Below are 60948 nucleotides of genomic sequence, written 5' to 3'. Positions count from 1 at the left end.
AAATATGAGATGTAGCAGTGAACTAAGGTAGATTTTTCACACACACGCTGAAAACATTTGACCTCATCCGTATCGTGCTTCACAGGGATGTACGGGAAGTAAAGACAGCAGCAGACCTCATCTTAGCTGGAAAACAGCACAGAAACAAAGAGATGTGGAGCAGAGAGGGGAGTGGGGGCTGCACTGTGACTAAACATTCCCTCCTGTGGGGGCTACGAGGTGTTAGAGCATCTAAAGGAATGTGATCCTCTGATAGAAAGTTCATCCCTCAGCTGTGGACTCTATATTTAGGACTTTATGAATCAGATGTTGACCTGTGTGGATCACATCAAACAGTGAATACCTTTCCATTTACCTCACTGGACCACATGCGGAGTGATAATGATGATGGATTTAGTGTGCTCCTGTGCGTGTGTGCAAGATGAGGAAGAACTGTCAAATCAATAAAGGTAGAGTGTCTGGCCAACATGTGCAGATGTTTGTTCACTGATGACTTTTCAAAAAAAGGCAACAAATCATCCTTTGACTCACCACCACTCACTTTCTGGCACAGACATTTTAGTCCAGTCATAAACATTAAATATCAAAATGAGATACAGTCCAAAAAACCTCATGGAGAACAGAACTACCTACAGTATGGAATCATTTTCTGAGCCTTTACTAAACCACCTAATAGAGCTTCATTAACCAAATATAATCACACTTGTGTATGGAAAACAGGGCACCTACAAACCACATTTATTTATGGATGCACAACGCTCAATCTCAATCAAGAAACACTTGACAAGTATGTGTCAGGGGCCAACAAATCGACACACTGAAAGTTCCATCACAGGAGCTTTAAGTTAGGTTTCCTTTTTCCATTTCTAGAGACAAAGAGTTCATTACGAATGGTAGTTTTCTTTCAACTGCCCATAATCCTGCAGATTAGTCTGATTTCTGATTGAAGCTCGTATGTAGTATGAGTGTTTCATTGGATGTGTTATGCAGTGTGCTGGGCCTGATAGCAAAACTGCTTCTTTAACATCAAATTATGATTAAAAAAGTTAATAAGTAGTTTATATTGAATTTAATAATTTTCTCAGCACCTAAAAACTGAGTGCACCGTTATGTACAGAAAAAAGAAGAGGCGAAATGTTAGCGCTGTGCACTTTGGGAAACAGTACACGAGGGTCCTTTGCAGAGAAATTTTCCCGAATCAGTACGACATCTGGGAAGTTTTGGCATACTGCAGCTCTTGCTCTAGGTCACATACTACATACTGACTTTAGGCCAAATTAGTACGTACTGCTAGTATAGTAAGAAGTTTCGAAAAACAGACCTTCTCTCGCTTTCATGGAAACATTTTGTTTTTGAAATTTACTCACTGTTTGATAAATGAAGAAGAATTTCACCCTGAAGAAGTGTTCGAAATGAATAAAACCAAAGCAAGCCTTGTAGAAGATAGCATAGTTTGTAAGCTCAATAAAAGCTTTTAAGTTTTTTCAGAAGTGTTTGTGATGAAGTTTTGTTTCTGAAATAAAATTCAAAACAATCGTAACAGAAGTAAATACATTATTTTCTGTACTATCGGGAGAAAAAACTGCATACAGATTTTTTGTTGACTGTCACTGAATCATCTGAATTAATATTAAACAAGAAAAGAGTCTACCTATGCATGTAGTAAGCAGTAGGCACTGCCTACTACATACTGCGTTTGAGTCTGAAGCTCGTATGTAGTATGACTGTTCTGTTGGATTTATGTTGCAGTACTCTGGGCCAGACGTCACTGAATTTCAGGTTTCAGAAAGCGGAAGTAAACAATGGCCAAGCTGATAGAGAAACTGCTTCTGTAGCATTCACTAATGATTTAAAGAGCTAAGAAGTGGTTTATATGTAATTTAATCATGTTCACTGCACATACAAACTGAGTTCCCCCCCCCCCCCATCAAAAAAAAGAAGAGGAAAGAAAAAGCGTAACTTTAGTGCTGTGCATTGTGGGAAACCGTACGCAAGGGAGACTGGTCCGATGCATACTGAAATTTTCCCGAATCAGTAGGCACCCGGGGAGTTTTGGCATACTGCAGATTTTGCTCTTGTTCACATACTACTTACTACATACTGAATTTTGGCCAAATCAGTACGTACTGCTTGTATAGTAGGCGCTTTCGAAAAACAGCCAGTGATTTAACAGAGAAGCTGCTGGTTACTCATGTTGTACTACACCTTCATCCAATCATTTGACAGTTGACCTTTCAGACTGTAAGACAGTCTTTCTTCAGGGCACATTCCTTCTCTCCACCTCAAGATGTTTAACTTGTGTACAGTAGACTCCGCTCAGTGTACAGACACAGACTGCTGAGCAGACTACTGCAGCTGCTGAGTGCTGAAAATGTAAACCCATACAAACGTATTGGATTAGAGAAATCCCCCCCCAAGTCCACCTGGTAAAAAATTCACACAAACAAACACACCCACTCTCTCAAGTCTTTTATATATATCAGTTTTAATGAACGGACAGAAAATGATACAGTTTGAGAATGTAAAATATTCCCCGCCTGACGAAGGAGGGGCCAGATCAGGAAAGCAACGTGTAAAAGGGGAAGTAAAGAGGGGAGGTGGAGGGATAGATGGAGGAACAGAGGGGGGAGATGCTGGACTGACATGCTGACATCTCACTTCTCCTGATGCCTGAGGAAAAGAAGGAAAAATAGGATTAGGTACACCTTTATTATATTTAGATATTTTTTTACAAAAAACTGAAAAAGGTATATAAATAGAAGAAACATCTGATTATCAAGGATGCTTGGGTAAAAGAGTTCCAAACTGCTGTTGGTCATTATCAATAAAGTTACATCACACTTGAGCTCTTGCTCACTCTACCGGAGCATAAAACAATTAGGGGCGGGACTTTGGGAGAGTCAACTGGACATTTCAAGTCTTCACACATGCATACAGGTGCAGCTTGTAGGGAAGTCTGAACACAAACAACAGACCTGTGAACTTCTGCATGAACTTGGGTCACTCTTACATGGGATTTCCACCAAATCCGTGTCTGGTCCGTCTCCCATCCGCTGCAGTCCGGCTCTGTGCGCTCTCGTCCGTCAACACCCACCTGTTGGGTTTTCGGAACGCAGCACGGAGCAGGACTGCCGGACAGGTGGAGTCATGTGAGCGAGGTTTTCCTGCAGCAATTACTGCATCAAGGATTCTCCTCCTCCTCTCCTAATCCATGTTGTCTTTATCAGCCTCTGAAAACCTCTGACTTGTTGACTCCAGGCCTGCCTCCACTCAAAATGACATTTTTGTCATAGTTAAGTTTAAAACGATCTAACGATAACACAGAGTGTTTTATTCTGAAAATTAACCGGGTTTTCATTTTGTTTTGGTGCCTGACTTCCTGCCCCGCTCCATCTGCTCTGTGCTGCATTGATGCGTCGTGCTCCGGCATCCAGCAAAAATAGAAGTCTTGCGTATCTGATCTGTTGCGTTCCGACCTGCCGGATCAGAGACGCAGCCGGATCGCAACGGAGCGGATCCAGTGGGAGATAACAGATTGACTAGAATAGAAACCTATCAGATCCGTTGCAGTGACGGATCGGAGACAGACCGGACATGGATCTGGTGGAATTTGGCTTTAACCATACTGCATGTGAGCAGTTTCTTGTGTACAAACTTGAGCCATGAGGTCAGCCGGAAAAAAGATCCCTGCAGTGTTTAATCTGTCACACAGCACTTAAACCTCATAAAGACATGACAGAGTGCGCTCAGAGGCCCTAATTTGGTCATTGACATCTCATTGCTGTCACCACACACAGCATCATGGGAGGCAGGCTGCAGTCAAATCCAACACAAACACTGCAAGCAGCCAGGAACTGTTAAGAATTCAGCTTCATTGTGGGATGCAGTGAAAGGGGTTTGCCCTCTTGAGGTGGCAGCCGAATTTACATTCCTTAATGTCAGTGATGAGTGAAAGGGGGTTACGCTTGGAAACAGAGGTACAGACCTGCATTGTGTGTTATCACATGTTATTTCCTCTGAAAACAGCCTGACAGATTTGTGGGAGAAGGTTAAAGCTGGAAAGGAGTCTGGAGGTTTGTAACAGTGAGCGTACTTTGACACTGTGAGCAGCCACGCTAACACAGGTCTTTAAAAAAGTTTGATTTGCAGGCTGTGTAATAAATGCTATATGACCTTTAAAGACACCGCAGAAGGAGTTGATGAATAAAGTGAGGAATGAGGAATGAGGCAGCTTCAGTTCCCTCTGCTGGAATAAAACACGTCACATGTTTTCCTTTTAATAAATCACAAGTTACTCACCTTCACTCTGAGAAGCAGTCCTACTCGTCGATGTACTCAAAGGGCTCAGGGGGCTCTGGTTCTTGCTCTTCCTCCTCGATTTTGGGACCGTGAGCTGAGACGGGCTCTACCAGCTCCTCCTCCTCCTCACTGGTGTCCTTCATGATGATGATCCCTCCGGTATGAAGCTGGTCAGAGAAAGCGGGAGAAAAAAAAATATGAGCAATGACCTGCTGATGTTCTGCAGGTATTTATGTTTAAGTAAGCTTGAAGTCAAAAGAACAAGCTGCACTGTGTTTGTTTATATCTCACTCTTCACTGTTGACCAGAGCTTGATGCTTATGTAACAGCTAGAGAGAAGGTGAACTCAGCAGTTACAGAATGCTACAGTGTGACTTACCAAAACCACAAAGTACTCCAACCCCTCTGGAACAACAGACCCCTAATTAACCCTGCTCATTGTGTAGTTTGAGGAGCTAGAAATAGAAGGTTAGAGGGTTCTTTCTGGGATAATTGAGCTCCACTGAAGTTCAAAGACTGAAAACTTGAACATAAATCAATCCAAATAAAAGCCTTCCAATAAAACTCCTCACTCTGAGCAGATTTCAAGATGACTCTATAAAACCTTTTCACTTCCTAAACTCATCTCTGACTATAAAAACAAAGCCCTAAAAGTACAGCAGCGCCGCAAAAACTGGAGACAAGCTCCGACGTTAACACATTAAGTTGTACAATGGAGGACTCAGACCTTAGCCTGGTGTACACAAAATCAAACAGTACTTCCTCTCTGCAGGACAGTGGCGAGCACTCATTGGTTGACTGCACGTCGTCCTGCCGTTTACTGCAGAAAACTGTCAACCTTTACAGCAGGACAGCGAGTCTTTATGAGTCTGAAGAGAGAGGAGAGTTTCTGGGCTTGGAGATGTTTGACAGAGGCCAAAATCAACCATCAGGCTGGATCGTGATGGGAAGGAGTTATCACATTTGGTCAACTCTGGCAACCAGAGGGGAAAAGTTTGCTGCAGATTCCTCTTACAATGATTGCCATGTGTCATTCTGATAGGTTGGAGCTTCTCTCTTTATTGCAGAGGGACTTTAAACACAGCTTAAGATGTACTTTAGATTTTTAAACAGCTCAAACTAGAAGTAGCATCTTGATGGAGACACACACACAAACACAGACAGTCAGCAGTGTGTTGTTACCGGTTTGAAGGGCTGGTAGCGGCAGGTCTCGGGCATGTTGAGGACTTTGAGCTGAGCAGGCATCACTCGGGCCGGGTTCTCCAGGAGCTGGAAGTTAGGTTCTGCCTCTTTCTTCTTCTCTTTCTCCTTCTCTTCGTCCTTCTTCTCTTTCTCACCCTCCTGAACTTCCTGTAACAGAGAGGCAGCATCTTCTGCATCAGGAGATTGAAATTCTTCATGTGCAGGTCATGTGTTTATTTCCTCACTCTGAACTGTTGTGGCAGCTGCAAAATATGCTGCTGTTTCTTTTCTCGACTTCTGTTGTTTTTCAGCTGATAAGAAAAAATCTATTTGTCTTTTTATGACTCAAAAATGCAAAAATGAATATCTAGATAATTTTTAGTTCAATTTTAGATCAACAATTTATGATGATGTGTACACACCCAACCCCAGTCGCACAATGATAAGAATCTATTTCTCTGGAATAATCATACGTGACGCTGAAGACGTTTATGAGATCACTATAGTGTCACCGTGTCTTACCTCCACATATACAATATTCGTTACGCCCAGAAGAACTGAAAACATTCAATTCATTTAAAAAAAAAGAGATGATGAACATATAATCATTTCCACTCACCACTTCCATCTTCTCCTCCTCCTTTTCTTTCTTTTCCTTCTCCTTCTTCTTGGCTTTGGCTGTGATGGAGAGAACAGCGGTGGAAACCTGCCAAGCAGAGAAAGACGAGACCATCGCACAAGTTAAGAAAATATCTCAGAAAAAGTTAATCTAGCTGGTATGTTGTGGCGCCTCAGTCCCTCAGTCCTCACCTTCTCCTTCTCCTTCTCTTTGGGGACCTCCAGAGCAGGTGGGTAGGCGAATGTGGAGGGCTTACAGTTTGAGCGGTACTGAACCTTAGGCATCTGAAGAGAAGAAGAAGAGAAGATGTTAGAATAGAATAGAATAGAATAGAATATAAAGAATAGAATACATATTTATTGTCATTGTACAACTAAATTGAGGTGCAACCCCTTTCAGTGCAAAAAGATGCATAAAAGAACAGTAGTAAAATAAAAAATAAAAATAATAAAAACAGTAGACAAACATAAATAAATAAAAATAAATAAAACCACGAGACATCCAGCATGCAACAGGCAGACATTCAGTGAATCGGAAAATTGCACAATCCCATTGGAGCTTCTCTCTTTATTACACAGGGACTTTACACGTTAAATTTACATCAAGTTTTCTGCCAAAACGTCATCTATATTCTGATAGTTCCACTCTCTGTAAGAAATCAAAATCTACAGAGAAAACCTTAAACATGCTGTTACTGCAGATGACACTTTCTCAAGACTCTTTACATTACTGAGCTGAAGATAGGTGCCCTAAAAAGAGCACTCACTTCCAACCTACAGTCTTCACTTGGTGTAAAAATGAGAAAGTGCTCTTCTGTCACCTTACTACCACCAACATAAATGAAGATCTCCAGCCGAAGCAGCAGCAGGTGCTTTCTGTTTAGCGTGAGCCATCACATTTTAACACTGTTCTAAAACCAAGGGACAAAACATTCTGTACACTAAGAGACCGACAAACTATGATGAGGGAGAACTTCAAGTTCTTTCATCACCTCATAATTCTGTTGTTTTACTGCATTATTAAGGCAGAAAGAAAGCCAATGAACAACTGAGGGGGAGACAGAGAGACCAAAAACACTTGTGCTGAATGTTCAAACAGGTGCTGACAAGCTCTGGGTGCAGCATTAAGTCTGTTAAACCCTGCTGTTCCCACCTCCTTCTGCACTCTATCCCCGGCCTATTATTCAGGGGCTTTACACCCAGCATTCTCCTGAGCCTTGTTAAACTGGGGATGCACTGTACACAGAAGTGTATAGCTGTCCCTGATGTCAGGTGCAGCTGATGTGGGTGACAATGAAATGCTAACATTCATCTAATATCTGTTTAAGACTCCAATATGTCACAGTGATCTCTTGGCATGAGTGTGCGTGTTTGGTAGATCCAGAAAAGGCGAATAGTTAGGAGGTCCTTGTTATCGACAGGCTGCTGGTGTCGGCTATTAATGAGGCAAGAAGCCTGGGATTTTCTGCTACAAATGCAGTTATTAATATAAATATCTGTGCAGACACATTTTCCTTCACAGCACAAAAAAAAAAGAGGGCCACACGCACACATTTCCCCTGACACACAAATCACAGACGGTCAATCTGTTACAGTACCTTCAGGTCCTTGTTGAGTCCAATTATGGCAGTTGGTGTGAAGGCCAGAGACAGGAAGTGTGAGAGGGGGAACCAGAACCAGAACTGAGTGAAGACCAGCAGGCCGACCACAGATGGCATGTGTGTGTGACCCGTCCTGGACTGTAGAGAGATGGTCACATTACGTCCACCTTGGCGACAGAGAGCAGAGGAAGAAGAGAGATTGAAACACACATGACATAGAGAATACTTCTTTAGTGTGATCAGGTTCTTTAGCATTATTCAGCGTTTTCCTTTGTGTGTTTGGGTGTGTTACGTCAGGGGGATCTTTTCTGTCATACTGAACACAGATTGTGGAAAAACACAGGTCAACTTGGCACAGGAATGAAGAGATGAAGGAGTGAGAGGTTAATGAGGTTACAGACCAGGATGGTCACCACCCTCAAAAGGTTGTCTTTTTGCGTCAACTCGTCCAATGTTATGAAACCTGGGGGAGATTTATATCCCAGAGCCAATCCTGGAATCCATTGTCTACAACATCCTGCATTTAAATCTCAAAATCAATCTGCATTCATTATCATGAGAGGTCAGCTACACAGGAGTTCAAACGATTCCTCAGAGAAGCATCAGTGTCCCAAATATAGGAAATATTTCCCAGATGCTTGAAACTGATAACATATATTTAGAGAGAGGTCAACCATCGTGCTGAGCATCACCTCTGCGCGGGATAATTCTAAGTAAAAGTTAAATTAATCTGGAGCATTTAGTATGTGGTATTACATTGCCTAATACCCATGAATATATTTTGTATGCCAGCAGATCAAATTTCCTCCTTCTCCCTAATAAACTAGATACTGCAAGTGAAAGATTTAAGGAATAAAATATCCGTATTTGAGCATATCAAGCCAAAATACGATTTGATAATCACTGGCATCTTTTCGGCTTCTGACACTCACACCACTACGCACGTATTTCCAGCAACTGTCACTGATGTTTTCGACTTCTTTCGATATTTAATCATAGACTGTATAAACAATGGACGTAGTATCCGTGACTTCACCCATCTGTTCCTGAGCGCTGTTTTGAAGCCAATCGGCGGCGGCAGCCATATTGGAAATTTGGAAGTCAACCAGGCATAGTGTGACGTAAAGAGGCAGAGTTTGAGCCTCTTAGCCAACAGCTATGTGTTCCCGTCCAGGAGTCAAGTCAGTCATGTCCTTATTTGGGCAAAAACTCGTAATCTTAACAGTGTAACATAACAGAGGGTGCCTACAGAGAAATTAGCTCTTCAGACATCAGCCGTTCGATGAATTGCCGTTTATAACGCTTCCGCATGGGCTTCATAGTTTAAGACCGGAGGTTGCCGCTTGTATTTAATGCAGTTAGCATTCTTCTTCTTCTTCTTCTTAGCATTACAGGTTGTTAGGATCAAAAGGTTAAAAGACAACATATCATCTTATAATGTGTAAAAAATAAGACCTTTTTTTCCCTTTAAATTATATGTGAATCTGCGATTGGATTTTTGCACAAGCACAGGTTATCAGTAAAGTCAAGGTTTGATCTTGTCTGTGGCCGCTCATGATGGAGATGTCCGTGCTACTTAGGTCAGTTTCAGTTCATCTGTCAAGCTGACCAAAAAGAAAAGGATGAATGGAGGTCAAGGCTGCTCCTTGTAGCCGCACTAAAATGTAAAAAGCCTCTCCCTGAACGTCTGGGACAAACAGTAGGGAGTGTTGGCAGAAGGGAGGACAGACAGAAAAGGAGGAAGAGGCTCCCTCTGAAATTTTTACAGGACTGAATAGAAAAAGTTCCTTTTGAACACAGATAAGTTGTCAGGGAGTAACCCTTGCATCTCAAACTGAGACAATACCAGTTACAGTCATTGTTTCTCACAGAGATGATTTAGTGGCCTTATCTTGACATCTGAACCTCCGTGAAACCGTTCCAGATCCACTGACTGAACGTTTGCCAGAGTGAGTCACGAGGTCTGCTTGCAGCGCTGCAACTTGGTACTTCAGACTCTCTTAAAAACTTGACAAAAGGGTTGAAAGCACTTGACTGGCCATTCTCTGCCAACTTCATGCTCAGTTTGGTGAGAAAGGCACAGGTAAAGGAGTGATGGCTCGACGTGTAGTAAACCTGTAGTAAAAGGAGAAGTGGCTGAATCCTGTATGAAGGGCATGTGTTGTTGTGTAATGAGAGAGAAACAGCTCATTGGAGTTAATCAATGGATTATATCAATTATCAAGGAGAAAGTCTGTTAAATTCAGCCTGAACACAAAGGGGTAAGATGGAGAGAGTGTGAGAGAGCAAGCAACAGAGACGGACGGATATTTCCTGTGTAATGACCACCAGTGATCATGAAACTGAGCTCTAATCGCTTCCGCCTGTCAAATTAGATGCAATTACCCAATATCCCATGCACCTCAAAAACGCCTCACCCTCTGGAAGAACCAGGAAAACATTCATAACAGCCGAGCTTAAACACATGTGACATTCAAACAGCAGTGGCGTGTTTCCTGTCTGTAGGTTTTAAAACTGGAAGCGACATGCTGAAGTGTCTTAAAATATAGATTATGTATTGGGTGCTAGGTTTCAAGAGGAAGGGTGGGGGGGGAGTGTAAAAAAAAAATGCACTGGTGGTGTCTGGATGGTCTCACTTGGGGTCATCTTGGCATGTCCGGTAGGTTTATTACAGTTAATGTGCCTGATCTGATAAATGATCAAGGTCCTGTCTGACATCAAGATGGCTAATCTGCTTGTGACAGAAAAAAACATCAAGGCAGGAGGCGACTTTAGGATTTAACGAGGCTGCACAATGACTTTGAAGTGATGCAAACACTTGAGCACGGGCTCATTTGTGTAAGTTGCAACACCTGATAGTGTATTATACAGCAGTGTGTAAACAGAGCTGGTTTCCCTCAGGCTGAACATACAGGGTTCTATGTCAGCTCTAGAAAACGGGTTCCTGCTCATGTCTGCATTGAGGCTTTGTGTATATACAAGAACGTGGGTGTGTTCTGCAGCTTTCTATATGATGATGTGCAGCTCTCAAGGACCTCACACACACATACACACACAAAAAACACGCTGCACACTTGTGTCCACAAACACTCGCACAGATACACAAACACAGAGGCGATCGGACAAACAGCAATCACCAGGGGGAGACCAACAGGCCATATGGCTCAGAGCAGAGGTAGCAACGTCAAGCGCTAATGCACCTTAGCATGATCTGTTCCAGAGACACAGTGCATGGGTGGTCAACGCAAGAGGACTGCTCTGTGTTTGCTTGAGCATTAAGAAATGCTAATTACGACACAACCACAAACCCACATTACAGTTACAGTCCACTTGTTTCAGAATCTGGGTTGATTCCCTTCCTCTTTTAGGGGTAAAGGTGCAGAGGAAGGCCGGAGCACATACCAGTTTGATCTCCTGTGTCTTGGTGGCAGACATGGATAAACCACTGCCTACTGAGGAGGCAAAGCTAGTGTTTTTCAAGCTAACAGCTAGCCGTTTCAGTAGTTTTCAGGTAAAAACTTAACTTTTGTGCTTACATGTGTGAGGACTTACCTGCATCAAGAATTCCCTGAGCCAGGATGGCCCCAAACTTGGCCATGACATCATCATGCTTGTCGTTTATCACCTTCGAGTAAAGCTGCCTGAAACTGGTTCACCTGCAGCAGTGGGTATAAACAAAATGGTTAATGTGTTAACAAACTTTAAAGACTAGAATTATATATATATATATATATATATAACTATATATAGTTATATATTATATATATATATATAATATATAACTATATATAGTTATATATAGATATAGTTATATATATATATAACTATAATAGTTATAGTTATATATATATATAATAACTGTGTTTTATCAAGGGAATGAGGAAGCATCCCTTCAGGTTGACTTTACTGCAGACAGAGTGTCTGCGTACATCTTTTCCCCCTCCTGCCTGTACGTGTTTACACATTTGAACTCGACTATCAAGACTGTAAATGTAATTTGTCAAACTTGCACCCTGTCAGCAGGATACATGCAGCCACATCAGCACTGTAACACCCCTGATGATGGCTTTGTAGGAGTCTAAACACTAACACTGTATCTCAAACTCTGAGTAAACACTGCTGGGTACTTCACAGCCAATTTGGCCAAATTTACCACCCTAACACTACAGACGTTCTGCCTTCAGCTGTGAGGCAGATTTTTGAAGCTAAGCAGTCTGATGCTTTGAAATAAACAGTTGTGGATGTAATACCTTCTCACATTCCACTTTTTCAGAATTCTTTTTTTTTTTTTTTTTTTTAGCTCTTGCACAACCCATCATACCGACTCAAGCTTTACAAACTGTCGCAGAGCAGATAAGGAGTTTTTAAAAATGTGTCTGGCTAACTTTAACCTTCTATGAGAAAGTATGAAGTGCTCTGAGCGTGCTCTGGCTGCATGGAGTTATGTCTGGACTATTCATCCTCAGTCTTCCAGAAGACATTTCTTTCCTTCTGAATTTACAGTTCTGATGCCTTCAGATCCATGTCCCCTTTTCTTTCCTCTCACTCCTAATTCACAAAATGCTCTGATCTCAAGTGTATTTAGCAAGAGCCCCTAAGGTATGTTGGTATTTCACAGATAGTCAACACCCACTAAGACAGAGAACAGAGCAGTATGTCTATGCTAAAAGGGAGGATATCTCTGATGTCTTCTTAACCCTTAAAAGAGAACGAACCCCTGATTCTGTCAATGAACAGATTTCAAAATAACAAATGAGTAGGACAAATACTTTAACAAAAGGAAGTCAGACACATGGTTCATTTTGCACTAACCTTGGGACAGGTGACCTCGCTCTGCTGAATCATGATGAGGGCAGAAGCGATGAGGGCGCCCTGTCTCACGTAATTCACTGGGTCGTTGGTCATGGGCTCCAGGAGATTGATGGCCTCCTATGAAGGAGGAGGAGGAGGAGTGAGACATCTTGCTCAAACTTTGGTATACTTACAGTAATTGCTTATAAACAATTTGCACAAACATTTCGGATTCCCATATTCTTATCCCATTTGTTCTCATAATCACATGAGAACATCAAAAAGGATTTTGCTCTGTCGCTCGTGGCTTGGTTAAAAAAAACAAATGTGACCAAGGTATTTTTAATATGTTGTCTTCATATATTTATTGTTCTAATCTTAAGTTCCATTTCACAAAAGACGGAATAAAAACCTAGCTTGATTTTGGAAGTGTTGTTGTGAAATCTGCACTTTAGTAGACAGACAATAGTGTCGGATTAAACATGAGACTTGCATTTGATGTTTCTATTTTGTCATCAGCAGCAGAACTGATCAGTTCAACAAGGGTATTTTCATTTGGAGAATTACAGGAAGACAGATTACAAACAGAGGCAACCAGACCACACAAATTAATGACATTAGTGTCATCTATATCTGGTTGTCCGGGACAACTGCGTAACAGTTATGACAGATCCTGCCGTCTTGAGTTTCCTCTCATGGAGGCAAATGATGTGAATGTAAAAGAAGAGGACAGACAAACTCCTTTCTCCTTTATTTCTCCCTCCTCTGTTCTACACTGAGCAGTTATGGCTGCAACCCGCACCAGACAGCTGAGGAGGGAGGCGTCAGCTCCGTCGGAGAAAAACAAACAAACCAAGATGATGATGAGTGGAGGTAAAATAAACCATGTTTCATCAGAGACAGCAGTGTACTGGGATGAGAAGTTGGAGTGTAAAGCCAACACCAGCCAACCACATCCTGTTCCTGATAGGCTGTCAGGGAGTTTAATTGAGGGTATTTACTGTCAGGCCCAATCAGCAGTGCAGGTCGACGCATACAGCGGCTGCTTAAGATCCTCTTAATCCGTGTACGTTTGTTTTCATTCAGAGTTGTACCTCAGCCTGAGATGAAGTTTAAATCGGCTTCAATTCAGCGCTTCTAAAAACTGCCAAGAAGCTTGTGTAAATAAATTCAAACGGGACAGAAAATAGGTCTTGTCAGTGCATTTGGGGTTCAGTTTCTTTTTTTGACATACATATTCTGGTGAACAATGTTTCCATTAAACTCACCAAACAAGCTGACCTGTACTTATTATTTTTGAATGTGGCAAAAATAATAAACTTCATGGAAAGCTTTCAGGAGGAAAGCACTCACCTTGTTGCCTGTCCCAGCACAGCAGATGCCCAGAGCCATGGCAGCACCACAACGCACATGAGGGTTGTAGCTCTCTGACAGAAGAGACACTACACTGGGACACTGCTCAGGGGTCCTGAAGACAGACAGAGAGAGAGAGAGAGAGAGAGCACAAAAAACATTAACCGAGAACTCAGTGAGCTAAAGTGGGGTACACAATTCCCTCCTTGTGACAAAAGTCAGCACAGAGCTGATTTTCTGATGGTTCTAAAGATAACCTTGCCAGAGTATCCCGTGGTGTGAGGTACAGTAAAAATCTTAAAAATCAAGGGACATGAACCATTTAACAAAACCAAGTCTTGTGGACTTGATCTTAACATTTTTGGTTACTGCACAGTACTGTAAAAAGACACTGAGTTGTAGTTTGGAAGTCCTTGTCCTTGCCTTCTGGTACATTCTTTCAGTAGTAGTTAAATGCCCTCCCCAAGCTTCAGATAAGTTATGGCTGAGATCATTTATTCTACAAGGAAGTAATGCACTTACAAGCTTAGAGCAAAAAACCCATAATGATGCATCATCTCTAGATGACAATGACATTAAATGTAAGCTTTTTCTTTTTGCGCATCTTTCAAATGCTTCAAAAACTAAATATTGAACCCACAGGCTCACTGTCATTATTGTACTCTGCGAGAGATTACATGTCGGGGGGCTGTATGTGACAGATTTAGCACACCAAAAGTTTCTGGAACAGTTTGATAAAAGGAAATGGGATCAAAGAAAGAGCAGAAACAAAGTATTAATAATGTGGGTATAAAATACAGGGCTTTGTCTAATGTCTGTTATTTGCAAGGACTGTACGCAGTTCCCCCAGAGCTGTTGTGGGAATTGGGTGAATTTAAATGAGTCAAACCATCCATCTACTGATTTGAATCCATAAGTTACCTCTATTAAGTTGTGAAAATACTGTTCAAATAAGTTCAAGCTTCCCTAGGTTCTGTGTTTAGTCCTTTGCATGTATATAGCAGTCTGTTTTAAAACTATAATCTCTACATTTGGAATAATAAGCCAACTGAAACACTGTGGGTGACCATCCAGATCCAAAAGAGCAATCTATGGGAGTTGTTAATCATATTCTTATTACATCTGCAGAGATATAATTGAGTCTTCTGATGCTTCAGTCCATACCTTGATGTGAACCACAAGCACTGAGACAAACTTGTAACTTGGGGTATACACTGTATGCATACATATATTCCATCCATTAAAAGGTTGAAAAATGTAAGTTTAAAAAAGAAAAAAAAATTTCACTGAACTTTTGAAGTGGCTTCAGATATAATTTTAGAAAATATTCCTCTGGCTTCCCCCAAAAGATGGACATAATTCATCATCATTTACCCTTTTGCAGTGCATGGTGTCACTCCTGTATTTGAACCCATGTATTATCTTTGCATGCTTTTTGACTTTATAAGCCCCATGTACCAATGAGAAATATTTACCTGAGGGACCTGCAGTTTTCACATGACTGGTTAATGTTCTGTATGACCATATGTCACATTTTATATGATGTGACTGACAGGAGGCTGATACAGCTGCAACTTAATAACTCCCTCTGTCTGCAGGTACCATGTAGGCCACAGCCTGGGGAGTAACACACACATTGAGGGCAGTGACAGAAGCATGGGAAGAGGGGATACAGCTCAGCTGAATTAATTATAGCTGCATTTTGCTGCATTAAATGTGATTGTGGGAGGTTGTAATGCATTTGGATTTTACCCAGAACTCATTTGCTTGCTCCACTACGTAATGAAAGTAACCTGGATTATAACTGGGTAAAGTCAGGACTGCATAGCTTTTAAAGCTAACTCTTGAACTACTTTAAAATCCCTAAATATCTTGCAAAATAGAACGAGAAAAGCTTTAAAAAAAGGGTGCTTGTTTTCTAATTTGGCTGATTTGATCATTCCCATGATATAACCCAGTACTTCAAAAGTATCACATGTAAAAGAACAACTGACTGCCACAACTAATAGAAAATCATGAAAGCTAAGAATCAGAGTTGCAAACTGAGTCAGCCACACCAGGTATCACTGAAAAATGAAACACACACACACACGCACACAGTGTCCTGGGATAAAAGATTCTAAAAGGATGAAAATAAGAACAGAGCAGAGTCCATACAGGACATAGATTCTTATGATGGTTTCGGGATCCTGAGTGAAAAAGGGGAACAAGCACGTTTCTTTCTTTTCTGGGAGAGGTAGAAGGATTCAAGTGGGGGATTACTGGCTGCATTTCTCACATTTTCTTGTGGAGGGAAGAATCACTCACCATCCTCAAGTTACTATACACTCATGGGGTAGCTTATTTCAACAGCTTTAAATGTCATAAAGCAGATCTATGAGTGCATAATGAGGGGAACTAGTAAAGGTAGGCAAATCAAAGAAAAAACAAATCAACTCTAGATTTCAAACCTTATAATCAAACTTCATTATTAGAAGCAGTTTCAATGGGGTGCATGGGTCTTTGAGAACCCTACCACATTGATGGCGTCAACCTATATACCACCACTTCAACCCCCCACCTCTGCTGGCTTGGTATGAAGAGAAGAAAGTGACAAATCTAAACAGTGGGACGGCTGTGTTAAAGGAAATTACCTCCCAGAACCACTGGCATGTTTCCAAAACCAAGAGATTCATCTGTTATGTACAGAGTCTGACTAACGGGCAAGACAGAGAAGGGAGGGGATAGCGAGAGCTGAACGAGACTGGAAAGAGTGCGAGCTGATCCCAGACTGAGCGGGGGGCAGCAGATGGGAGAGGGAGAGAGGCAGAGGAGCAACAACAGCTGAAAGTTTTAAACCTGTGATCGCAGTATGTGATGCGAGGCGAGACTGGGGGTTCCTCCAACATGTGGAAGCAAAACAAATTCCACATAATGGACTGCTTCAGCCAGAGACAGATTTAGGTTTTACCGCTGAGAGAAGGCTTTCTCTATCACTTCTTTTTTGGTAGTGAGGAAATATAAAGATGAGATAGGGGAGTTTTTAAAGTGATATTAAAACTATGGAGGTGTGCAAAGTTTTAAAAACATAAGGCATCAAGCTGCACTGTTGCTCCAGCTCAAAACACTGCTTCAGTGTTTATGGAAGTTGAGACGTGGCGGCTTGGAAAGAGACTTTTTAGACTTGAAACGACAACAAGGAATTTAATGTTCAACAGACACGTCCTTCTGGAGCAGGTAAGAAACTTGAGCACCAACAGGATTCTGCTCTTTAGAACATTTTGTTTAATTTAATATAATGCACAGTGATGTACATCTTTTTAGAGTTAAATAGTTTAATGAGTTAAGACTGGAAAGAGTGAGAAAAATCATGTTGGTTTCATCTCATGGAGGACTTTTTTGTATGTGTGTGCAAAGACTGTTTTAAAGTCGAAATGTGAATTTTAAAAATCCCAATAGTTTACAAATGTATATTTTAAAAAAGTGTTTTAAAATTTAATCCTGTGTGTTAGGTTATAGAAGACCTTTGTTTATGTACTAGCATGATACATTTCTGTGCCCAAATGAGGAAACAATTATAGCCACCATAAAGAAGTGACCCTCTACATTTGTAACCATAAACATCTTGTTATTTTGCCATCAGTTAGACTAACTAGAGGCAACAGTTAGAGAGAATCACTTTGCCGCTAACAGATCTGCTTGTTCTTTTAAGCTGCTGTAGTGGATGACCAGAGGATCCAGTCCCCGGGAAAGTGAGGACCACTGCTAACATCTCACTGTGGAAATACTTATCATGTTGGAATTATAACCAGCATTGGAGTTTTGAGAGTTGGGCTGTTTTTTTTTTTGTTGTCACGTCAGAGCTGTGGATCGTCTTTTTGTTGGCTCTCATCATTTATAATCTGCACCAAGGATGAAGCATCCCGTGCACTGATCAGTCCCATCCTGCATCCTTACCCGTGGACCCAGTGACCATGCTGACCGAGTGTCCATCACCAGAAAGATCAGAGCCACGACCCTCGCTACGGCCTGCTGTAAGCTCTGCAGCACCATGTCTCAAGCAGCCCCGGCACCTCTCCAGGCCAATAGCTCACAGTCGGGAGAAGCGCCGAGGCTCAGCTGAAATGGGCCGCCCTTCTTATTGTCATGGTTATCATCCCGACTATTGGAGGAAACATCCTGGTCATTCTAGCTGTGTCACTGGAAAGGAAGCTGCAGAACGCCACAAACTACTTTCTGATGTCACTTGCTGTGGCTGATCTGTTGGTGGGACTTCTAGTGATGCCCATAGCCCTCGTCACTATCCTCTACAGTAAGTTTAGCAAGTGGCCTTGTGTTTGGAGAGCTGAGAGTCTGTTTTATCTCTGAAGCCTGTGCTATAAAAGAAGAAATAAATACTTCACTATGAAGGGGAAGAAGTGCTTGACATCAAGATCTATAAAATACAATGCCTAAAATATTTTCTCTTGGCCATTTGCTAGTATATAAAGAGTATAAGAGCAGGTATTCATCCAGAGTGCGGGGGCATAACAAGCAAAACATGTTCATTGAAAAATGATCAGCCTTCGTTATCTTCAGAGGAAAACAAACTGACAGGTAGCAAAGGAGGATAAAAATAGTTTGTTAACAAAAGCAGATAAAATCTCTATTACCTTTAAACAAATTATTCAAGATGAAATATAACAAGGTTGGTTGACAATAAACATCCTACTTCCTCTGGCATGACTGCTGAGGCAGATGCACAGCATGTCCTGATTGTCTTATTTAGGGGCTCATTAACAATTCAATCATAATTGCAAACAAAGGCAGTTGTTATTTAAGTCTGGCCACAGTGGTGATGCAGGATGTAGCTGCATATTGTCTATGTTAGACTGTAAAATATATGTTGTTTACCTTATTGGCAGATAATAAAACAGATCATAACTGAATCCATGTACATAATCTTGAGTACAGTGTGGCATAAGACTTTCTATGGTGTCTTAAATTCAGGTTTAGCAAGAGAACATGTTTCACACTTTAAGGCCTGCATATCTTAACATGGTCACAGAATTTAGGTCAAGTAGAAGCACTGCAATCAATTGACTTATATATCCTATATTATAAATCTATATATGCCAGTTAGTCTGGCTCTGTGCTCTGCAGTAAACACAAGAGTTTATCTAACACCCTGAAATAATAGTCCTTAGGTTGAAGAATTATTCATATAGTTGTTATGGATCTTTGTAAACAGAGCAATGAAGGAGTAACAAGGCAGCAGGCTGTGAATGTAAGAGTAACAATATGGGGAAGTAGATAAATGTGATGGAAGCCATGGGCAGTGTGAGGCAGGGTGGAACTACTCATATCTGTTGCTGCCTCAACTCTCAACTCAGGAGGTTGAATGTCAATGAATTTGTCTTAACTCATAAACCAGACCTGTAAAGACACATAAACACAACCTCCTCTACTGCCATCCTGACACCATGCAGGGCCAATGATACAAGGCACTCTAAAGTTTCATTCCTAACACAAAACGAGGAATGCTTTACTGTATGAACATCTATTCATCATTTGCATCGAAAGACAGGATTATATCATGGGGATGTTAGAATCAAAGGTGAGGTAAAGGTAACATGAGCTTTACAGGGATATCATGAATATAATGTCACGACAGGTCAATACAGAGGTGGATTGGGTGTTGTTGGGTCAGTGCAGGCAATTATTTTGAAGACAAAAAAAAGTGATCAAGTTGAATTTAAATTTTGAAAATACATAATATATAACAGTAAGACAAATCTACATTAAACCTGAAAGAGCAGGACAGGAACTGGGCCATTTGTAAGAATTGCCAGTTGTTTTCCACATCTGTCTAGTTGTTTTCCACATCTGTCTGACAGATGAATATACAGAGAGAACCTTAAATATGTAAAAGATCCTCTTGTTTAAAAGTATGAGCTGTGTGAACACACACTGGTGTAAACTTAAAATACAGTACTGCGTGACAAAGACCATTTAAGATGTTTTTAAAAGCCAGACGTTTTTTTTGCTTCCCGAAATGATCGCCATCATTATACTGCAGAATGTGGAGAACCTGTGCCAAATTTGAAATCCATTTACTCCCCCCTTTTTTCCTCCTCCTGAAAAAGTGTAGGTCAAAAGTTTTTTAGACTATGCAATGTTGTTAATGCGCAAATTAAAATAATTTTGAAGGGAAAACACAAGCCACTAATGACAAAAAATGAACAAAGCTAATTAATAGGGAATAAGAATAGAGCAGTCTGCAGAATGTTTGTTAACTCCCTCAGATGTCTGTCTTTTAAAAACAAAGAAGCTTAAGCCTATTCTTTTCTGTCTATTTTCCACAATGCAATAACTTTTTCTTTTCCATCATAACTTGTGCTGAAAAACCTAAATTATAACAATATAGGAAAATAAATAGTTGTACAGGTTATTAAAAAGCAACAAAAATAATGCCTTATTTAGCGATTACCCTCCATAAAACCATTTATATGTGCTGGCATTTGAAGAACATTTTCCAAAGTAAACCATATCAACTAAAGGTTCGATTAAGACACCTGCACTGGCATTTAACTCACTGTGTTGAGACAAACTAGCCTGATGGGAAGGAATAGCATGTAACAGCAGAACACAAAAGGAAGAGCAGAAAAACTCCATTAATTAAAATGTTACTGTGGTATGCAGCTCATGGCACGGTCATTTCTTATCTAATAAGAAGGACACAAATAAAGCTGCTTTCCTGTCCTTTCTGTACATGTTAAAATACACGTAACTAATTCCTTGTGTTGATTGTTTTCATTCTGCAATAGTTAAACAGTGTCAGATAAATATGTATGACTAGTGTTTTCTCTTGTCTTTAACACAACTGTGAAACTGATACAAACTCACTACTTATATTACAGAAGATGTGGAACTTGTAAGTGAAATACACTTTCTGACAATCTTAAAGAGCTGCCAAACGTTACTTGTTAATGCTGTTAAAGTTTCCTTCAAAAGTTCTTTGCCAGTCTCAGTGTTTATTGAATTTGGCATGGCACTCTGGAAGACGTATTCATTGACAAATACCGGGACTTAATTTCCTCTCGAAGTAGACTCTCTGTACCTGTTTACAGAGGGAACCTCAAAGTAAACTATGACTCAAAATTTCCCTCAAGTGTGACAAGAAATTGGTGCAAGGAAAAGAAAGAAAGGCTTAAGTAAAGAAAATCATGTAAAAGAATATTTCCATTTCTTATGCAAAGTGAATGGGTGACAGGACAGAAGCCAGAATCATTTCTTGCCATTTTTTTGGGCCTGAACTGAAAATAAACACTACTGTGGAGAAGAGACTCAGTACATCTTCATAAAGAGCCTTTCGCTCCATTAACATTCAGTGAACCCAGCATTTTCCAGTAAGGCCATCTTCTGAGGGATAAACAAATACCAAACTTTTGCACGAGTGCTACTTTGAAGCCTTAAGCATTCTCCAATAACATGTAGAGAGCAAGACAAAATTCCTCTTTAGAATGAAATGGTGTTTTAAATGAGTACATGCCAGGGGAGTTACGTGTAGAGATTCTACAACAGACAAGTGATGTATACAATATTAACAGGAACAGTTCATCATCTAACTCGACCTGTTTCCTTCCTCTCTTTAGACTCTGACTGGCCTCTTCCTGAGTCCCTGTGCCCCATCTGGCTGTTTCTCGATGTGCTCTTTTCTACTGCATCCATCATGCACCTATGTGCCATTTCACTGGATCGCTACATTGCAATCAAGAAGCCAATCCAGCACAGCCAGTACAAATCAAGAGCCAAAGCAATGCTAAAAATTGCATTGGTGTGGATCATATCTATCGGTAAGCCACCAAACACAAATGTTATCTAGCTCGACTGTAATGTTTCAGTTACTTCTCAGAGCAGAGAAAGAAAAAAACTCTGTCTTCAGGCTGCTGTGTAATTGGAAAGGATGAGAGCATGTTAGGAGGGTGAGGCAGTACTCTCACTCTGAAATGCTACATTCAGTTCAATTAAAGGTGTCACTAAAATGTCTTCAGGGGGGACAACCTGTCAGTTTTCATCAGACTGGAGTTTGTCCAGGGCAATGCAGCGAGAACAACTGTAGCAAGCTGTATCATTGCTTTGGGGTTGGTGTTATGCACCTTATTTGACAAACAGTGTGTTGCCTCATAAAAAAAAAAAAACATGGTTGCCTCTTAACTAGACTACAAACCTCACAATTAAGGAGCTCAACCGCTCTAAATGCTTAATATGAGGTTGTTCCATTGGTTTAAAAAAAAAAAAAATAATACCAATTAGATATTTACAGACGAGGGCAGGGAAAGGAATTTAAGAGCATCAAACCAACTGAATGTAATGGTTTGAAACATCTGTAAAGATTAGACTAGACTTTACTTTAAAAGGCCTTCAGTCAATGAAAAGGAAACTTTCAAAACTTGGGCTCATGATTCTGCATTTGCCATCCAATGGTCTTGCAGTTGATTGTTGATAAGCTCTACCAATCATTTCAGTTTTGGAAAAGGAAACTAAAAATACATATGATGCTATACTATTAAACACTAGTGTGTAAGAGAGTGTCCAGTACTTAGACTGTACCTTTATTGGTCTGTTTGTCTGATGGGCTTGGTTTCATTGGTTTCATGATCAAAGGCAAAAGGTCATTCACAAAGAGGAGAGCAGCACTTAGAGATTTTAATGTAACTGTAAACTCATTCTCAGTTTAAGAGGGTTCATGGCAGGCCATAGATGGAGGAAATGCTGTATTTAGATTTTGTTCTTTACATAAATAAAAGTTACACAGTACCGTCTTTCCTCTGACAGAGCAGAAAGGCTTTTGCATAATTCAACCGTCAAGAGTTCATTTGTTTTTCGCCTCAAACACGTTTCTAACACCAACTTTTCTTCTTCTTTTCAGGAATTGCAATCCCGATCCCAATTAAGGGTCTTAGGAACCAGTATCATCCCAACAACGTAACCTTTAACGGGAACCACACGTGCCTGCTGAAAACAGACACCTTCCGGGAGTTCATCATGTTTGGCTCCTTGGTTGCGTTCTTCATCCCTCTCACCATTATGATGGTCATCTACCTTCTTACTGTTCAGGTGTTGCGCAAAAGGTTTATTTGCTCAAGTCGAAGGTGGCTCAGCGCTTTAACTACCCGACAGTGTCCACAGTTTTTAAAATGGAACAGGCTTTCACCGCATCTGAAGCTGGACAACTGAACATGCTGGATGAAAGACTGTCATGGATGCGAGACAAATCAATCACAGGAACAATAAACTCTCCAACAGGAGAGGAAATATCGTTTCGGAGAATGTCAACGATGGGCAAGAAGTCAATGCAGACTCTGAGCAATGAGCAGCGCGCCTCAAAGGTGCTGGGCATCGTCTTCCTCTGTTTGTAGTCATGTGGTGCCCTTTCTTTATTACCAACATCACCTCTGTGCTTTGCACCAGCTGTGATAGTCATTTAATTTCTCGCCTCATGGAGATCTTTGTTTGGGTGGGTTATGTGTCATCAGGTATTAACCCACTGGTCTACACCTTGTTCAACAAAACCTTCAGAGAAGCATTCACACGTTACATCACCTGTAATTACAAGACCTGTGCTAGTTATAGACCGGGGAGACACCCAAGGGCATCGAATACAGATCGAACCTTTACGAGGATTTCATTCAGATCTTCAATGGCTGAAAACTCCAAACTGTTCATGAAGCGAGGGATGAAGAATGGCATTGGAGCAGTGAACTACCAAAGTCCCGAGGTGCCGGCAAACACCCGCACAGCCACCCAGTGGTGTTGTGTTAGACACAATGCTTCTGACTGAGAATGAAACTGAAAAGCACATGGAGCACATCAGCAGTGTTTAGAGATGACAGACATGTGAGCCCAGGTCAAAAGGGAGCGCCTAACATGTTTCAGATTTACAATGGAAACATTTAAGACCAAAGGCTAAGTCAACTATTATTCAAAATGCACAGCTAGAATCTGATCTCATTTTAATTGGCAAATCCCTTAATGCTGGTGCAAAGACAACATGTGGCATGTTGCTGCCTGATTCTGCTGCTATTTGTTTACATCAGTATTTGTAGAGTAAAACCAGGCAACGTTTTTATACATGATCATGCCACAAACATTTTAAACTACAATTTTTAGCTCATCCATGACCACAACCATATTAATGGGATTAATTATTACAAAACGGTGACAGAGTCATAACATAAAAGAATGGAGTCTGAGTTTTCACATGCCGTCAATCTATTTTGGGATGACTTCTAGCAGGTCAAAAAAAATATATAAACAAGGAGAAGGAAGCAGTTCTCTATGAAAGTGTCACAAGTTGGTAAGTTCCTGCCACAAAACAAAATTAATGCAGTAAATATTTTCCTGTGCTGCTCCTTGCCTATTTGAAATTCTGAACATGCCGCTCAAACCTCAGTCTATCAACTTTATCTTTTCAAGACAAATTCTAACCCTTTAAAACTCTACTGCAGCACTCTTGAAACACAACTTCTTGTATATGCTGGACCCTGGGAAGCACTCTTGTAAATGTATTGCAGCTTGATGTTTTGATATGTTTAAAGTTTTAGATCATATGACTGTATATAAATAGGAACAAACTGAAAAAAATTAAATGGAGATCTAAAAGTGTTCAATAAATGTTTTCTGTGTTGCTGAATTGAAGGAAGACTGTGGAGTGTAGTCTTTTTCATTGTTACAGTCTCAAAGGCATATTTTTGAAAGCATCAAAACATCTGCAGATACCCAAATTAAATTGAATTAAGCCAATCTGACTAAAAAGACAGTGTTTTAATCAGGAGGCAGGATACATGAGATTTGGATGAGGCTCAATGATCTTGGTATGTGGGTTTGGACTGTGTCAGCATTTTATTGTTGTCTAGACTCACCCTGTCTCCCTGTCTATTGTTAACGGACAGAAACTGTTGATCTTGGAGGAATAACAGAGACTACAGACGTTTGGACTCGAAGCCCTCTTCATTGTCTGCAAGTGTGCATGTAGCGTAGTGGAGGGAGTTACTGAGTCATTAGGGAGGGAAGTTGGAGGGGAGAAGACCAACTGAATTGTTATGGTTCAGAAGTCTTTCTAAACACAGAGACAATTTACACACAGTTTATCTAACAGCCAAACTGATCCTGCTAAATATCACACAGCCTTTTTGGCATAAATTGTACACCCTGATTTGTGCACTGGAGAGGGGGTCTGCTAAGGCGGTCTGATTTTTAAATACATACTGGTGTAAACGTGTAAAGGCCCTTAGTCTTGCAAGGGATGGAAGGCGATGTGGCTGAAAAAGAAAGTTCATCTTCCTCTAACAAGGGATGCCGTCCATGACAATTCAGAAGTCATGTCTTTGATTTAGGACAATGCAGTCTTAATTATTCTATCACTGGTTCAGTGTTAACTGGATCTCATCAGAGGCACAGAGCTCAAATTAGAGCAATGCAGGGCAATGGGACAAAGAAGAGAGAATATGAATCATCCCTTTTAAATAACACAAGAGGACGGAAATCCTTTTTTTTTTTTCAACAAAACAAATAATACATTAATAAAAACAATGCTATGTGTACACTGCTATGGGTGCAGTCATGGTTATTTGTTAAGAAATGCCACATTTTTTCACTTGTCCTTATTAAAAAGGTGGTCAAATGAGTTTAAGAGTTTGGTTTTGTAATGCAAGATGGATACAGTGCAACGTCAGTAAATTGCAGAAAACCACTCTATTTCATATGTGAACACCTCATTACCTGTTATATTTAGTAAGATTAAGGCAATGTGTGTTTAAGGGGAAAAGAACCCAAAAACATTATCCCCCTTCAATGCTTCAAAGAAAGCAAGGCCTCTGTTGCATGTAAAAGAATAAAGTCGGGTCCTTACCTGAACAAGATGAAGCCAATGGACTCGACAGCAGCCCTCCTGACGTCGTCATTCACATCGCTCACCTGAATAAAGATATGCACAGTCATCAAACAACCAGCACTGATACTGTAACTCATTAAAATTGCAATTAACCTTAATGATGATACTCTATTGCTTACAGTATGAGTACAATCACATACTGCACACTCACGACATGACATAACATTGGCTTGATTAAGGTGCCACCTACAGGACGACAAGTTATCACATCTTTTTGCTTTAGGTGGTGACATTCATATAGTCAGTTTACTTCAATGAATAAAATATGTATTTATCTTTGTGAATTATACGATGGAAAGTAGAAAATAACATTAATAGTTAATGGTAAATCCTGAAGTCACTGATCCTGGTAATAATAATAAGTGTTGTTTCAATAGGAGATGACTGAACTAAAGGGATTCAGAAAATCTGGTTCATCTTCAGGCAGCAATAGAAAAACACTCCTGTGCGCCATCAGCCCTGGTTGCAGGTTACTGCTGCACTGCCCACTGCATGATGAACCTGTCGTACCAACAGTGAAATAATGTGTTGTGAAGAGAGCCAAACAGGAAACACTCACAGCGACATGTAGCAGGCGTCGGATTGCTTTGTTGTTCCCCGAGCCGCAGTAGGCCATGCCCACTGAGTACATACCAGAACGCCGCAGGATGGGATCCTGCCATTGACAATGAAACAAAGCAGAGCTATGAGACTTTGAGTCTGGATAAACAACTATGATAAACATAGTACAGTCATTTCCTACGTCTAGCTCGTATAGAAAGATTCCTGGTACAGAGGGGGAGCATCAAGTTTACATGGAACAAATCAAACATTCAAACTTCATGGTAACACTCTAGGTATGATTCAAGCTTGATTCTATATCTATAAGTGGCCACAGAGGCTGCACCAATGCCATGAAAGAAAGAACTGCAACCTTCCCCTTTGAGTCACTGTGCTTATTCTATACAGGGAGTTCTTTTAGCCTTACCTTGTCTCTGCAGAGACTTTCAATGAGAGCATCGGCCTCTTCCATGCGTCCATACATGACCATAGCAATTCCCACTCCAGACCACCGCAAGATTTTCTCGTGCGGCGTCTCCTGAGCATAGCCTACCATGTCCTCATGGCCTGGGCTGACTTGGAGCCCAGCATGACCAGACCCAGGGCAGTCACAGCTTCACCTAGGAGGTAATATGGTATCATCAGTATAATTCTTCTTGTAATTCCCTTGACGTTGTGATTTGAATGAATGAAAACTAGTTTGCTAAACATGCAGTTACTTTGTTAAAAGGTTAATTAGGACTTTTTAGGCGTCCTTCAAAAAGGAAACATTTTGTATCATTCCTACACACCAGTTACAGCATCGTCCTGGTACAGGTTTGATTTCAGGAGTCATAAACATCCTGTCTAGCTGTGCCCAATGCAGCCAACCCAAGGCCAAGAGCACCACCATGACGGACAATCTGTAAAACAGCAGGAGAAAAAATTTGAGAGATGAAAAGGGACACAGTGACTTAATCTTGCTTCTGATCTCAGCCTCAAACTTCAAATTGAGGCCGTCTTAAACTGCACTCCTCTGATAGTTGTAATACAATACAATCAGTATGACAGTGAACCAACTTTTTATCTGAGAGACATAAACTCACATCATTGCTCGCGTTTTGAGCTGACTGAGCAGGTAGTCAATGATGTCCCCTCCATGGTTGGCATGAATGAGTCCCAGAGCATACAGGCCTCCTCCCTCCTGGTAGGCTGAGCCAGGAGAGGTGTCTTTGGGCAAATAGGTGGCCATTAACTGGAGAGCCTCCTTCTCGTGACCCTGGAAAAAAAGCATGTCATTTTCAAACTGAATCCTGAGTAACATATTACACATCTTGATTTGCATGATACACTTATTTTGTCACTGTGGTGAATTTACCTTGTGGATGACACCCAGACTTGCTGTGGCTGTGAACTTTGCCCAGTTGGTGGCTCTCGCAAGCCATTCCAAGTTTTCTCTTCAAGGAAAAAAAGAGAACACTTTGGTGTTAATGTCAAATGGAGTATGGAAGTGTTTGAATCACATTTTACAGTATACTTATGAGTGTATCCATGAAATATAATTATACTCTTAAGGCCTAATTACCTGAGGAACTGGTCGCTTGTAGTTCCTGTATGCATGAAGGAGTTTGCTATTACTGTTGCTGTGTGCACAGCCGAATTTCGAACTGCATCCTGAAGTTACAGAGAAAACAAACATGTTAATATTAAAGTTTAGCAGGCCATCACAGAAAATACAAAGACCTCATCCGTCTTTCAAAAATGTTGACGAAGCATCTATGTTGCTAGCATGATTACCTTTGTGTTTTTGAGGATCATTAGATCTGTGTTGTTATTTCTGATGAGGAAGTGCAAGTGTAGCTCAATGGCCATCTCCCCGCTGAGGATTTTGATCATCTTGGCGTTCTGGTCTTTGGGTTCATCTTTCTACAGGAACAAAGAGAGGAAATATGTTGAGCCGAAAACCAAACAAAGTTTCTTTCTTTGTACAAAAATGCACCTAGTATAAAAAAAGTGATACAGTTCAACACAATTAGCTGAGCTACAATTTCTGCAGGCTTTCCTGCTGGGGAGCTGCCAGCCTTCTCTTCCGTCTCCATAGCATCACTGTAGACATAAAATTATTTGTCAATCCTGATTAATGTCATCACAAGAAGGTAAGTTAATGACTCAAACAAGCCAACGTACAGTTTCAGCTAGTAACCCTAAGTTCTCTTTTACGATATACTGTATAACATAACAACTGATGGCAACCTTGTAGCATGTCGTGGTTTAGCACATTTGATTTAGAAATAGAGATAAGTTGTACGAAGGCGTGTCTGGTTAGCTTGAGGGATGTGCAACCAGCACAGGTACGTGAACATTGACCTGTAGGGAGGAAAGAAGGCACTGAAAATTCGGCCACCGAAAATTTCGGTCGTTTTTTGTCCGAAAGACTTTTATCACCGAAACACACGGCCGAAATAGAATGTTGTGATGACGCTGGCAAAAATCGTGGCCAGTACACACTTGTCTGTATAAGGGCCAACATGTCTACATCCTTATTCCTTTAATGGCATCACTAAAGCGTCTTCTAAGCAAAGAGGTTGAGATGGACCACGGAGTGAAAACAATGAAAGTACACTCTTAGAGTCTGTCAGCCAGGTTTCACTGAGATCTATTCGGATCCTCTGCACTTCATCGCGACTGTACTTGATCCGCAGCGCGCACAAAGAAACGATCCAGGCCGCGATAGAGAACCTGCTTGCCTTGATTTACTTTAAAAAAACGCACGTGGAGACCTGTCACTCAGCCGCAGCCCCCAGGTGAACGTCAACACCTTTAGTCAGCTGATTCACATCGGGAACATGCTTTAAACGTAAAACACCTCCCTGATAGGACGAAATATAAGACCACATGATGTTTGTTCACTTGATATAAAATCGAAACAAAGAAATGTGTTTGAGTAAGTTCTTAACAATCAATTAATCAATAGTCTATTAATTGTTGACATCCCTAGTACACAGTCCATAGTCATAAATACAATGGTACTAATACTGGCATAATAATTTATTTCAGTGTTTTGGCTTTTCGGCCTTGGTTTCCTCATTTTCGGTTTCGGTCAAGAATTTTCATTTCGGTGCATCCGTACTTTTTTTCAGCTTTAGACTAGTCAGCTAGTGTGTATTTTAAATTCTGTTTCAACACTAGCCAATGAGTTGAGTCCTTAGCATCCTTGGCTCTTGTGCTCTCCCCTTGCTCACCTGTCTTTTCTGGTGTGGGCACAGTGCCTGTGTTGGTAGAGCCTGGGACTGAAGGGATGGTGTTCCCACTGTCCTTAGGTTCTGGATGACAGAAGACAGGAACTGTTGGCTGGCGCTCTCGTACAGGTCGAAGCAGATCTGATAGGCCATCAGCAGGTTGTCCTCTTTTACTAGCTTCTCCAGAATGTCACTCACAGCCTGTGGGTCATCCAGGAATATCAGGCACTAAGGGGCATGGAGAAAAAAAATATTAGGATGAGATTTGGTTTAAGAAAGTTAGGACTGAAGTGTGATAAGTTCATAGCACTCCTTCAGACTGCTGAATAAGACATCATTGGCCTAAATGGCATGAACAACAGGCTATACAGTTCATTAAAAATCTGTGACCTCCAAAATGAACATTCAGTGACAAAACACTGCTTTAACACAGTTTAAACAAAGATTACATTTTAACCTTCCGATTGGAAATGCAACCATCAGGGGTATATTGAACTTGCAACATTAAAAACCTATAATTGTAGGGCTCTTTGTTTAAGATAAATTGCAAAATATGCAGTTTTTCTGTTTTCATCATTCTTCAATTCATCAAAACTTTAAATTTTAGGTTTAACTAAAATCAAGAGACATCAGCATCTTTGACATTGTTACAATTTCTCGAAAAAATATTAAGATGGTAATGAAATTTCCATTTTGTCAAGTTAGTTATGAAGCAGATGCCATTTACGTAGCAAGGATCTGATTGTTACCTGACACACGTTGATGAAATCAGGTTTCTCCAAGTTCATGTATAGCTTAACCAGCACACGCAGCACTTCATTACGGAACTTCTTGTTCTGCATCAGGGACATGCAGACCTTCAGGCTGTAGGCAAGGAGGCCACTCACGTCATTCTGCATGAGAGGAGAAATTTAAAAAATGATACATATTCCATAATGAGGAAGGAAGTTAAATCAGTCATCAAGAAAAATTGTAGTGAGATATCCATAAGTTGACAGCGTGCAAAGTGTGGTAGAATCACAGAGAAGAAAGCCAGCTGGAGATAATCCAAACTAAACGAAACTGCCAGGCACAAGAACTGCTTACCGATTCTAGGATGGTCTTTTCAAACATATCAAGCCTCCTTGTCTCCAGGGCGATGCCAATCGCTTGCTTGTACTTGTGATCATCTAGGCATCGCAGGAACATCTTGTTGACAATGCCTCAAGACGGGGGTCGATGCTTTCTTCTCCTCCTCCTCTGGCAGCTCGGCATTCTCCACCCGCAGCTTGGTGTAGTGGTCGATGCATTTGGCTAGTGACACACACACAAAAAAGACATAAACAGAGGGGTTCTTTTCTCTTCTAAATTCAGTGACGCATTCAGTTAGCATCAAATTACATTTTTCATTTCTTGCCCCCATCGGAAAGCCTCTGATAGGTTTTGCACATAGCATTTAAAAACGATCTAGGTTTCAACTTGACACAAGTTTTAAAACAGGCTTATCCACATGATACATAAAGAAATAGAAACTACAGAATGGCATAGTGTATTTATTGATGACTCACCAATGATGGTTTCCACATATTCTGATTCATCCGTGACATTGAAGAGCTCTCCAGCACAAGAGCATAGTTCAGAGATTCCTCAAAGGCTCCAAGTGGTAGAAAACCTTTGAGGCCACCAGGGCAGCAAAGCTCTGCTCCTAAAGGTCTCATCCTCATACAGGACCTCGCTGAATACAGACAACACATGAATTCAAAACACTGACGAGTCACATTCATAATGAAACTGCAGAAGAGTAACAGGTAAACTATTCTTAGGTTTTACGTAAGTTTTTTCTTGCGGTTGCATTAAATGAACATGTAAAAGCTTACTTCTTTGCATGATGTAGTATTTTACAACAGTAACAGGACTTACATTTATCAACAGATCCAGAAATTTCAGCCCAGAAGTCATTCACAATGGCATCTAGCTTGTGAAGAGCAAACTCCTGCAAGTGGAACAGACATTTTATGCACCTTTTAGCCACCATTTCTATGTTAACTATCATCATCTGGAAGTGTGTCATACATTAGATGCATGTCCATATGTCAAACAGTTGAAGCAGCACTTGTGTTTATATTAAGACATTAAATTCAAGTTAATAAATGATACCGTATAGCAAATATCATGCCCCCTGCTAGCTTTATCCTGACACCATGAGGACATGACATGTGGAGAAGCCAGTGGTAAACAAAAACATTTCTTTTAAGAATATCGTTTTAAATGACTTGACATATAATTGTCTCTGTATTTGAGTTGGAGATGTACAGGCAGTGGTCCACTCCGTATGAGATTCTTACCTTGAGCTGTGGCTCCTCCTCATCAAGGAGCGAGATAATTCCAGCTTAATGAAGAGGAGAACATAAATTAGTGTTGAAGTTCATACACTGTCTTCATTATTAAGGACCTGAACTGAAAACCAAAGGGGACAGGGTGTTTTCAGTCAGGGCTCCTACACTCTGGAACAGCCTGCCAGAGGAGATCAGACTTGCAGAGTCAGTCCCGTGCTTTATATCATTACTCAAGACATATTTTCACAGTAAAGCTTTATTGTGTGATTTATTTAATTTTAGCTCTGATTTTAAGAGTCTGTTTTATAAGTTTGTATGGTTTTTAAGCTTTTATTTCATTTTATTTTTTAATTGCATCATTTTGCTTTACACTTCTTGTTTTTTATTGCCCACTGTAAAGCACTTAGTTACTTGTATTGAAAAATCCTTTATAAATTAAGTATTATTATTATTATCTGCATCAGACTCTGTATGCCAACAGTTTTTATAACACGCCACTCCAGCACTGTGTTACATCAGTACTGGCCAAAGGTTATGACTGTTCATAAAATCTGGCAAATGAACAAAATAAAATACATTGAAATAAAAAGATTGAGCAACTGGAATATGAACAAAAAGGAGGCTTGACTGAGAAGAAAATGTCTTTCGTTTCGTCCCTGTTTTCTTGTTCGTCTTTTGTGTTTTTAACCACACTTTTTCTAGCTTTTTTAAAAATTCAGATGTAGCTCAACTATGCTGATAGCTAACCATCTTTTGGGAAAATAAATAAAAGTTATAATGTTTTTCCTTTTACATTAGTCTTCTGAGATTGACGGTAATTTCCTTAAGTAAAGACGAAGTTGAGCTCTTGAATGTGACAGCTGAAAAGCAACAATCCGGTAACGCTGAAGTCAATGGGGACTTGGCCGTGACTATTAGCTTCAGAGGTGCATTGGATTCAAATAATTACTTTGAAATAACAGTAGTGGATTAAACGCTGCTTGGTTATACAAAATGCAAATGTAAAGAAGTTTGTTTCTCTCTGAGTTGTATATGTGTGGTTTTTACAGAGATTACCGACTGATAACTGCTAGGTTAGCTGTGTGACTCAGCTAAATCAATGGCAGATAGCTAAAGTTACGGCTAGCAAAATAAATGCACCTTCTTTACTTACCGGCAGAAGTAATCATAGTTGACTGTGTTTACCCTCCTCTGCCCCACGAACGAGGTACGCAGGTGGCAATCCGTGCGTTTTTAAGGGATATTGGATAATAACAGTTTTATAGTAACAGAAAAGCACAACAGTGGTACCAAACGCAGCCGTCGCTAGCCTCTTTTGTGAAACACCGCAGACCCCTGTAAGGACCTCTGTATAGCTGCCACCTTGAAGCCTGATGAAAAAAAAATCACACAGCCAGATCATTATTTATTTTCGTATTCAGAGGGCAGTGAAAATTGTAAAACTAACAGTTTGAAACGTTGTCTTCTAATTATAGGACGCATTAATGTGGGATTGTTGATATGTATTGATGATCGTATTTTAATTATGGTCAGGCTATTCTCAGGTGACCCATCGTGAGTCAGTTTTTGTGGTCTTGTCTCTTCCACACCTTTACAAGAAAATGGGCTCGTGGAAATCAAACTAACAAAGCAATAAGGCTTCAGGCCAATGATGTCAGTAATTCATACAGATTTATACCCACTACTGTACAACCCAATCTCTTTAAATCCCATTAATAGATCAGGAAAAGGTGCCCCCTTTTTTAAAACAAAGTTTTACAATGCCAGTCTTAATTTGTGTTTTATTTAACCTTTATATTACATGTACAGGTTTTAGCCTACATAATACATTTGAAGTGAAAAATAGTCATCCATTTTAATACAAATAATGCTATTCCAACAGTACTTCACTAAGGCACATAAGTATAAACAAAAAAAAGGACATTCGAATGTTCATATAAGCAAAAACTGGGTAATCCCTCTGGAAGGCTCTGGGGGAAAATAGCTGCTGAGTTCCTTATCATCAACAAGACCCCACTTCACGTGACTTGAGTTCAGGGTCTGCTAATCCAGCCCTTACTGGACTATGATTTATGTTAAAGAGCACTTTTGCTGTTAGATTTCACTTTTGTCCATATACTGAGTTCCAATATTTACAAAAATGACAAAAGTATCAACGCCTTTTGTTAAACAAAAGAGGAAAGGAAAGGAAAAAGAAATTAATGTAAGTTTTGTGATACACTTATTTTGACCAACTGATCAAGGGTTATTTGAAGCAGAAAGATGGGAACAGCGTGGACAATTGAACTACAATTCCCTCAAGACACAAGTCATGTTGGCTCAGCAGGGGAAAATAGAGAGCACCATAAAGAACATTGTAACATTTATTAAGGCTCCTCTTTTCACAGTTATCACAGGTTTGTCAGCAGGGATATGTCTGCAGCCACAAGTCATGAGGTCAAACATCAGCTGTCTTCTCCAGTTGATTCTCCTTTCGCAGGAGGTCCAGCAGGCAAGGAGACAGTTTTCAGAGGGATGCATCCTCTAAACTCCCAGCTTCACCTGAAACAGGAAAGACAGAAAGCAATGAATGCAATGTTTGTTGTTATGTGATTTAGATTAGTACAATAACATTTGGCAGGACTTTGGGATTTCTCTGCTTCCTACATCAGAGAGAAACACAAGATGTCTACCGCTGCTTAGTAAACTGCACACTGCATGGTATCTGTTCCAAGGAAAAGCCCTTGGAGAGAAGGTTTTTGGTCTGTCTGTTGGCTGTGTGATAGCATCCCTTCTTCGATAAAACTCAACTAAGGGGGGATGCTGCTACCTCTTCGACTGCTGGTTGAAGAGTTGTCGGGCTGGCCTCTAGCTCCTCCTCTCTGAGGCCAGGGCAAACATTGGAATGGCCAGAAAAGCTGCTTCCCTCTATCCCTGGTATTATCTGAAAGGCAATAATAGGCCTTTAACAATTGGCAGCTTATCTAAAGGCTTGTTTCATGAATGCTCCCTTTGTTTCACAGGCTTTGCAATCATGCCGGGAAGTAGTGTGTGCAAAAAAAAAAAACTACCAAATGAGTTGCATAGATTGACCTACATTGATGTATTCCAACCACAACAGTGTTCGCCAAATATCTCAGCAGGAACCCCCACTTTTGCTTAGATGGTGAGTTTGCTCTGATCTTATTATATATCATACAATTATATAACTTTGATATCTGCCACAGCTTGTATAGAATTGGTTCTCTCAAGTTATGATGAAGTTTTCCCAATTCATCACCACATTTTATTTTAACAGTAAGTTGCTGAGTTTGTATAATTGATGCAAAAGATCTGTCTGTAGTTATTAGTCTTGGCAACTATTTAATGCATCATCATATCGACATGTTGTCCTGATTAAACACACAAGAGTTCAAACTTCATGTTACTAAGACCTGCCCTGCTGATTGTGTGCTTTAGCAAAGACGAATTAGGACAAACATGATTACATCACCCTGCATGAGTTACAGGAACTAAATATCTTAATGTTTGCTCTATATGACTCGTGTGAACTATACTTAATGAAGAACATGGACGATGCATGTTATTACACCTGCTGTTTGAGATGAGTGTATAACTTTGCAGATGTTTTTCTTGATGATGTTTATTGTAGCTTCTGTATTCGGGAGGAAACAGCCAACCCACACAGTCTCAGGTGAATGTTTATGGAACACAGAGCGGATCAGACCGCTCCAGGATTTGTGCACATTGAATCGCCTCTGCGTTCTCCTGTCTGGCGCGTATTAATCCAACCAGAGCTGGTCGGGCGTTTCTGGCACGTTTCGTGCGTGCCTTGACGTCCTTCAAAATCTCCCTTAGGCACAACTCGTTTGACTTTTTGTTGAGAATGTCTGTCTGAAAATGAATAAGATGACAGGAGAGTCTATGGTTCGCTTTTTGCTGTATATTCATCCTCTTCACCGCTGTTCTGAGAGCGTTGTCAGTGCGCGTTGGCTGCTCTTTCTTCATGTCCTCCTCCACCGGGCTTGCTTTCAAATCAGAATCATTAGGCCTTGTTGTGAGAGGCATGTCAATGTTTTCCCAGTCTCTTTCTCGCTGCAAATTTCACCTGCGTTGCCGACGTGGATACTTGACAGAGAGGGACGCGGGATGCCCGTTGCTGCTGGCCAGGCTGCCAGGAAACATGTCCCGGATGAACTCCTGCAATGTTCCACCGCCATCCCCGTCTACCTCTTTACTTTCACACGCGTCACCCACCAAATAAATCCTCTCTTTACCTCCGATTTGTGCGATAATCCTCTGAAACTCCCTCTCCTCCTGGGAGAGAGTGTCCTCAAGGACACCGTGTCTGTCATCCTTGCGCAATTGAAGATGCGCGGATCCGGTTTATTTACAAATGACCGTCAAGCAACTCACGACTTCCCTCCGTGAACCGGCGAAGTGCAGAAAAACTTCCTAACGGTCATCAGGAACACCCGTAGAGGGTGTTCACTTTAAGATCGGCGTCAATTTCAATTGGCTGGTTATATCAGTGGGCGGGGCTAACAGTCAGCGGCAATATATTAAAGCCACGCAAGCATGTATCAAGTTAATCTTTAATTAATGAGTAAATAAAACAATATTGAACACGGTTTTATGACTACAATCCCGTGTGATCCTAGAACAAAAGAGAGGGGTTATGGTTCCTCTTAAATCATCCTATGATGCTTGTTTGGTCGTGGATGATGAAATCAGGGTTTGAGGGTCTCTTACTTTATTCCCACATTCTCTCATGAGTTCAGAGAGTCCACCTTTCCCCATGTTGTTGTAGATTATTGGCTTCACAGTGAGAAAAAAAAACAGAAAAAATGAAAGGACAGTCATAGGTATCAACTTTTACTCAAGATATTTACTTACTTAAATTTTACATACTACTTTAGGCTCTAGCTTCTTAGCAAAATCAAAAAGGCCTAAGACCATGAAACCCTCAACACTTCATTAGAAGTGTTCTTGAAATTCTAATCCTTTAATCCACTTATGCTTGTTCTTGAAGCGAAAGTTGCTGTCAGAGTAAAATTCCACTGAGTTCATTAGCTGAAAGACAATTCTTTACATAAGTACAGACAGAGAGTCCCTGTGGACTTGGACTAATTGTTGACTGATGAATAAATGATAAAGTCTGACCTGAAGCCAATACTATTCAGCCTTTGAACTTTAGACTGGCTGCATATTGATTAGGTGGCTGGTGTGCTCTCCTTGCACTTGCTACATCAGATAAACACAATCCGACAGACTACGACAGGCTGTTCACCATCAGTAATGGTTAGATTTAGAATTCCTCCCAGATACATGCATGTTTGTCTTTGTCTTTATAAGGACAAAGGTTTATTGGTTTATTTACTGACTGCTTTATTCAGGAAGAGGTAGAGATTAAAGTCAAGAAACTTTTTCGGACCAATGAGGGACCTGAAGGAGAGAAGGACTCGTGAATTGCATTACAGTGATCACTTCAAACAAGCCTTGGTTGAGTTTTCAGTTGCATCTTTATGTTTTCTTGCACCATCATAAAATGGAATATTCCGCAGCCAATATTTGACCTGGGCTAGAGATTTTAAAAATGTATTTTGGAGTTAATTTAACTGACTGATATGTTTGTAGCCATCTAAATTTTGAGATTTAGTACTATAAGATATTCACCGGATATTGTCCCTGTTTAAAGGATACAAGAAAAAAAAATCCGGTAACACTTTACAATAAGGGTCCCTTAATTAGCGTTAGTAAATGCATTATTAAGCATTAATTAACAGTTTAATAATAGTTTAATACCGTTATAATGTATTACCTAACATTAACTAACACATTAGTTAATGCATTAATAAGCAGTTAATTAATGTCCACTGCTCAGAGCTAATTGATACATTATTAAGCATTAATAAAAGTTACAAAACTTAAGTAGTTAACCATTAGTGAATGCTTTCTGGACCCTTATTGTAAAGTGTAACACACGCATCACTTAGGTAACACATTATAAATGCTAAACTGCCTCATAAGCATAAGCATAAGCATGTGCATCACTTTTAAGTGTCCTCTGGAAACACTTCTGTTGTGTTGCTGTCTATTTGCAGCGCTTTTTTTAATGTGTAGTGCTGTTGTCTTTGCATCGCGTTTTCTAAATGCTGCGCATGTGTTGTCAAATAGATGAAGATGTTTTCTTAATTTTCTTGTGTTTTGTCTTTTTGCATGTGTTTCTTAAGTTGCAGTGCTGTGAGCTCTCAGGGCCACCGTACTTCTCTGTGCCAGTTGAGATGTTATCTGTGATTATCTGTTTATTCTAAATAAAATGTGTTAAATTCTTTATATGTGTTGCTTCAAACTACATTTCAACTCATTTGCTTCAGCGTATGTGTTACCTAAGGGATACATGTGTTACACTTTACAGTAAGGGTCCAAAAAGCATTCACTAATGCTTAATTATGGTTAAGTAATGTTTATGAGGCAGTTTAGCATTTATAATGTGTTACTTAAGTGATGCATGTGTTACACTTTACAATAGGGTCCAGAAAGCATTCACTAATGGTTAACTAATTACATTTTGTAACTTTTATTAATGCTTAGTAATGTATTAATTAACTCTGAGCAGTGGACATTAATTAACTGCTTATTAATTCATTAGCTAATGTGTTAGTTAATGTTAGGTAATACATTATAACGTTATTAAACTATTATTAAACTGTTAATTAATGCTTAATAATGCATTAACTAACGCTAATTAAGGGACCCTTATTGTAAAGTGTTACCAAAAAATCCTTACATTAGGTGGAGTTGCATTTTTTTACTATGTAAATTAATCTACTTTTAATCTTAGCCGAGTAGGCTATATCCCTGAGTTTTCACCCTGACTACAGGGGTCAAGTCAGACACATTTCATAGACCCAGTATAGCAACACATTTCCCTTCCACGACGGCTGAGATCAATCCATGGATAGAAAAGGGTGAAAAACCCTGAACTATCCCACCTTGACCTCAACACATTATCCCTTTCTGAAAATAAACAAAATAAGAGTTTCTGCCTTACAGTCACTGGCTAGTGACTTAGGGCCCTGTTGTGCTGGAGTACAGTTGTCAGAGCATAGGCAGGAGCCATTTTTGTTGCTGTTTTGATAGCAAGAAGTGTTTTAAATTTGATTAGAGCTGCAACGGCCAGCCAGTGAGGAGATATGAACAGTGGTGTGACGTGCTGTTTTGGGTTGGATGAAGACTAGATTTGTTGCTGCGGTCTGCATCATCTACAGATGTTTGAATGTGCATGCAGGGAGGCCTGCAACTTTGGAGTTGCAGTAGTCAATGCTTGATATTACAGGAGCCCTGTACCAGGAGCTGTGTTGTATGCTCTGTCAAGTAGGGTCTGATCCTCCTGATGTTATAGTGAGGCCACATGAACCTTAAAGGTCAGCTGGTCCTCAATCATGACACCCAAGTTTCAGGCATGGGAATGGAAAAAATACAGGATTAATTAATAAAACCACTTCTAACATGAACCCGAGATTCTCACAAATTGAAGCTGCCATTATTCAAATTGTAATTTAATCCCTGTAGTTTTATGTCATTCATGTCAAAATCCCATAACAGAGTGTTTTACTTCAGCTGCACTGTCCCTGCTTTTTGTTAACCCCATGCAGGAAGGCATTATGAGTTATATAAAAAACTACAATCGGGTAACAATTGATTCACAATTTCTTGTGATAAGTTAAATTAATTGCTTAAACAAACATTCCATAACTATGGACTTAAAGGTGACATATTACGCTTTTTTCATCAATATATATTGGTCTAAGAGGTCCCCAAAACATGTCTTTAAAATTTATGCTCAAAAAAACACTTTGAAATCAGATTTTGGCAAGCCTGAAAAACCCTCTTTTTCAGCCCTGCTCACCTCAGGAAGTGGATGTGGCCTCGGCTCTCTAGCACATTGTTCTAATGTTTACATGTTGGCTGAATATACATGGCTGCTCACAGACCCACGTTACTTCAACCGTCTGAATTTGATCCAGAATCTGATCCTGACGGAGAGGCGCCTGCAGCAGGACCTTTCTGAACGATTGGTCACAGATTTAGTGTTCTTGTTGTTTTATTTGTCAGTATGTCGACGTGTGTCTTGGTACACAGCTACGAACATGTAGCTATGTGGCTATGCTAACTAGCGCTAGCACTTATCCATGATAAATAAAATCATCCACTAGATCTTCAAATCTCCAGACGTGGGGAGTAAAACCGACCTCTGCCAGAAAGGCAGCAGGACCTTTCTGAACGATTGGTCACAGATTCTGTGTTTCTTGTTGTTTTATTTGTCAGTATGTCGACGTGTGTCTTGGTACACAGCTACAAACATGTAGCTATGTGGCTATGCTAACTAGCGCTAGCACTTATCCATGATAAATAAAAATCATCCACTAGATCTTCAAATCTGCAGACGTGGGGAGTAAAACCGACATTTGTGTTTATTAAGACAGCCTACAACTAGCATGCCTCCCTCCTAAGCTCCTTGTTAGCACACGTGTGCAGGTAATGAAAAACGGAGGAGGGGTTGAGTTGTATTTTATACAGTCCATGGGCTGAACAAGCTCCGAGCTCTGACTCCGTGACAGACCGGATATTGTTGTGACGTAACAAAACACGGAAGTCTGAAACGGCTCATTTCAGCACACATTTACAGAAAGGTGGAGAAATCAGAACAGGGGCAGAATGGATTTTTTTCATTTTTGGGAGGTTTGTAGACATGCCAGGGACACATATTTCAGGTAGAGAACCTTTAAAAAGTCGATTTTGCATGATATGTCACCTTTAACAACAAAACCTTCCATAGCAGTCTACACATGTAATCTAACCCAAGGTTTTAACACAAAAAGGCAATTCATTTTCTGTTCTCGTGTTTGAAAGAAAAAAATCAACCGAAGGTAACATTTTTCACTCTGATCCACTTTGGACATGTATTCTTTGTTTAGACCATCCCTCGGTCAAGATGTCAAGTCTCACCCGTTAGTCTGCCTCTCTCTCTCCCTCTAAATGATCTGTAATTGTGGCAGCAAAGACAAAACTTCATGTTTTTTATCTTTCTGTTATTCATACTTAGTCTAAAGCACTTCCTGTTGAGAAACACTGCTCTTTAAGCTTTTCTATCACATGTTCACATTGAAGAATGTATGAGGCTATAGTGTCAGAGAGAGTAGGGGTTCTGTTCCTGATCAACTATATTGCTTCCTAGCAACTTTTCCCTCAATCCACATCTTAGATTATCTTATGACTTTTCTTTGTAACACTCTGACACTAGGGCAAAGTGAAACAAACAAGGGCACTCGGTGTACTTATCTTCACATTACAGATAACCTTTAATAAATGTTATCATGCTGTCAGAGTTGAGTCAGGTAAGGAGCCCAACCTGTGATTTCCCTATCAGACACAGATCTCTAAGAGATGAAAGATAAGATGCAGGGTCATTAGAAGTAAAGTAGTCTTTAGTATCAGGGGAGGAAGAGCTTCCTCATTTTGGTGTTGTGGAATCTGCAGAGGCTCTGGCAGGTCTGGATACAACACCTAAAAAACAAGATGTATTTATGATCATTTGGTGTCCGTACCTTTGAGGTCTATCACGCTACTTCTGATGGAATAAACTAATATTAACTCAGCCTAGTTTCCTCTTAATGTAAACAGACACGGACAACCTGTTGTGAAGGAATGCTCCAGGAGTGGTTCGTTCTCATGAGGTGGTTTCTCTCGCTGTAGTTCAGGCAGCCCCAGAGAACCTGAGACATTTAATAGATACACCACAGTTATAATTAAGTATCTCTGATCTAACCTGTTAAATCATGCGCCGCACTTCAGGACCAATAATAAGCACACCTCATTATCTGACTGTGACAGCTACATTTGGTGCCTTACTATCTACAGTCCTGATATCCTGAGTCCTTCAAGCTGCCTCCTTTCTCATTAGCTCAGGATGGGGGACCTGTTGCAACTCTGATAGTGGATCTGCACCATGGAGCCTCACCTTGAGCAGGAGGAGGCAGTCTTTCATCAAATACATGACACCTGATGTCTCTTAAATGTCTAGCTAACATACAACAGCTCGTGCATGAAGATGTCTTTTAAGCTTTTAATGTATGCTCATGTCCTAAACAGAGTAAACAATAATCATGTGCAGTGAGGTTGTTCCGGCTTGTCACACTGAGGTCACTACATGGAGACCAGAGAGTGATGTCATTTGCTGCTGCTAGTCAAATATAGCATTAAAATAAGTATACATATTCCACTACTCTCTGGTCCCAAATGACAGGATATTTGATGTGCAAAACTACATATAATCGTATTATTGATTGTAAAGCTGTTATAATGTATTTTAAACATGCTAAAAAAAAATAGAATTTATTGTAAATTTAATAATACTGTATTGTAAATTTCATATTCACAAATGTAAACCTGAAAAAATGCTGCTCCTATTTCCCTGTTTATTTACAAGAACTAAAACTATACTTTGAAACCCTTGAATTATTTGATAGCAAAAAAAAGTAATACAGTAAAACTTTTAAATTAGTTTCTTGGAGAGGATTTTCATCTTAGCATCTGAAAAATTGAATATATTTATATTTATATATTAACATGAGTTATATGTCCCATTCATGTTTTTTTCTCCTTGTCTCACTTATCTATTAGGGTTCTTGGATGTGTTTTGAGCACATTTCTGTAGTGTTTGACTTTGTATTATTTATAAATGTTCAATAAAAAAACCCTCAAAAAAAGCATTAAAATAAGTAAATGATCAGCACTTCGCAAGATTATTCGCAGATTACTTTGAAACAGGCATGATAGTTTTCTCACAGTTTGAGTTAAAATTTCAGAGTCAGAAGAGTTCTACTCACATTCTCCCAGAATGCTTGTTGGGAATACCTGTGAGGGTGTTTTTGCTGCAGCTTTTCTGTAATTATTGCTTGTACTTAAAAGCAAGTTGTCCCATGAGCAGCTTGCTATAAAAGGAACAAATTACAATGCTGTAGAGCTGTCTCACAATGTATTCCCAGTGCTATATTTTTCAATTATTCAATGATGTCACCGTAAGGAAACTTGTTGTGTATTACTGAATACTTTTACTCTTAATGAACTGTGTATGTTTCCTGCATGATATCATTGTAATGCACTTCTTATGAAAGCCTGCAAAATCGATTCCTACAGGAATAAGGGAACCATGTGAGTCATCCCAAAGCCAGTCAAACCCTATGTGAAACCAATTCCAATTTCCACTTTTTTGACAAATAAGTTTTACTAAAATTTGGATGTCACAAAATTTTCTGCAGCTCATTTCGCACAAAACTGAGATAGTCATAATTAGCTTCCTGCACATAACAGAACAAATCCTGCCCTCTGCTGGCCCTGTGTTGGAACAAATTAAGTCTGTTGCAACAAATCTGGAAGTTTGGTTTGATAGCAACTTAAACTTTGAGTATCACACAACAAAACTAGTGCAGGATCTTTTTAAATAGATACTAGCATAATCCAAGAGAGCACAGAGACCATTTTATATGCCTCCATCTCCTCATGCCTTGATTATTACAACATCCTCTTCACCTGCCTCAGCCAAAAATCTTTAAAACGGGCTCCAGTTTTTGCAGAACTCAGCTGCCAGACTTCTAACCAGAACTATGAAAAGTGACCACTGCATGCCTCTTTGATCTTTCATTGGCTCCCAAGATGTGTTAGAATCAATTTTGAAATCTTGCAGACCTTCAAGGCTATTCATGGCCTCTCTCCAAACTTCATATCTCACCTCTGGTCACACATGAGCCAGTATTCAGACCTAGAACCTCAAATAGAAGCCTTTCATGTGTTCCTGGAGCACAGCTGAAAACTGGGGTGACAGAGCATGAACAGCCAAAGCCCTGAAGCTCTGGAAGGAGCTGCCTGGAGAAATCAGGTCAGGAGACTCAGTGACCACTTTTGAATATATCCTTAAATCTTACTTGTATGAAAGAGCTTTACCTGATTTATTTGAGTTCATTGACTGTCCTATTATTGACTCTGTGATTGTATGTTTTTAATGACTTTAACTTCTCTATTTACTTGGTTTTGCTTTGTTTTATTTTAATAAAGTGATTTGTAATGGAAGTTTGGAATATGGTTGTTTTAATAAAGATTATTACAAATACTTACAAATTAATGTGGTGTTGTTTTTAAAATGAAATTTCAACATTTGTATCTGAAAGAAGACAGCAAATAAGTGTATAATGGTTTTGTGTCAAGGTGTAGCGTGATTACAAATTACAATGAAATTAAAATAAGCTCTTAAATAAGCCTTACAGTAGTAATTGGGACACATTTTTTCACCCTGTGGTTTAAAACCTCACAATATGCTGTAGTTTTTTTGTGAAATGCTTTTATACTAACATTTCTAAGTGGTTATACGGCTAAATGTATAGATACATTTGAGACATCTGCCTTACCTTAAAAAATTATGGTTTGTGCACAAAAGGTTGATAAAGCAAAGACATTATTCTGTGTATTTAAAGGTGCCTTTCAAAACACTCAAGGTCACTTTACAAGGCAGAGTTTAAAAAGCACAACATTTTAAAAATGGTAAATGAATAGGAGAAGATACAGTGTACAGTCATGGCCAAAAGTTTTGAGAATGACACAACTATTAATTTTCACAAAGTCTGCTGTTTCAGTTTTATAATGGCAATTTGCATATACTCCAGAATGTTATGAGGAGTGATCAGCTCAACTACAATTAATTGCAAAGTCCCTCTTTGCCTTGAAAATGAACTTTATCACCAAAAACACATTTCCACTGCATTTCAGCCCTGCCACAAAAGGACCAGCTAACATAATTTCAATGACACACAGGTGTCACACACATTAACACAGGTGTGGGTGTTGATGAGGACAAGGCTGGCGATCAATCTGTCACGATTGAGTGACTGGAGACTTTAAAAGGAAGATGGTGCATGACACCATTGTTCCTCATCTGTTAGCCATGGTTACCTGCAAGGAAACACGTGCAGCCATCATTGCATTGCACAAAAAGGGCCTAACAGGGAAGTTTATAGCAGAGAGTAAGATTGCACCTCAGTCAACCGTCTATCGAAATATCAAGAACTTCAAGGAGAGAGGTTCAATTGTTGCCAAACAGGCTCCAGGGCACCCAAGAAAGTCCAGCAAGCGCCAGGACCGTCTCCTGAAGGTGTTACAGCTGCGGGATCGGGCCACCACCAGTGCAGAGCTTGCTCAGGAATGGCAGCAGGCATGTGTGAGTGCATCTGCACGCACAGTGAGGCGAAGACTTTTGGAGGAAGGCCTGGTGTCAAGGAGGGCAGCAAAGAAGCCACTTCTCTCCAGTAAAAACATCAGGGACAGACTGATATTCTGCAGAAGGTACAGGGACTGGACTGCTGAGGACTGGGGTAAAGTCATTTTCTCTGATGAATCCCCTTTCCGATTGTTTGAGGCATCTGGAGGAAGGCTTGTTCGGAGAAGACGAGGTGAGCGCTACCATCAGTCCTGTCTCTTGCCAACAGTGAAGCATCCTGAGACCATTCATGTGTGGGGTTGCTTTTCGGTCAAGGGAGTGGGCTCTCTCACAATCTTGCCTAAAAACACAACCATGAATAAGAATGGTACCAGAACGTCCTCCGAGAGCAACTTCTTCCAACCATCCAAGGGCAGTTTGGTGATGAAGAATGCCTTTTCCAGCATGATGGAGCACCTTGCCATAAAGCAAAAGTCATAACAAAATGGCTCGGGGAACAAAACATTAAGATTTTGGGCCCTTGGCCAGGAAACTCCCCAGATCTTAATCCCATTGAGAACTTGTGGTCAATCCTCAAGAGGTGGGTGGACAATCAAAAACCCACAAATTCTGGCAATCTCCAAGCATTGATTATGCAAGAATGGACTGCCATCAGTCAGGATTTGGTCCAGAAGTTGATTGACAGCATGCCAGGGAGAATTGCAGAGGTCTTGAAAAAGAAGGGTCAACACTGCAAATATTGACTTATTGCATGAATTCTGTGTAATTCTCAATAAAAGCTTTTGATACTTATGAAATGCTTCTAATTGTATTTCATTATACCATAGAAACATCTGACAAAAACACCTAAAAGCCTGAAGCAGCAAACTTTGTGAAATGTAATATTTGTGTCATTCTCAAAACTTTTGGCCATGACTGTAGTACAAATGATTCCTGTGATCAAAGTGAAAATGCCAGTTTAAAAAGATGTGTTCAAAAGGCAGGGGGGCAGACAGGCCTGACTCATGGTGGTCCTGAGAGTGCCGGTGGGTGTGTTGATATAAGTTTAGAGACATATTGAGGAGCAAGGTTATGGGTGACCATTAAGGTGAGGATCACAATCACCATAATTCACTCTCATATGACAATCTAACCACATAACATTTATCGTTTTTTTATGCATTTTCAACAAGATATTGTGCAGGAAACTTGACTTACTTGACCAAAACAAATGTGACCAAACTGTTTTACAGAGAAACATACAGGAAACAGATCAGTGCCTGACAGTACATACATCTAAACCAAAGAAGATCTATGAATCTGACATTTTATAGCCAAACAGTAGTTTCCCCCCCCTAAGTTTCTTGAGAAGTCATAGTGGAAAATAACTTTTAACTGCTAATGTTTTAAAATAAAAGTAATTTTGTTTTCTTGTTACAGCAGTTTAGTTTCATCAGTAATAACTTATATTGTTGTTTCTCCACTAGGTGGCAGTGTCCACCCACTAAGAGTGACATTGTTCTCCAGTCTCCTCTGATACCAAAACCTGTACAAGTCTCTGATACAACCCAAAAAGCATCATGTATTGTGTGCTATTTAGTTCATAACCAATACCATTCACTCTATGGCCTCAAAATACACAATCAGTCACTATCAGCATGTCAGAACGACACAAGGACTTATGGGAGAAGACATTATAAATAGTGTCTGGGCCAACCCTCCTTGTCTGCTGTGTCATTTCTACAAGCTGACAAATTGCTGACAGTAGACGTTCCTTGTATGTGTGCATACCGCAGTGCCATCTGGTAAAGTTTTAGGACACGGTTTAGCTGATTAAGCGGTTGATTTGTACTCTGATCACTAGAGATGATTCAGACCACACAGAGGTAACCATAATCCTCTTCAAAAGATGTTCCTCGATATAAACGTCTTTCTAGTGTATGGCTCACGTCAGCAGGGTGACACGCTGGCTGCTTGGGGAAACTTCAGACACACATGGTTGGGAAATCAGTGACAGTGGCGGATTTGCACTTGTGCATTTGCTGGCAGTGCTGCCCGAGGTCTCACATTACATTAGATGTCCTCAGGTCAGTAATGCTGAGTGCAGTCACCTTCCCGCACAGTGCCATTTGGATGCAAAGAGACTGACCTAGGTGCACAAACACACTGAAGATACCTCAGAGATGGAAAGTGAAAGTTACTCGGTGTACTCTGCTTGAACACTTGCATTTAATGCTAATCTGAACTTCCCAAAACTCTTCACTACTTTCAAAATCACATGTGATGTAGTAGTAATCAACTAGTTGAAGTGAAGTGTTCCTTCATTCATTATCATACATTTTGAATCACTGTTAGAATTAACTCAGTGATATACAGGGTAGTTCAACATGACTTCTCATTAACCAGCTATAATATTAAAATGAGCATGTTAAAGATACAATGTTGAACAGTTCAATGAATTGAACAATTGTTCATCATGTCACTAATGACTGACAGACTTCAATGCTGTAAATACTTCTCTTTTTTTGTGTTCAATTTTAAATTTGGAACTTTTACATACAATGTAATACACTTACAGTGTGGCTTATTAATTTTACTTTTACTTTTTGACACATATGTCATATAACACTAACAGAGAAAGGTCTTTAAAGTAAAAGCTGTTTTCATCTCAGTGATTTCACCCATCCAGTCCAATTCAAATATTGCTAAAAGAGTACTAAACAAAGAAAATGTCCAGTGTGTAAATCAAGAAACCATTTTTAGCAAGATTTTGTCATTCCATTTAGATGTTTTTTAATTCTATCAAATTCAATTTTCACTGAGCTCTATTGTTGGGCCAAACTTGGTTTCTGAAGTGGATTTAAAATCTGTTCAATCACCTAAAAAATACAAAGTTGTGAAGTTGAAACATAATTTTTCTTTCTTTCTTCTCTGGATTTAATGAACACTTTAACGCAAAATTGGTATCATCACGCATCGGACTTTTAAGTTTTCTACTCTTAATTTTATCTTTGCATGGGGTTGCTCTAAATGAGTTTCCCCTTAAAAGATGGATGTAATGGCACCAGGGTGCCCTCTAGAGGGGACTGTGCAGAGCTACACAGGGACGTAAACTGAGCTGTCAGTCAAGGGAAGTGAGTGCTGGAATATCTTACCATGTGCAACAAAAGGGTACCCTGGATTTTATAATCTTTAGATTTACTGTATCTTAAAATATGGCTACAAGAAAACTAGAACCATGATCACTTTTATCTCAACATGTTGAGCATTATGCACCTGTAGCTTGTATTTGAATCTGTTTCTCTTGTGACGTTTCTGTCACCTGTAAAGAGACTAGGAAGGTAAAGAGCTATACTTGTGAACTCTGGTATGTTTGCACTGACGATTCTTTATCCTTAATGTGTTTTGCTGTCCCTGTCTCATTAATATTTGTCCTTGTTTTCATTTGTTTAAGGAAATTTTATGCTGTTTGTGTTTTTTTTTTTCAACTGATCTATGCTCCTGTAATTGCAAAATAGTTATAGAATATTTATTATAATTGAACATTACTTGATTTTTACGCATTCAAATGCAATACTGATGTGTCTGGAGTGTCTTTCTATGATTGATTTCTTAACTGTATTTATTTGTTTCATGACCAACACTGGCCTTTCTCAAACTCTCAAACTCACACACACGCGCACACACGCACGCACACACACACACACGCACGCACGCACGCACACACACACACACACACACACACACACACACACACACACACACACACACACACACACACACACACACACACACACACACACACACACACGCACGCACGCAAACAAACAAACAAACAAACAAACAAACACACACACACATTAAGTTCGGACACAGTCATTGTTCTGTCTAGAAGAGTCAAAGGTCACCAGGTCAGAAGTTAACTCATAGCTGCAGAGACTCACAGCCCACTGCAGCACCAAAGAGAAGAAAAAACACAGACACAAACATAGCAGAAGTGTTCTCCAGAAGCCCTGCCACTCCTCTGTTCTGCTTTCTCCAGGTCGAGACATTTACCAAGCCAAACAAACAGTCCACTGTAAGCAATTTTTCCAGCCCAGTGGGCCTGGACATAGAGGACTTGTCCATAGTGAGACACGAGGGGTGAGGGTGAAGGTGGGGGTGGGGGTGCACAGATGGTTACACCTTGAATACGTCAGGCTAAACCCACAGTGCATGACAGGTCAAAGGTCACCAAGCTCCACAGACCCATAAGCGGCTGCTTCAGTGGCTGATGCAAAACACCCAAAACTCCTTGAAGAAGAGAAAAAAGCAAATCCAGAAAGAAGAGAGAGCTGCACACTGCAGATTTCGTGGGTTTCAGTTAGGATCAATTGAGTATTCTAGCTTGATTATTCATAAGTATTTTCTTCTCTGTGTGATAGCTGAAGTTTGTTAAAACAGTTTAAGAACATCTTTTAAACTTTATGTATGAATGAAATTACCCACAGGACCTGTTTCCATATTTTCAGGGTTTAAGTAATCATCAAGACAACAATCCTGACATCTGTTATTTTTCCTTGAATGGACTTCTGTGTCACACAAGATCATTTTCATATGAAAAGTGCTACAAGGTTTTTGGTCTTTCCCTGCCCTCCATCAAAACATTATTAGCTGTACAATCAGCAGAGATTCTCAATATTTTCACATCTTTGCAGCATCTTTAATGACCACTACTTGGACTTCACGGGTAAATCTTGATGGAAACTCATTGTCATCTAAAAATCCCAACAAACCTTGGTTTTATCATTTGTATTACACTAACATTGAACATTTTCCCTCCTTTCTGTTGGCCTTGTTAAGAATGAATGTTTCATTTTGCCGTCCAAAGTTTTAAAAGTATATAACAACAGAAGACCTTGAGCTGTGTAGCAGTTTTATGATGCAAATCTGTCTGACATAAAGGGTGGGTTTTGAAATGAAGGCCTTGGTTGCATTAATTGAATTAATCTCTCTGAACTGCTGACACATAAAGTCACATAAAAGAATGGCGTCTATGAAAAAAAAAGGACCATGGTCCATCTATTCTTTAGCAAAATACAGGAACGATCACTTTGTGTTTTTAAGAGGAGCAGTGCAAAAAAATGATGCAATGAAACACAAAAATTAAAGCACCGAGGCTTTGAGTACTGACTGGAGAAGGCTCTGACAGCAAAGGTCCTTCAACAACCAAAACAGAGTGAAAGCTAAGTAGAGAATGCATGTAGCAACATTGCTAATTCACCAATTACTACCACTAATTGCTGCCTCCTGAGGAGAGGTTAAGGAGACAAATCAGTTGCTCCCTGGGTGCTACTGGCTGGCCCTCTGCCAAAGTGTCATCCATCCTGCAGCCTAATCGAGTTATCATATCAACAAATCAACCATCAGGGGCCCCGTAGTTGACACTCCAAAAAAAGACACCGGAGGGAGATGACAAATTTCTAGCAGCAGGACACCAAGTGGAGGAAGAGACGTGAAAGCTACCTGCAGCTCGTGGTCAAGATCCCCTCTGTGATGACAAACTGGACACTACCGCTCCGTCCCTGCAGCTCTTGACATTCTCTGAGAGTATGCATGGGAACTAGAAGATGTAAAAAGGCACATTATTTAGACCTGCGCACAAAAGTCCAATAGGAACACAATGCAGCGTCTTGCAGAGTTTGGAGGGGAGAGCAGTGACTGCGGACCCCCTGTGGTGGTGTGAGGGGACCAGGGGGTCAGGGTTTAAGAGGCATGCTGGCCCTGCCTAGGGAGAGGGTTAATGTACTGTTAATCTGAGGTCAGAGATGTCCCTCCACACTCATACATCATCACTGACAGCAGCAATCAGTGATGATGACCCGCGTCCATCCTCTGTCATAAACACAGAGGTTGGTGCTTTAGCTAAATGACTGCCTGGAAAAGTGCACTGTTCTTATTCAGCACCTTCTCTTGCCTAATCTAGCTTTTCAGTGTGTAAACAAATAATGAAACCATTTAAAAAGGGGTGAGAAGAAGATGAACTGGAGTGGCCATGCATGAATGTTTTAATTTGATGCCATTACATAAAATGTACTAATGCATGTCTGTTTAGGGTTTTGATGATTTGAAACGCTAAACAGACATACATTCGTACATCTTATTTAATCTATTTTCTGGCGTTACCAAATTTCACTTGTTCTCTTCACTTATTCTGTTATCATGAAAAAACATGCATCGTTACCCGGACAAAAGTGAAATCAATCTATCTCTGGAAAAATTAGTTTTTAAATGTAGGGATGTGTGTCTGCTTGGGGCTTCTGTAGTATTGTAGCTGTTGGTGTGACAGAATATTGTGGGGAAAATGCAGCACAGTTCAAAGTTCAGTCCACAAAACAACCTACAATTGCTGATACAGTATGTGCATAACAATCTCACTCTTTCAGGGGATTCACATAATTTTCTTGCGGTCTGGGAGTCAACGTACTTAGGCTCAGAGGTAGGGAACTGTTGAAATATGAAACCATAATGTGAATAATCTACAGTCACTTACATTTAATGTACATTTACAATTTTTAGAAATGACTGAACTTTCAAAAATACAGCTCTACAAGTGTGCATTAAGCCTGAAATCAATGATATGTAAAAGAGAAGGCTTCTTACATTCACATAATTATACTCTACCCCACAATGGATGCCAAGAAAAGGATGGAGACTAAACTTTTAGGCACTCAAGGGAAGCCCATTAAGCAGCTAAGTTGTATGTTTGTGTTTGGTGTGCTGACATTGCATGGAGGCATGACAGCTAGCATTCCCAGGATGCACAGGGGTGTCAAGATAAGGTGATAGGGGCGGGATCTGGCTCAGCACAGTTCCAATTGTTTGACATGCTCTTTCACCATCCCGTTGTCTCTAAAAGCATCATTACTCATATAAGCCCTCACTCACACATACAAACACATATACCCGTATCAACAATGCTGATAGCTGAGATGTCATCAAAAGGTTTTTGTTTTGAGTCCGAGATAAGATTTTTATCGTGCTGAAATGCTGAGAGCAGCCTCTGACCTGCTCTCGCTCGTTATTCTCTCTCATGGGTCCATTAATTGAATTACCTATTCATTGAAAAGTGGAGAGTGCACTGAATTAGTCTCCCTGCTCTGCTACCTCTCAATCTTAAGAGTCTCTTTAGTGGTGTGTTGACTGGTTTCCATTGTGTGTAGCTGTGTGAGAGTAGAAGGGGGGGACAGGGCAGGGCAGGTACGGAGCAACCCACAGGGGGGCTCACCTTTGACCCTGTTCTGGAGAGGGACTCGGGTCTATCAAGCAACACAATACTACTAGCATACAGCCCCTCGGTGGCTGCCTGCTGCTCCCCACAATGAAGCCCTTTGCCGGGGTCTCCCTGGGCAGAAAGGCCCCCTGGAGCGCTGACTGCTATCCGGAGGTCTTTCACCGCTTTCTCCCCTCTCTACCTCCGGCCGTCTCCTCGAAAGAGAGGAAAACTCAATAACAGAGAAGATACAAGGGGAACAATGGTCTTCTTAACCCGCAACAAACAGTGTCAACATCTGTGGGGAGTGGATGGATAGATAGTCACTGTGTCCACCGCCGACAGAAAGGACCCTTTCCTTGTGGGCAGTCACACTGAAAAGGCTACAGTGTTGTTTTGTTGTGTATGAGAGGGATTTGGTCCCCGTCTCTTTTCAGCTGCAGTTGAACCGCACTGTGGTGCCGGTGAAACGATTTTGTCTCGCTGGAGAGCCGGGGCAAAAGATGAAGCAAAGCCTTGAGAGCCGGGCCTTTCTCCCCATGGCCTCAGTCTTTTGGAGGGGTGAAAAAGATTATTGTCGTACACAACAAGTAAAAAAATGCATCAAAGTCGGCGGGGAGTGTGGACCGGATTGAGAGAGCGAAGGGTTGATGTTACAAGGAGGGGATGAACACGGACACATGTGGCGTGTTACGGTTTGTGTGAGTGTTTGTGTGGGGGGGCAGTGGTGGCCACACACAAGCCTAGACGCGTGGGAGTGCATTGGACTCTCATGGGCCGTCTGGGAAAGACACTGTCCCTCTCTCTCTTATTCTATCTCATTCCCTCTCAAGCGTGTGGTCTCCTCTCATGTGAACACGCTGCCAGCATAAAGGATCTCTTTATCTCCTCTCTTTCGGCTCTCTTTTTGCATCCTGATGTGAAAAGGGTTCATTCACTGGGCCCTGAAGTCTAACTCCCACTCATCCCAATTTATCAGTTACCGCCAATTGGGCCTAACTAGGAGCTTGTGGGGATCCAGGTGCTTATCATTAATGCCGCTTCATTGTGGTTTGTGAGGATACGCAGGAGGAACTATGTGTCATGTTCCTGCTTGTCTGCAAGGGCTTTGCCAAACCGTGCTTCCTCTGTATATACTGCATCCAGACACACACGCCCTCACATGCACTCACATATAGAGACACATGCCTTTGATTGAGCCTCTACAGAATGTCTTTTGTCATGCCAGAATGTACAGTAGCTCAATGTAAGATCTACTAAAGTTATAATCCATCAGTGTCAGGCTTCCTCCATCTGTACAGTGACATATGTTTTCGGTCAGATTATCATAATGTTGTGATATCATTAACTGCCTTCAACTCGTCTGGGATTAGTATAAAGTTACACTTCTGAGTTCAAAAACAGACTTCACTCCCAAAACCATCAAAGAAGAGGGACTAATGACAAACAAAGACAGTCTGTGGCTAACTGTATCATCCGAGATCTGTAGCCTCCGGGAAAAACCACATCCCCTAAAAACTTGCTGCCTCGACAAATGTACACCCCTGGCTGGACTTCCAGTCAGAAGTTTCAGAAGTGACACAAATAGACGCGACCATGCCGAGATCAAAGCACGAGAAGTTGTGTGGGCGTCTGAGCAGACAGAGAAAGCTTGTGTTTGGAATGTACACTCAGCAACTTTACTGTCAGAAGCAGTGGACAGCTTTCCACAGACTAAAGGATTTTAAAAATAGCACCACATCACGTATGACAGCTTTCACAAATGTTGGTCTAATAAATACGAGTGTCCTGATAATAAAGTCAAGATTTGACTGCTGTGACTTGGATTATCCTGCTGAACTGTTGAATTTGTTGCAAGGGTGACTCAGATAATAGAAATGTTACCTGGTCTCAGGTCCTCTTTGTGAAATCAGCTCTCGTCGCCATATTTTAAACAGTCTATGGTCTAGACTAGGGGTGTCAAACATACGGCCCGTGGGCCAAAACCGGCCCACCAGAGGTTCCAATCCGGGCCGTGGATGACTTTTAAAAATGACAAAATTACAGAGAAGACATTAACTGCAATTTCTCAATAAAAGTAACTGCTATATCAGATTTGTTCTCTGGGGTTGCATACAATCATTGTGCTGATGGAGCGCACCTGAACAACGCAGGTGAGTGGGAAACCTGTGTGCTTGGTGTGTTTGCAGCAGGTTTCAGTGCTTAAAGAATATAATATTTGGCCCCACTATAAGGCTCATCATGGCGAAAAATAAAATAGCTGTTTTAGTAAAAATATAGTTCATTAAATGTGAACATTTTCAGAATGTACTTGTACTTTTTGCACTAAAACTAAGGGAACATTTGGAGTTGTCCTTCTTTATAGGTTATTATGTCATGATTTCACTGGTCCGGCCCACTTGAGATCAAATTGGGCTGTATGTGGCCCCTGAACTGAAATTACTTTGACACCCCTGGTCTAGACCATACTCTATGATAAAATGATTAACAAAGACCCAACACCAAGACAGGGTAAGACTCATCTTAATCCACCACGAGGAGAGCACTTTGCAGCATTTAGCAAGTTACAGCAGCAAGGAAAAACTTCCTTTAAACAGGCAGAAACCTTGAGCAGAACCAGACTCATGTTAGACAGCCATCTGCCTCGACCGAGTTGGGGTTGGAAAGAGGGATAGAGGAATTGATGAGAGAGAGATTATAGTGGTGAGACGGATCATAGTATTTGTAGCCGCTGGGACGTCTGTAGCTGCTGGAGTCTGGAACCACCATAGCAGCAGGCTACCTACGGCAGCGACTGGACTTTAAGTGATCTTAAAAATCAAGTAGCATATAGCAAACAACCCATGTCCAAAATCCCTGAATCCATGATCCTATATGAGTTCCTCAGAAGTAAAATGCTAAAAATTCTAAAGTGCAAATTTTCAGAAATACCATTATTCTACATTAGTTGTATTTTCCTGATTTTCTCTGTCCACTTTGAAGTACTTGGGATTGTATTTATTTGAAACATTTATATGAATAATGTACATTTTGTTCCAATACTTAAGGTCACATTACATTTGGCATTGAAATTGTACATGAACATTGGTTGTAATATATTTGCTGCTTGAATATCAAACAAATTGGACGTGTGTTCATCTGTACAGCAGGGTGTACTACTTTATAATCACACCATTGTCTGTGTATAAAGTTTATCCAGAACGAACCATTTGCGATAAAAGTCAGAACTATGCAGCTTACTATACAGCACAGGTTGTTCATCTGATTGCTTATAGTTTCCAGATTAATTATATTCTGTACCCATTTGATAATTCCCATTGGAAATAAAAATGAGCTGAAGCTCTGGTGAATCCTGCATTCATGTTTTCTGGCAATGCATGACAACAAGTATCTAATTTTTCAACTGACTCATCAAGACTTAACAAAATTCATCAAGACCTCATGAAGCTTCTCAAACATAAGATTCCTGCAACATTGAGGAAAGAAGGAGAAAAAAGGATGTACCGTAGCTTAACGCACTCCTTTTCTCTCTCTTTCTTTCTCTCACACACAAACACACACCCACACACACACTCGAGCACTTACAATAATAAGGTAACACAGTTAAGGCGGGACATCCCATTTCCTGTTACATGGGTGATAAGAGGATAAACACTCCAAAACGTGAAAGGCCTGTAAAAGAAAACACTTTCTTTGAGGATCGTCGACCTCCTGAGAAACGGCAGGAGGGTTTGAAAGCCAGCAGCGAGCATCTTTAGCTTCTCAGTGAACCAGTTGGTAATGTTCATTAGCCGACCTGGAGAGAGAGAGGAGGATGTGAATGGAGGGCACACCTTTGTTCTGTAGCCCTGTGCCAAGAGAGGTCCAGTAACATTAGATATGGCTGACCTGAAGTGAATGTTGGCCTCGGTGAAGGAAAGAGAGTGCCATAGCAGGGGGTGAGGAGAGGAGGGGAAGGAGCACCCTCTGTACTGATAATCTCTTGTATTCTTTCCCCCATGGTGCCCCTTATTTCCAGAACTCCGCACCCTTTTCTTTATGTTGTTGGCTAAGCTACTTATTACCAAATTACAATTATTGCATGGGGAGGTCTCCCCCCACATACACTTTCTAAAAACATAGGGTGTTGTTGAAAAAGCTTTGCCAATGAGGTGCCTCTAATTCACTGTTTTAACACAGTGGCCATTTTCCTCTGTCATCCTGCTCAGCCTGGGAATAAGTGGCAACCTCCTGTCTCAAACTATGAAGCCCATGCGGAAGTGTTATAAACTGCAATTCATCGAGAATCCACTTGAGGCTGGCTGCAGAAACACTGGAAACCACATAGACATGAATTAAAAAAAGACGATCTTTGCAGCATTAATAAACATGTTTACAGCCTGGTTCAAAAACGGCTTGGCCCTTCGAAGCTAATCTCTCTATCGGCACACACTGTACGGGGGTGAATTTTTTTTCTAACGCAATGGTTCAGAAGATATTAAGATAGTGAGTTTTTCCCCAAATAAGGACATGTCTGACTTGACTCCCGGTCTGGAACACATAGCTGTAGGCTAAGAGGCTCAAACTCCGCCTATTTACGTCACACTTTGCCTGGATGAGTTCCACATTTCCAATACGACTGCTGCCGTTGATTATCTTCAAAACAGCACTCAGGAACAGATGGGTGATGTCACGGATACTACGTCCATATTTTATACAGTCTATGCCTGGGAAGCTCAAACACCGCCATAATGATGTATAACTCTTCTCTGGGTTGTAAGTCATACACATAAAGGGTACCTTAAGACGGTTTTTATTATCTTTTATTAATTGTTGAGGAATTAGGGAATATTTCATAGTGAAATTTTGGAGTAAAAGCCAAGGAATATTTCCCATTTTGAACAAACACTACAGTTGGCTAGCAGTTAATGCTAGCATTCATCCAGTTCATAGCTTAACAGTATGTTTGCAAGAAATTGAAACCTGTTTTATAACATTATTAAACAAAAATCTTTCATCCTATTCCTAACTATCTGCAATATTACCTTGCAAGTAGCTAACTGCCAACATTAGCTTTTGTCAGACGACAGCCAATCAGTTAGCAATAAGTAGTTTTTATTTGAAATGTGGTGAAACTTCTCAACAGATTTTCACATTAAAGATGCAAATTGATCACTACATTTCAGCTAGCTTGAAGAAATGTAACTTACAACCCGTTACACAGTGTTATGACATTAAAGCAGCATGTTAGGTTTTGGCCCAGGAGCATGACTAAGAGGAAAAACAGCTTCTGTGTGATAATATAAATATATTTAATACTAATTTAATCAATACGTCATTAAACAGAATCATCTGTGTTTCATTCAAGAGACTCGAGGATTTGTATTTTCATGTTTGATAAGCTCAATGAATTGAGAGATGAAAGAAAAGGAAAGCAATAAACCCCTTCCTCTTTAATTATCCATGGACTTCAGGGTGTGGTCTTCCTTGTGCCACAACAAGGATTACAAACCACACAGTAAAAACAGTGTCAATGCTCATGCTAATGTGACACACACAGAAAGAAGGGAGAGAGAAAAAGAGCGCAGTAAAAGGTCACTTCCACAACAACACAAATTTGGTGGTCTGGCTGACTGTAAACATTGGACTGTAAAATGCTGTCTAACGTTGGGAAGAGAAACTATAAACGGGCCAGTTGTTTCTGGAGGCATTTTATTTGCCACAACAAATGGCAGTTTGGATGCTTGAGCATGACAACCTACCCAACATCACTCCTCTTTTCCTCCCCTTCAAGGCAAGCAGCTCCAACTTTAACGTGTGTTCATGCAGTGTGCTGAAAATACACACTGCGTCACACTCTGCACAAAACCGCAAAGAGCCCTCCTGTTAGGACCGGCCTTAATGAGGCACGCCGTGTGTATATGCATGCGTGTGAATGTGTGCTCAGGCAGAGGCTGACACCTGGACCAGCTGCTAGCCATAAAGCACTAATGTTGTTGGAGACTATCAAAGCACCTTGCGGGCGGCCATCTTTCTTCCTTCCCCTCCATCCCCAGCGATGCCTTTAAAAAAAACACTTTACAGCATCCGTTGTTAATTGGCCTCTTACCTCCGACATGCTAAGAGCACATTTGAAGATAAACATGAACATTCAGGACAACAAAATGCTCTTACACACATTAAACCAAACACATCCACACACACACACACACACCTTCAGGTGAGTCAAACACTACAAACACAAATCTACTTTTTTTTTGTATTTGCTTTCTCACAGCAGAAGCATGCTTTGGTTGTCAGGACTAAATGTGTACTTATGTGTGTGTTTATGTTTAAAAGGGAGGCAGTGTGTGCAGGCTTATCTGGCTCAGCATCAGCCTTGGGATGATTTGCTCACAGTCGGTGTTATGAGGGTGCAGAGAGAGTGCTTTTGTCCTCCTGGCAGAAGGCAGGCTAAGATCCTGCCTCAACAACCACCAGCTCACAGTCATTTATTTACCAAGTGCAATGTGATGGCATTTATCCTGATTGTGTTTGTGCAGAGGCATACAGGCAACTAATCATGCACCACAATTCTTCTTCTTCAAGGATTGGTGATATCACTCATAAAGTCTTTTCAAACATTTGGTAGATGCAGTGCCCCAGTTTTAAGAGATACATAATCGTTATAGGAGACCTTTAGTAATATTGCATGAAAACTTGTCAGGCCAACAAACCCTGACAAGAGAAGATAACTCATACACACTATTATCGCCTTCTCAGTCTACTTTTTTATAAAAAAGTGGAAGGAAAGCAGACAAACAGCAGCAGCTACACAATAACAGCACTATGCATGAATATGTTTTGGAGGCATGAGCTGCATAGTGTCAAAAAAGGAGCGCTGTTCCACTCTTTATATAACAGCAAGAAGGAGCAATAGTTTATGTAAGCTATAAAGAAATGTTGTTTCACACTCTGCAGGCAGCTGACAGTTGGTAACAAATGATAAAGTAACTGGTAACACTTTATATTAACTACACACTTTTAAGCATTAATTAAGCATTAATTAATACTTAACTCATCATCTGTAAAGCATTGTTCATACATTAATACTCATTCATATATCATGTACAAACACAGTTATAAATGTTTTATTATTCATGAATATGACTCTCTATAATGTGTTAACTAACTCTTTGTTCATACTTTATAAATGATGGATTCACCAATTACAAATGAGCTATTAAGGTCATTATAAACCAGTTATAAACACATTTACAGGTTATGATTCTAACATTCAGTAAGGGTTAGTGAACACCTTATTACATAGCAAATTATGATTAATTAAGGTAGTCACAAAGGACTTATAAGCTGCTTGTTCATGGTTTTGTGAGCTGATCTAAAATGAGGACTTTTTATGCTTTACAAAGAATTCATTAATAAGATTTAAGACCAGCAGCACCTTAAAACACAGAATCCAAGTTATTGTTCAGTTTTGCAGCTGCATTTTAACTTGTGTTTACAATGGTTTTATACAGCCAGAGTTTAAATGTTACTGTCTTTTAATATTTGATATGTCATATTTTATTTGAGTTTTTCCACTGTGAGCACTTTAAGTTTGAGAGATTTTCTTTTTCAGTTGCAGAGTATTTTAAGTTCATATGAAGAGTTATTTTGATAAACACGGTTTTATACAGAGGTTGTTTCCTTTATAATAAATACAAGTTTAAGTCCATGTGTTGTGTCTGTTTCCTTATTCTGTTGAATCAATATCTGTGACTTCTGTGTTTTAAGGTGCTGCTGGTCTTAAATCTCATTAATGAATTCTTTGTAAAGCATAAAAAGTCCTCACTTTAGATCAGCTCACAATACCATGAACAAGCAGCTTATAAGTCCTTTGTGACTACCTTAATTAATCATAATTTGCTATGTAATAAGGTGTTCACTAACCCTTACTAAATGTTAGAATCATAACCTGTAAATGTGTTTATAACTGGTTTATAATGACCATAATAGCTCATTTGTAATTGGTGAATCCATCATTTATAAAGCATGAAATAAGAGTTAGTTAACACATTATAGAGAGTCATATTCATGAATAATAAAACATTTATAACTGTGTTTGTACATGATATATAAATGAGTATTGATGTATGAACAATGCTTTACAGACGATGAGTTAAGTATTAATTAATGCTTAATTAATGCTTAATTAATGCTTAAAAGTGTGTAGTTAATATAAAGTGTTACCAAGTAACTTGTTCCTGTAGTTTGAAGCCAATAAAAATGTTGCAATAGTAATTACCCCAATGATGAAGACTCAAAGTGAGCTGAGGAATTTCAAGTCATTAAACAGTTTGACATTATTGACAGCACATGAGGAAGTACAATGTTTAGAAAGAAGTTGAGAGATTGATTGTTCTAAGAATTAAGGTAATTCTAATTCAATCTGACATTTATTACATAATCAATGTGACTCAACAAACAGTTAAAGTAATTTGTTTTGTGCCGTTATGATTTATTCTAGTGTATCAAGTTTATTTGAGTGTACAACAAGGGATGATATGAGTGCGAATTTATTGGAGAGCACAGGAAATAGTTTCATCATAAAGTTGACATACTGTCCTGCTGGTGTCTGACACTTGTCCTCATGTGCAATGTGGTAAACCCAGTCCA

The 60948-nt window shown here is 40.2% G+C and overlaps 2 protein-coding genes and 1 long non-coding RNA gene across 3 annotated transcripts; 1 reads left to right on the top strand and 2 right to left on the bottom strand.

Annotated features, from left to right (window-relative positions):
* Positions 1-2466: 2466 nt before the first annotated feature.
* Positions 2467-33178, bottom strand: psmd1 (proteasome 26S subunit, non-ATPase 1). Its single transcript, XM_034674374.1, is given in 33 exon segments — positions 2467-2670; positions 4300-4466; positions 5482-5649; positions 6101-6187; positions 6292-6384; positions 7698-7867; positions 11253-11347; positions 12493-12629; positions 13845-13959; positions 25717-25781; positions 26318-26413; positions 26726-26862; positions 26865-26918; positions 27090-27128; positions 27131-27200; positions 27384-27400; positions 27403-27556; positions 27656-27734; positions 27863-27951; positions 28075-28203; positions 28323-28387; positions 29523-29576; positions 29579-29744; positions 30266-30409; positions 30603-30720; positions 30722-30809; positions 31064-31120; positions 31123-31155; positions 31158-31193; positions 31196-31230; positions 31412-31488; positions 31841-31884; positions 32985-33178. Coding segments are annotated over 32 exon segments (2874 nt in total). The 5' UTR covers positions 33001-33178; the 3' UTR covers positions 2467-2670; positions 4300-4319.
* On the top strand, positions 16567-24503 carry LOC117805793 (5-hydroxytryptamine receptor 2B-like). Its single transcript, XM_034674351.1, is given in 8 exon segments — positions 16567-17060; positions 17536-17932; positions 17935-18135; positions 21458-21658; positions 22735-22929; positions 22932-23210; positions 23213-23579; positions 23581-24503. Coding segments are annotated over 7 exon segments (1410 nt in total). The 5' UTR covers positions 16567-17060; positions 17536-17874; the 3' UTR covers positions 23690-24503.
* A 420-nt stretch (positions 33179-33598) lies between the features above and the next one.
* Positions 33599-36297, bottom strand: LOC117805816. The gene is made up of 3 exons (XR_004629528.1): positions 35403-36297; positions 34641-34754; positions 33599-34372 (listed from the first exon to the last, which is right to left on the bottom strand). It is a non-coding gene; the product is annotated as an uncharacterized LOC117805816 (long non-coding RNA).
* Between the last annotated feature and the right edge of the window lie 24651 nt (positions 36298-60948).

Source organism: Notolabrus celidotus, chromosome 2, assembly GCF_009762535.1.
Source record: "Notolabrus celidotus isolate fNotCel1 chromosome 2, fNotCel1.pri, whole genome shotgun sequence".
NCBI lineage: Eukaryota > Metazoa > Chordata > Actinopteri > Labriformes > Labridae > Notolabrus > Notolabrus celidotus.
Note: the sequence above shows the minus strand (reverse complement) of the source record. Positions and strands in the feature narration are given on the sequence as shown.